A 70,484-nucleotide genomic window follows, 5' to 3' on the forward strand; every position below is an offset into this window, starting at 1 on the left:
AGGCAGCTGTGTTTTAAAAAGACAGTCGCTGGCCGGAGAGCTACTGAGAGAACATTGAGTCTCAAGGTGGAGATTCAGGGAATGTAGTTGTAAGCCGGTGAGCTACAGGAAGGGCCTGATTTCTCTAGTGGGAGAAACAGGGAGTTAGTCAGTGGCCGGAGAGCTACTGAGAGAACACTGTGTCTCTAGTTAGAGATTCAGGGAATGTGTCTGTAGTCAGGGTGCTATACGGAATTCTGTGAAAATAAGCCTTTTAGCTTAGTACTTATATTAGGGCAGTTGTCCAGAAGGGTTACATCTGCTTAATGAAACTTCTTGAAGACTGTGCCTGAGATTACTCATGAAACATTACTATTGTAACCATCAAGATTTGTGCCTCTTTTGAAGAAACAGTTAAACTTATTATACTGCTGTTAAAATAAACTTGTTACTGTTCTCCTCAAGTCTTGCCTGATACCGTTTCTTCTAAGTTGAACAACCTGCAATAATAAAGTCAGCCAGAAACAGTCCCTTTATAAAATAGTTCCTATGCTGATATTGATCGTTGCCCGGCTTCCCTCATAGATTAGGTGGCAGTGGGTGTTTTACCACTCGCACCTTCACATCTGGTGGCATTCGGTGGCATTAATACGGTCTTCTTTACAATTGGTGGCAGCAGTTTAACAACCCCTTTACACCTCTATTTTGCTTTTCTGTTACCTCAAAGAAGTTTCAACCAGTTACTGCGGGGTCATTGGACAAGGGGTCTTGCTCCTCTGAAAAAAAACACTCCATTTTACTTTTCTCTTACCTCAAAGTAGTGTCAACCAGTTACTGCGGGCTCATTGGCCCAAGAGGTCAAGCTCTTCTGAAAAAAGAACCCTCTATTTTGCTTTTCTGTTACCTCGAAGTAGTTCCAACCAGTTACTGCGGGGTCATTGGCCAAGAGGTCAAGCTCTTTTGAAAAAAGAACCCTCTATTTTGCTTTTCTGTTACCTCGAAGTAGTTCCAACCAGTTACTGCGGGCTCATTGGCCCAAGGGGTCAAGTTCTTTTGAAAAAAAACCCCTCTATTTTGCTTTTCTGTTACCTCAAATTAGTTTCCACCACTTACTGCGGGGTCATTGGCTCAAGGGGGTCTTGCTGTTTTGAAAAAAACACGCTATTTTGCTTTTCTGTTACCTCAAAGTAGTTTCAACCAGTTACTGCGGGCTCATTGGCCAAGAGGTCAAGCTCTTTTGAAAAAAGAACCCTCTATTTTGCTTTTCTGTTACCTCGAAGTAGTTCCAACCAGTTACTGCGGGCTCATTGGCCCAAGGGGTCAAGTTCTTTTGAAAAAAACCCCCTCTATTTTGCTTTTCTGTTACCTCAAAGTAGTTTCAACCAGTTACTGCGGGGTCATTAGCCCAAGGGGTCAAGCTCTTTTGAAAAAACCCTCTATCTTGCTTTTCTGTTACCTCAAAGTAATTTCAACCACTTACTGCGGGGTCATTGGCCCAAGGGGTCTTGCTCCTCTGAAAAAAAAACCGCTCCATTTTGCTTTTCTATTACTCAAAGTAGTTTCAACCAGTTACTGCAGGGTCATTGGCCCAAGGGGGTCTTGCTGTTTTGATATAACCCTCTATTTTTTTTTTCTATTACTCAAAGTAGTTTCAACCAGTTACTGCGGGCTCATTGGCCCAAGGGGTCAAGCTGTTTTGAAAAAAACCCTCTATTTTGCTTTTCTGTTACCTCAAAGTAGTTTCAACCAGTTACTGTGGGCTCATTGGCCCAAGGGGGTCAAGCTGCTTTGAAAAAAACCCTCTATTTTGCTTTAGTGTTACCTCAAATAAGTTTCAACCACTTCCTGCAGGGTCATTGTCCCAAGGGGTCTTGCTGTTTTGAAAAAACCCTCCATTTTGCTTCTCTGTTACCTCAAACTAGTTTCAACCAGTAACTGCGGAGTCATTGGCCCAAGGGGTCTTTCTCCTCTGAAAAAAAACCCTCCATTTTGCTTTTCTGTTACCTCAAAGTAATTTCCACCACTTACTGCAGGGTCATTGGCTCAAGCGGGTCTTGCTGTTTCGAAAAAACCCTCTATTTTGCTTTTCTGTTACCTCAAAGTAGTTTCAACCAGTTACTGCGGGGTCATTGGCCCAAGGGGTCTTGCTCCTCTGAAAAAAACCTCTCCATTTTGCTTTTCTGTTACCTCAAAGTAGTTTCAACCACTTACTGCGGGGTCATTCGTCCAAGGGGGTCCTGCTGTTTTGAAAAAAACCCTCTATTTTGCTTTTCTGTTACCTCAAATTAGTTTCCACCACTTACTGCGGGGTCATTGGTTCAAGTGGGTCTTACTGTTTTGAAAAAAACACGCTATTTTGCTTTTCTGTTACCTCAAAGTAGTTTCAACCACTTACTGCGGGCTCATTGGCCAAGAGGTCAAGCTCTTTTGAAAAAAGAACCCTCTATTTTGCTTTTCTGTTACCTCGAAGTAGTTCCAACCAGTTACTGCGGGCTCATTGGCCCAAGGGGTCAAGTTCTTTTGAAAAAAAACCCCTCTATTTTGCTTTTCTGTTACCTCAAAGTAGTTTCAACCAGTTACTGCGGGGTCATTAGCCCAAAGGGGTCAAGCTCTTTTGAAAAAACCCTCTATCTTGCTTTTCTGTTACCTCAAAGTAATTTCAACCACTTACTGCGGGGTCATTGGCCCAAGGGGTCTTGCTCCTCTGAAAAAAAAACCGCTCCATTTTGCTTTTCTATTACTCAAAGTAGTTTCAACCAGTTACTGCGGGCTCATTGGCCCAAGGGGTCAAGCTCTTTTGAAAAAAACCCTCTATTTTGCTTTTCTGTTACCTCAAAGTAGTTTCAACCAGTTACTGTGGGCTCATTGGCCCAAGGGGGTCAGGCTGCTTTGAAAAAAACCCTCTATTTTGCTTTAGTGTTACCTCAAATTAGTTTCAACCACTTCCTGCAGGGTCATTGGCCCAAGGGGGTCTTGCTGTTTTGAAAAAAACCTTCCATTTTCCTTCTCTGTTACCTCAAACTAGTTTCAACCAGTTACTGCGGGGTCATTGGCCCAAGGAGTCTTGCTCCTCTGAAAAAACCCCCTCCATTTTGCTTTTCTGTTACCTCAAAGTAATTTCCACCACTTACTGCGGGGTCATGGGCTCAAGGGGGTCTTGCTGTTTCAAAAAAACCATCTATTTTGCTTTTCTGTTACCTCAAAGTAGTTTCAACCAGTTACTGCGGGGTCATTGGCCCAAGGGGTCTTGCTCCTCTGAAAAAAACCTCTCCATTTTGCTTTTCTGTTACCTCAAAGTAGTTTCAACCACTTACTGCGGGATCATAGGCCCAAGGGGTCCTGCTGTTTTGAAAAAAACCCTCTATTTTGCTTTTCTGTTACCTCAAATTAGTTTCCCCCACTTACTGCGGGGTCAATGGCTCAAGGGGGTCTTGCTGTTTTGAAAAAAACACTCTATTTTGCTTTTCTGTTACCTCAAAGTAGTTTCAACCAGTTACTGCGGGGTCATTGGCCCAAGGGGGTCTTGCTGTTTTGAAAAATACCCTCTATTTTGCTTTTCTGTTACCTCAAAGTAGTTTCAACCAGTTACTGCGGGCTCATTGGCCCAAGGGGTCTTGCTCCTCTGAAAAAAAACCCTCTATTTTGCTTTTCTGTTACCTCAAAGTAGTTTCAACCAGTTACTGTGGGCTCATTGGCCCAAGGGGGTCAAGCTGCTTTGAAAAAAACCCTCTATTTTGCTTTAGTGTTACCTCAAATTAGTTTCAACCACTTCTTGCAGGGTCATTGGCCCAAGGGGGTCTTGCTGTTTTGAAAAAAACCCCTCTATTTTGCTTTTCTGTTACCTCAAAGTAGTTTCAACCACTTACTGTGGGCTCATTGGCCCAAGGGGTCTTGCTCTTTTGAAAAAAAAACCCCTCTATTTTGCATTTCTGTTACCTCAAAATAGTTTCAACCACTTTTTGCGGGCTCATTGGCCCAAGGGGTCTTGCTCTTTTGAAAAAAAAACCCTCTATTTTGCTTTTCTGTTACCTCAAAGTAGTTTCATCCAGTTACTGCGGGGTCATTGGCCTAAGGGGACTTGCTCCTCTGAAAAAAACCCCCTCCATTTTGCTTTTCTCTTATCTGAAAGTAGTTTCATCCAGTTACTGCATGGTCATTGGCCCAAGGGGTCAAGCTCTTTTGGAAAAAAAACCCTCCATTTTGCCTTTCTGTTACCTCAAAGAAGTTCCAACCAGTTACTGCCGGGTCATTGGCCCAATGTGTCAAGCTCTTTTGAAAAAAACCCTCTTGTGACGATGTATAAGTTTTATTTCTTTGGTTATGTGTAGTTTGGACAGTGGTTTAGGGAGTAGTCAGTGGCCGGAGAGCTACTGAGAGAACACTGAGTCTCTAGGTAGAGATTCAGGGAATGTGTCTGTAGCCAGGGTGCTATATGGAATTCTGTGAAAATAAGCCTTTTAGCTTAGTACTTATATTAGGGCAGTTGTCCAGAAGGGTTACATCTGCTTAATGAAACTTCTTGAAGACTGTGCCTGAGATTACTCATGAAACATTTCTATTGTAACCATCAAGATTTGTGCCTCTTTTGAAGAAACAGTTAAACTTATTATACTGCTGTTAAAATAAACTTGTTACTGTTCTCCTCAAGTCTTGCCTGATACAGTTTCTTCTAAGTTGAACAGCCTGCAATAATAAAGTCAGCCAGAAACAGTCCCTTTATAAAATAGTTCCTAGGCTGATATTGATCGTTGCCCGGCTTCCCTCATAGATTAGGTGGCAGTGGGTGTTTTGCCACTCGCACCTTCACATCTGGTGGCATTCGGTGGCATTAATACGGTCTTCTTTACAAGTGGTGGCAGTAGTTTAACAACCCCTTTACATCTCTATTTTGCTTTTCTGTTACCTCAAAGAAGTTTCAACCAGTTACTGCGGGGTCATTGGCCCAAGGGGTCTTGCTCCTCTGAAAAAAAACACTCCATTTTGCTTTTCTCTTACCTCAAAGTAGTTTCAACCAGTTACTGCGGGCTCATTGGCCCAAGAGGTCTTGCTCCTCTGAAAACAAACACTCCATTTTGCTTTTCTCTTACCTCAAAGTAATTTCAATCAGTTACTGCAGGTTCATTGGCCCAAGGGGTCAAGCTCTTTTGAAAAAAACCCCTCTATTTTGCTTTTCTGTTACCTCAAAATAGTTTCCACCACTTACTGCAGGCTCATTGGCCCAAGGGGTCTTGCTCTTTTGAAAAACCCCCCCTCTATTTTGCATTTCTGTTACCTCAAAGTAGTTCCAATCAGTTACTGCGGTCTCATTGGCCCAAGGGGTCAACTCTTTTGAAAAAAACCCTCTATTTTGCTTTCTGTTACCTCAAAGTAGTTTCAACCAGTAACTGCAGGGTCATTGGCCCAAGGGGTGAAGCTCTTTTGGAAAAAAAGCTCTATTATGCTTTTCTGTTACCTCAAAATAGTTTCAACCACTTACTGCGGGCTCATTGGCCCAAGGGGTCTTGCTCTTTTGAGACAACCCCTCTATTTTGGTTTTCTGTTACCTCAAAGTAGTTTCATCCAGTTACTGCGGGGTCATTGGCCCAAGGGGACTTGCTCCTCTGAAAAAAAACCCCTCCATTTTGCTTTTCTCTTATCTGAAAGTAGTTTCATCCAGTTACTGCATGGTCATTGGCCCAAGGGGTCAAGCTCTTTTGGAAATAAACCCTCCATTTTGCCTTTCTGTTACCTCAAAGAAGTTCCAACCAGTTACTGCCGGGTCATTGGCCCAAGGGGTCAAGCTCTTTTGAAAAAAACCCTCTTGTGACGATGTGTAAGTTTTATTTCTTTGGTTATGTGTAGTTTGGACAGTGGTTTAGGGAGTAGTCAGTGGCCGGAGAGCTACTGAGAGAACACTGAGTCTCTAGGTAGAGATTCAGGGAATGTGTCTGTAGCCAGTGTGCTATACGGAATTCTATGAAAATAAGCCTTTTAGCTTAGTACAGTAACTGAAAACAAACACTCCATTTTGCTTTTCTCTTACCTCAAAGTAGTTTCAATCAGTTACTGCGGGCTCATTGGCCCAAGAGGTCAAGCTCTTTTGAAAAAAACCCTCTATTTTGTTTTTCTGTTACCTCAAAGTAGTTCTAACCAGTTACTGCAGGCTCATTGGCCCAAGGGGTCAAACTCTTTTGGAAAAAAAACCCCCTATTTTGCTTTTCTGTTACCTCAAAATAGTTTCCACCACTTACTGCAGGCTCATTGGCCCAAGGGGTCTAGCTCTTTTGAAACACCCCCCCCCCCCGTATTTTGCATTTCTGTTATCTCAAAGTAGTTCCAACCACTTACTGCGGGGTCATTGGCCCAAGGGGTCAAGCTCTTTTGAAAAAAACCCCTCTATTTTGCTTTTCTGTTACCTCAAAGTACTTTCATCCACTTACTGCGGGCTCATTGGCCCAAGGGGTCTTGCTCCTCTGAAAAAAAAACCCTCCTTTATGCTTTTTTGTTACCTCAAAGTAGTTTCAACCAGTTACTGTGGGGTCATTGGCCCAAGCGGTTAAGCTCTTTTGAAAAAAAACCCCTCGATTTTGCAGTTCTGTTACCTCAAAGTTCTTCCAATCAGTTAGTGCGGTCTCATTGGCCCAAGGGGTCAAGCTCTTTTGAAAAAACCCTCTATTTTGCTTTTCTGTTACCTCAAAATAGTTTCAACCAGTTACTGCAGGGTCATTGGCCTAAGGGGTCAAGCTCTTTTGAAAAAAACCCTCTTGTGGCGATGTGTAAGTTTTATTTCTTTGGTTATGTGTAGTTTGGACAGTGGTTTAGAGAGTAGGCAGTGGCCGGAGAGCTACTGAGAGAACACTGAGTCTCTAGGTAGAGATTCAGGGAATGTGTCTGTAGCCAGGGTGCTATATGGAATTCTGTGAAAATAAGCCTTTTAGCTTAGTACTTATATTAGGGCAGTTGTCCAGAAGGGTTACATCTGCTTAATGAAACTTCTTGAAGACTGTGCCTGAGATTACTCATGAAACATTACTATTGTAACCATCAAGATTTGTGCCTCTTTTGAAGAAACAGTTAAACTTATTATACTGCTGTTAAAATAAATTTGTTACTGTTCTCCTCAAGTCTTGCCTGATACAGTTTCTTCTAAGTTGAACAGCCTGCAATAATAAAGTCAGCCAGAAACAGTCCCTTTATAAAATAGTTCCTAGGTTGATATTGATCGTTGCCCGGCTTCCCTCATAGATTAGGTGGCAGTGGGTGTTTTACCACTCGCACCTTCACATCTGGTGGCATTCGGTGGCATTAATACGGTCGTCTTTACAATTGGTGGCAGCAGTTTAACAACCCCTTTACACCTCTATTTTGCTTTTCTGTTACCTCAAAGAAGTTTCAACCAGTTACTGCGGGGTCATTGGCCCAAGGGGTCTTGCTCCTCTGAAAAAAAACACTCCATTTTGCTTTTCTCTTACCTCAAAGTAGTTTCAACCAGTTGCTGCGGGCTCATTGGCCCAAGAGGTCAAGCTCTTTTGAAAAAAACCCCCTCTATTTTGCTTTTCTGTTACCTCAAAGTAGTTCCAACCAGTTACTGCGGGCTCATTGGCCCAAGGGGTCAAGCTCTTTTGAAAAAAACCCTCTATTTGCTTTTCTGTTACCCCAAAGTGGTTTCAACAAGTTACTGCGGGGTCATTGGCCCAAGGGGTCTTGCTCCTCTGAAAAAAAAACACTCCATTTCGCTTTTCTCTTACCTGAAAGTAGTTTCAACCAGTTACTGCATGGTCATTGGTCCAAGGGGTCAAGCTCTTTTGAAAAAAAACCACTCCATTTTGCATTTCTGTTACCTCAAAGAAGTTCCAACCAGTTACTGCGGGGTCATTGGCCCAAGGGGTCAAGCTCTTTTGAAAAAAACCCTCTTGTGACGATTATTTCTTTGGTTATGTGTAGTTTGGACAGTGGTTTAGGGATGGTAAGTATGGGAGATTATGTTTTGTGGCTTGGTGTTAGCTAAGTTGCCATAGCAACAGGGGCGGAGCCACCCGCCTCTTCAGGAGGCAGCTGTGTTTTAAAAAGACAGTCGCTGGCCGGAGATCTACTGAGAGAACATTGAGTCTCAAGGTGGAGATTCAGGGAATGTAGTTGTAAGCCGGTGAGCTACAGGAAGGGCCTGATTTCTCTAGTGGGAGAAACAGGGAGTTAGTCAGTGGCCGGAGAGCTACTGAGAGAACACTGAGTCTCTAGTTAGAGATTCAGGGAATGTGTCTGTAGCCAGGGTGCTATACGGAATTCTGTGAAAATAAGCCTTTTAGCTTAGTACTTATATTAGGGCAGTTGTCCAGAAGGGTTACATCTGCTTAATGAAACTTCTTGAAGACTGTGCCTGAGATTACTCATGAAACATTACTATTGTAACCATCAAGATTTGTGCCTCTTTTGAAGAAACAGTTAAACTTATTATACTGCTGTTAAAATAAACTTGTTACTGTTCTCCTCAAGTCTTGCCTGATACAGTTTCTTCTAAGTTGAACAACCTGCAATAATAAAGTCAGCCAGAAACAGTCCCTTTATAAAAGGGGTCTTGCTCCTCTGAAAAAAAACACTCCATTTTACTTTTCTCTTACCTCAAAGTAGTGTCAACCAGTTGCTGCGGGCTCATTGGCCCAGGAGGTCAAGCTCTTTTGAAAAAAGAACCCTCTATTTTGCTTTTCTGTTACCTCGAAGTAGTTCCAACCAGTTACTGCGGGCTCATTGGCCCAAGGGGTCAAGCTCTTTTGAAAAAAACCCTCTATTTGCTTTTCTGTTACCCCAAAGTGGTTTCAACAAGTTACTGCGGGGTCATTGGCCCAAGGGGTCTTGCTCCTCTGAAAAAAAACCCCTCCATTTTGCTTTTCTGTTACCTCAAATTAGTTTCAACCAGTTACTGCAGGGTCATTGGCCCAAGGGGGTCAAAGGGTTTTGAAAAAACCCTCTATTTTTCTTTTCTATTACTCAAAGTAGTTTCAACCAGTTACTGTGGGCTCATTGGCCCAAGGGGTCAAGCTGTTTTGAAAAAAACCCTCTATTTTGCTTTTCTGTTACCTCAAAGTAGTTTCAACCAGTTACTGTGGGCTCATTGGCCCAAGGGGGTCAAGCTGCTTTGAAAAAAACCCTCTATTTTGCTTTAGTGTTACCTCAAATTAGTTTCAACCACTTCCTGCAGGGTCATTGGCCCAAGGGGGTCTTGCTGTTTTGAAAAAAAACCCTCCATTTTGCTTCTCTGTTACGTCAAACTAGTTTCAACCAGTTACTGCGGGGTCATTGGCCCAAGGGGTCTTGCTCCTCTGAAAAAAAACCCTCCATTTTGCTTTTCTGTTACCTCAAAGTAATTTCCACCACTTACTGCGGGGTCATTGGCTCAAGCGAATCTTGCTGTTTCGAAAAAACCCTCTATTTTGCTTTTCTGTTACCTCAAAGTAGTTTCAACCAGTTACTGCGGGGTCATTGGCCCAAGGGGTCTTGCTCCTCTGAAAAAAACCTCTCCATTTTGCTTTTCTGTTACCTCAAAGTAGTTTCAACCACTTACTGCGGGGTCATTGGCCCAAGGGGGTCCTGCTGTTTTGAAAAAAACCCTCTATTTTGCTTTTCTGTTACCTCAACTTAGTTTCCACCACTTACTGCGGGGTCATTGGCTCAAGGGGGTCTTGCTGTTTTGAAAAAAACACGCTATTTTCCTTTCCTTTACCTCAAAGTAGTTTCAACCAGTTACTGCGGGCTCATTGGCCCAAGAGGTCAAGCTCTTTTGAAAAAAGAACCCTCTATTTTGCTTTTCTGCTACCTCGAAGTAGTTCCAACTAGTTACTGCGGGCTCATTGGCCCAAGAGGTCAAGTTCTTTTGAAAAAAAACCCCTCTATTTTTCTTTTCTGTTACCTCAAAGTAGTTTCAACCAGTTACTGCGGGGTCATTAGCCCAAGGGGTCAAGCTCTTTTGAAAAAACCCTCTATCTTGCTTTTCTGTTACCTCAAAGTAATTTCAACCACTTACTGCGGGGTCATTGGCCCAAGGGGTCTTGCTCCTCTGAAAAAATACCCCCTCCATTTTGCTTTTCTGTTACCTCAAAGTAGTTTCAACCAGTTACTGCAGGGTTATTGGCCCAAGGGGGTCTTGCTGTTTTGAAAAAACCCTCTATTTTTCTTTTCTATTACTCAAAGTAGTTTCAACCAGTTACTGTGGGCTCATTGGCCCAAGGGGTCAAGCTCTTTTGAAAAATACCCTCTATTTTGCTTTTCTGTTACCTCAAAGTAGTTTCAACCAGTTACTGTGGGCTCATTGGCCCAAGGGGGTCAAGCTGCTTTGAAAAAAACCCCCTATTTTGCTTTAGTGTTACCTCAAATTAGTTTCAACCACTTCCTGCAGGGTCATTGGCCCAAGGGGGTCTTGCTGTTTTGAAAAAAACCCTCCATGTTGCTTCTCTGTTACCTCAAACTAGTTTCAACCAGTTACTGTGGGGTCATTGGCCCAAGGAGTCTTGCTCCTCTGAAAAAACCCCCTCCATTTTGCTTTTCTGTTACCTCAAAGTAATTTCCACAACTTACTGCGGGGTCATTGGCTCAAGCGGGTCTTGCTGTTTCGAAAAAACCATCTATTTTGCTTTTCCGTTACCTCAAAGTAGTTTCAACCAGTTACTGCGGGGTCATTGGCCCAAGGGGTCTTGCTCCTCTGAAAAAAACCTCTCCATTTTGCTTTTCTGTTACCTCAAAGTAGTTTCAACCACTTACTGCGGGGTCATTGGCCCAAGGGGGTCCTGCTGTTTTGAAAAAAACCCTCTATTTTGCTTTTCTGTTACCTCAAATTAATTTCCACCACTTACTGCGGGGTCATTGGCTCAAGGGGGTCTTGCTGTTTTGAAAAAAACACTCTATTTTGCTTTTCTGTTACCTCAAAGTAGTTTCAACCAGTTATTGCGGGGTTATTGGCCCAAGGGGGTCTTGCTGTTTTGAAAAAAACCCCTCTATTTTGCTTTTCTGTTACCTCAAAGTAGTTTCAACCACTTACTGTGGGCTCATTGGCCCAAGGGGTCTTGCTCTTTTGAAAAAAAACCCTCTATTTTGCATTTCTGTTACATCGAAGTAGTTCCAACCACTTACTGCGGCGTCATTGGCCCAAGGGGTCAAGCTCTTTTGAAAAAAACCACTCTATTTGCTTTTCTGTTACCTCAAAGTAGTTTCAACCAGTTACTATGGGCTCATTGGCCCAAGGGGTCAAGCTCTTTTTTAAAAAACCCCTCTATTTATCATTTCTGTTACCTCAAAGTAGTTCCAATCAGTTACTGCGGTCTCATTGGCCCAAGGGTCAACTCTTTTGAAAAAAACCCTCTATTTTGCTTTTCTGTTACCTCAAAGTAGTTTCAACCAGTTACTGCAGGGTCATTGGCCCAAGGGGTCAAGCTTTTTTGGAAAAAAAGCTCTTTTTTCTTTTCTGTTACCTCAAAATAGTTTCAACCACTTATTGCGGGCTCATTGGCCCAAGGGGTCTTGCTCTTTTGAAAAAAAACCCCTCTATTTTGCTTTTCTGTTACCTCAAAGTAGTTTCATCCAGTTACTGCGGGGTCATTGGCCCAAGGGGACTTGCTCCTCTGAAAAAAAACCCCCTCCATTTTGCTTTTCTCTTATCTGAAAGTAGTTTCATCCAGTTACTGCATGGTCATTGGCCCAAGGGGTCAAGGTTTTTTGGAAAAAAACCCCTCCATTTTGCCTTTCTGTTACCTCAAAGAAGTGCCAACCAGTTACTGCCGGGTCATTGGCCCAATGTGTCAAGCTCTTTTGAAAAAAACCCTCTTGTGACGATGTGTAAGTTTTATTTCTTTGGTTATGTGTAGTTTGGACAGTGGTTTAGGGAGTAGTCAGTGGCCGGAGAGCTACTGAGAGAACACTGAGTCTCTAGGTAGAGATTCAGGGAATGTGTCTGTAGCCAGGGTGCTATATGGAATTCTGTGAAAATAAGCCTTTTAGCTTAGTACTTATATTAGGGCAGTTGTCCAGAAGGGTTACATCTGCTTAATGAAACTTCTTGAAGACTGTGCCTGAGATTACTCATGAAACATTTCTATTGTAACCATCAAGATTTGTGCCTCTTTTGAAGAAACAGTTAAACTTATTATACTGCTGTTAAAATAAACTTGTTACTGTTCTCCTCAAGTCTTGCCTGATACAGTTTCTTCTAAGTTGAACAGCCTGCAATAATAAAGTCAGCCAGAAACAGTCCCTTTATAAAATAGTTCCTAGGTTGATATTGATCGTTGCCCGGCTTCCCTCATAGATTAGGTGGCAGTGGGTGTTTTGCCACTCGCACCTTCACATCTGGTGGCATTTGGTGGCATTAATACGGTCTTCTTTACAAGTGGTGGCAGTAGTTTAACAACCCCTTTACATCTCTATTTTGCTTTCCTGTTACCTCAAAGAAGTTTCAACCAGTTACTGCGGGGTCATTGGCCCAAGTGGTCTTGCTCCTCTGAAAAAAAACACTCCATTTTGCTTTTCTCTTACCTCAAAGTAGTTTCAACCAGTTACTGCGGGCTCATTGGCCCAAGAGGTCTTCCTCCTCTGAAAACAAACACTCCATTTTGCTTTTCTCTAACATCAAAGTAGTTTCAATCAGTTACTGCGGGCTCATTGGCCCAAGAGGTCAAGCTCTTTTGAAAAAAGAACCCTCTATTTTGCTTTTCTGTTACCTCAAAGTAGTTCCAACCAGTTACTGCGGGCTCATTGGCCCAAGGGGTCAAGTTCTTTTGAAAAAAACCCCCTCTATTTTGCTTTTCTGTTACCTCAAAGTAGTTTCAACCAGTTACTGTGGGGTCATTAGCCCATGGGGTCAAGCTCTTTTGAAAAAACCCTCTATCTTGCTTTTCTGTTACCTCAAAGTAATTTCAACCACTTACTGCGGGTTCATTGGCCCAAGGGGTCAAGCTCTTTTGAAAAAAACCCCTCTATTTTGCTTTTCTGTTACCTCAAAGTACTTTCATCCACTTACTGCGGGCTCATTGGCCCAAGGGGTCAAGCTCTTTTGGAAAAAAACCCCTATTTTGCTTTTCTGTTACCTCAAAATAGTTTCCACCACTTACTCCCGGCTCATTGCCCCAAGGGGTCTTGCTCTTTTGAAACCCCCCCCCTATTTTGCATTTCTGTTATCTCAAAGTAGTTCCAACCACTTACTGCGGGGTCATTGTCCCAAGGGGTCAAGCTCTTTTGAAAAAAACCCCTCTATTTTGCTTTTCTGTTACCTCAAAGTACTTTCATCCACTTACTGCGGGCTCATTGGCCCAAGGGGTCTTGCTCCTCTGAAAAAAAAACCCTCCTTTATGCTTTTTTGTTACCTCAAAGTAGTTTCAACCAGTTACTGTGGGGTCATTGGCCCAAGCGGTTAAGCTCTTTTGAAAAAAAACCCCTCGATTTTGCAGTTCTGTTACCTCAAAGTACTTCCAATCAGTTAGTGCGGTCTCATTGGCCCAAGGGGTCAAGCTCTTTTGAAAAAAACCCTCTATTTTGCTTTTCTGTTACCTCAAAATAGTTTCAACCAGTTACTGCAGGGTCATTGGCCCAAGGGGTCAAGCTCTTTTGAAAAAAACCCTCTTGTGGCGATGTGTAAGTTTTATTTCTTTGGTTATGTGTAGTTTGGACAGTGGTTTAGAGAGTAGTCAGTGGCCGGAGAGCTACTGAGAGAACACTGAGTCTCTAGGTAGAGATTCAGGGAATGTGTCTGTAGCCAGGGTGCTATATGGAATTCTGTGAAAATAAGCCTTTTAGCTTAGTACTTATATTAGGGCAGTTGTCCAGAAGGGTTACATCTGCTTAATGAAACTTCTTGAAGACTGTGCCTGAGATTACTCATGAAACATTTCTATTGTAACCATCAAGATTTGTGCCTCTTTTGAAGAAATAGTTAAACTTATTATACTGCTGTTAAAATAAACTTGTTACTGTTCTCCTCAAGTCTTGCCTGATACAGTTTCTTCTAAGTTGAACAGCCTGCAATAATAAAGTCAGCCAGAAACAGTCCCTTTATAAAATAGTTCCTAGGCTGATATTGATCGTTGCCCGGCTTCCCTCATAGATTAGGTGGCAGTGGGTGTTTTACCACTCGCACCTTCACATCTGGTGGCATTCGGTGGCATTAATACGGTCTTCTTTATAATTGGTGGCAGTAGTTTAACAACCCCTTTACATCTCTATCTTGCTTTTCTGTTACCTCAAAGAAGTTTCAACCAGTTACTGCGGGCTCATTGGCCCAAGGGGTCTTGCTCCTCTGAAAAAAAACACTCCATTTTGCTTTTCTCTTACCTCAAAGTAGTTTCAACCAGTTACTGCGGGCTCATTGGCCCAAGAGGTCTTGCTCCTCTGAAAACAAACCCTCCATTTTGCTTTTCTCTTACCTCAAAGTAATTTCAATCAGTTACTGCGGGCTCATTTGCCCAAGAGGTCAAGCTCTTTTGAAAAAACCCCCTCTATTTTGCTTTTCTGTTACCTCAAAGTAGTTCTAACCAGTTACTGCAGGCTCATTGGCCGAAGGGGTCAAGCTCTTTTGAAAAAAACCCCTCTATTTTGCTTTTCTGTTACCTCAAAATAGTTTCCACCACTTACTGCGGGCTCATTGGCCCAAGGGGTCTTGCTCTTTTGAAAAAAACCCCCTCTATTTTGCATTTCTGTTACCTCAAAGTAGTTCCAATCAGTTACTGCGGTCTCATTGGCCCAAGGGGTCAACTCTTTTGAAAAAAACCCTCTATTTTGCTTTTCTGTTACCTCAAAATAGTTTCAACCACTTACTGCGGGCTCATTCGCCCAAGGGGTCTTGCTCCTATGAAAAAAACCACTCCATTTTGCTTTTCTCTTACCTGAAAGTAGTTTCAACCAGTTACTGCATGGTCATAGGTCCAAGGGGTCAAGCTCTTTTGAAAAAAAACCACTCCATTTTGCATTTCTGTTACCTCAAAGAAGTTCCAACCAGTTACTGCGGGGTCATTGGCCCATGGGGTCAAGCTCTTTTGAAAAAAACCCTCTTGTGATGATTATTTCTTTGGTTATGTGTAGTTTGGACAGTGGTTTAGGGATGGTAAGTATGGGAGATTATGTTTTGTGGGAGAGGGTGGCTTGGTGTTAGCTAAGTTGCCATAGCAACAGTGGCGGGGCCACCCGCCTCTTCAGGAGGCAGCTGTGTTTTAAAAAGACAGTCGCTGGCCGGAGAGCTACTGAGAGAACATTGAGTCTCAAGGTGGAGATTCAGGGAATGTAGTTGTAAGCCGGTGAGCTACAGGAAGGGCCTGATTTCTCTAGTGGGAGAAACAGGGAGTTAGTCAGTGGCCAGAGAGCTACTGAGAGAACACTGTGTCTCTAGTTAGAGATTCAGGGAATGTGTCTGTAGTCAGGGTGCTATACGGAATTCTGTGAAAATAAGCCTTTTAGCTTAGTACTTATTTTAGGGCAGTTGTCCAGAAGGGTTACATCTGCTTAATGAAACTTCTTGAAGACTGTGCCTGAGATTACTCATGAAACATTACCATCAAGATTTGTGCCTCTTTTGAAGAAACAGTTAAACTTATTATACTGCTGTTAAAATAAACTTGTTACTGTTCTCCTCAAGTCTTGCCTGATACAGTTTCTTCTAAGTTGAACAACCTGCAATAATAAAGTCAGCCAGAAACGGTCCCTTTATAAAATAGTTCCTATGCTGATATTGATCGTTGCCCGGCTTCCCTCATAGATTAGGTGGCAGTGGGTGTTTTACCACTCGCACCTTCACATCTGGTGGCATTCGGTGGCATTAATACGGTCTTCTTTACAATTGGTGGCAGCAGTTTAACAACCCCTTTACACCTCTATTTTGCTTTTCTGTTACCTCAAAGAAGTTTCAACCAGTTACTGCGGGGTCATTGGCCCAAGGGGTCTTGCTCCTCTGAAAAAAAACACTCCATTTTACTTTTCTCTTACCTCAAAGTAGTTTCAACCAGTTACTGCGGGCTCATTGGCCTAAGAGGTCAAGCTCTTTTGAAAAAAGAACCCTCTATTTTGCTTTTCTGTTACCTCGAAGTAGTTCCAACCAGTTACTGCGGGCTCATTGGCCCAAGGGGTCAAGTTCTTTTGAAAAAAAACCCCTCTATTTTGCTTTTCTGTTACCTCAAAGTAGTTTCAACCAGTTACTGCGGGCTCATTAGCCCAAGGGGTCAAGCTCTTTTGAAAAAACCCTCAATCTTGCTTTTCTGTTACCTCAAAGTAATGTCAACCACTTACTGCGGGGTCATTGGCCCAAGGGGTCTTGCTCCTCTGAAAAAAAACCCCTCCATTTTGCTTTTCTGTTACCTCAAAGAAGTTTCAACCAGTTACTGCAGGGTCATTGGCCCAAGGGGGTCTTGTTGTTTTGATAAAACCCTCTATTTTTCTTTTCTATTACTCAAAGTAGTTTCAACCAGTTACTGCGGGCTCATTGGCCCAAGGGGTCAAGCTGTTTTGAAAAAAAACCCTCTATTTTGCTTTTCTGTTACCTCAAAGTAGTTTCAACCAGTTACTGTGGGCTCATTGGCCCAAGGGGGTCAAGCTGCTTTGAAAAAAACCCTCTATTTTGCTTTAGTGTTACCTCAAATTAGTTTCAACCACTTCCTGCAGTGTCATTGGCCCAAGGGGGTCTTGCTGTTTTGAAAAAAACCCTCCGTTTTGCTTCTCTGTTACCTCAAACTAGTTTCAACCAGTTACTGCGGGGTCATTGGCCCAAGGGGTCTTGCTCCTCTGGAAAAAAACCCTCCAGTTTGCTTTTCTGTTACCTCAAATTAGTTTCCACCATTTACTGCGGGGTCATTGGCTCAAGGGGGTCTTGCTGTTTTGAAAAAAACACTCCATTTTGCTTTTCTGTTACCTCAAAGTAGTTTCAACCAGTTACTGCGGGGTCATTGGCCCAAGGGGGTCTTGCTGTTTTGAAAAAAACCCCTCTATTTTGCTTTTCTGTTACCTCAAAGTAGTTTCAACCAGTTACTGCGGGGTCATTGGCCCAAGGGGTCTTGCTCCTCTGGAAAAAAACCCTCCATTTTGCTTTTCTGTTACCTCAAAGTAGTTTCAACCACTTACTGCGGGGTCATTGGCCCAAGGGGGTCCTGCTGTTTTGAAAAAAACCCTCTATTTTGCTTTTCTGTTACCTCAAATTAGTTTCAACCACTTACTGCAGGGTCATTGGCTCAAGGGGGTCTTGCTGTTTCGAAAAAAACACTCTATTTTGCTTTTCTGTTACCTCAAAGTAGTTTCAACCAGTTACTGCGGGGTTATTGGCCCAAGGGGGTCTTGCTGTTTTTTAAAAAAACCCTCTATTTTGCTTTTCTGTTACCTCAAAGTAGTTTCAACCACTTACTGTGGGCTCATTGACCCAAAGGGGTCAAGTCGTTTTGAAAAAACCCCCTCTATTTTGCATTTCTGTTAGCACAAACTAGTTCCAACCAGTTACTGCGGGCTCATTGGCCCAAGGGGATCAAGCTCTTTTGAAAAAAAACCCTCTATTTTGCGTTTCTGTTACCTCAAACTAATTTCAACCACTTACTGGGGGTCATTGGCACAAGGCGGTCAAGCTGTTTAGGAAAAAAACCCCTATTTTGCTTTTCTGGTACCTCAAACTAGTTTCAACCAGTTACTGCGGGCTCATTGGCCCAAGAGGTCAAGCTCTTTTGAAAAAAACCCCCTCTATTTTGCTTTTCTGTTACCTCAAAGTAATTTCAACCAGTTACTGCGGGGTCATTGGCCCAAGGGGTCTTGCTCCTCTGAAAAAAAACCCTCCATTTTGCTTTTCTGTTACCTCAAAGTAGTTTCAACCACTTACTGCGGGGTCATTCGCCCAAGGGGGTCCTGCTGTTTTGAAAAAAACCCTCTATTTTGCTTTTCTGTTACCTCAAATTAGTTTCAACCACTTACTGCAGGGTCATTGGCTCAAGGGGGTCTTGCTGTTTCGAAAAAAACACTCTGTTTTGCTTTTCTGTTACCTCAAAGTAGTTTCAACCAGTTACTGCGGGGTTATTGGCCCAAGGGGGTCTTGCTGTTTTTAAAAAAAACCCTCTATTTTGCTTTTCTGTTACCTCAAAGTAGTTTCAACCACTTACTGTGGGCTCATTGGCCCAAAGGGGTCAAGTCGTTTTGAAAAAAACCCCTCTATTTTGCATTTCTGTTAGCACAAACTAGTTCCAACCATTTACTGTGGGCTCATTGGCCCAAGGGGGTCAAGCTGCTTTGAAAAAAACCCTCTATTTTGCTTTAGAGTTACCTCAAATTAGTTTCAACCACTTCCTGCAGTGTCATTGGCCCAAGGGGGTCTTGCTGTTTTGAAAAAAACCCTCCATTTTGCTTCTCTGTTACCTCAAACTAGTTTCAACCAGTTACTGCGGGGTCATTGGCCCAAGGGGTCTTGCTCCTCTGGAAAAAAACCCTCCATTTTTCTTTTCTGTTACCTCAAAGTAGTTTCAACCAGTTACTGCGGGGTCATTGGCCCAAGGGGTCTTGCTCCTCTGAAAAAAAACCCTCCATTTTGCTTTTCTGTTACCTCAAAGTAGTTTCAACCACTTACTGTGGGGTCATTGGCCCAAGGGGGTCCTGCTGTTTTGAAAAAAACCCTCTATTTTGCTTTTCTGTTACCTCAAATTAGTTTCCACCACTTACTGCGGGGTCATTGGCCCAAGGGGTCAAGCTCTTTTTTTAAAAAAACCCCTCTATTTTGCTTTTCTGTTACCTCAAAGTAGTTTCAACCACTTATGGCGGGGTCATTGGCCCAAGGGGTCAAGCTCTTTTGAAAAAAACGCTCTATTTTGCTTCTCTGTTACCTCAAAGAAGTTCCAACCAGTTACTGGAGAGTCATTGGCCCAACGGGATCAAGGTCTCTTGAAAAAAAAACCCCTCTATTTTGTGTTTCTGTTACCTCAAACTAATTTCAACCACTTACTGCGGGGTCATTGGCGCAAGGGGGTCTTGCTGTTTTGAAAAAAACCCCTCTATTTTGCTTTTCTGTTACCTCAAAGAATTTTCAACCAGTTACTGCGGGGTCATTGACCCAAGGGGTCTTGCTCCTCTGAAAAACCCCCCATCCATTTTGCTTTTCTGTTACCTCAAAGTAGTTTCCACCACTTACTGCGGGGTCATTGGCTCAAGGGGTCTTGCTGTTTTTTAAAAAAACCCTCTCTTTTGCTTTTCTGTTACCTCAAAGTAATTTCAACCAGTTACTGCGGGGCCATTGGCCCAAGAGGTATTGCTCCTCTGAAAAAAAAACCCTCCATTATGCTTTTCTCTTACCTCAAAGTAGTTTCAACCACTTACTGCGGGGTCATTGGCCCAAGGGGGTCTTGCTGTTTTGAAAAAAACCCTCTATTTTGCTTTTCTGTTACCTTAAAGTAGTTTCAACCACTTACTGCAGGGTCAATGGCTCAAGGGGTCTTGCTATTTTGAAAAAAAACCCTCTATTTTGCTATTCTGTTACCTCAAAGTACTTTCTACCACTTACTGCGGGCTCATTGGCCCAAGGGGTCTTGCTCCTCTGGAAAAAAACCCCTCCGTTTTCCTTTTTTTTAACCTCAAAGTAGTTTCAACCAGTTATTTCAGGGTCATTGGCCGAAGGGGTCAAGCACTTTTGAAAAAAACTCTCTATTTTGCATTTCTGTTACATCAAAGTACTTCCAACCAGTTACTGCGGGCTCATTGGCCCAAGGGGTCAAGCTCTTTTGAAAAAAACCCTCTATTTTCCTTTTCTGTTACCTCAAAGTAGTTTCAACCAGTTACTGCGGGGTCATTGGCCCAAGGGGGTCAAGCTGTTTTGAAAAAAACCCCTCTATTTTGCGTTTCTGTTACCTCAAAGTAGTTTCAACCACTTACTGCGGGGTCATTGGCCCAAGGGGGTATTGCTGTTTTGAAAAAAAACCCTCTATTTTGCTTTTCTGTTACTTCAAAGAAGTTCCAACCAGATACTGGAGAGTCATTGGCCCAAGGGATCAAGCTCTTGTGAAAAAAAACCCTCTATTTTGCATTTCTGTTACCTCAAAGATGTTTCAACCAGTTACTGCGGGGTCATTGGCCCAAGGGGTCTTGCTCCCATGAACCCCCCCCCCCTTCCATTTTGCTTTTCTGTTACCTCAAAGTAGTTTCCACCACTTACTGGAGAGTCATTGGCTCAATGGGGTCTTGCTGTTTTGAAAAAAAAACCCCTCTATTTTGTTTTTCTATTACCTCAAAGTAATTTCAACCAGTTACTGCGGGGCCATTGGCCAAAGGGGTATTGCTCCTCTGAAAAACAAAACCCTCCATTATGCTTTTCTCTTACCTCAAAGTAGTTTCAACCAGTTACTGTGGGCTCATTGGCCCAAGGGGTCAAGCTGTTTTGAAAAAAACCCTCTATTTTGCTTTTCTGTTATCTCAAAGTAGTTTCAACCAGTTACTGTGGGCTCATTGGCCCAAGGGGGTCTTTCTGTTTCGAAAAAAACACTCTATTTTGCTTTTTTGTTACTTCAAAGTAGTTTCAACCAGTTACTGCGGGGTTATTGGCCCAAGGGGGTCTTGCTGTTTTTTAAAAAAACCCTCTATTTTGCTTTTCTGTTACCTCAAAGTAGTTTCAACCACTTACTGTGGGCTTATTGGCCCAAAGGGGTCAAGTCGTTTTGAAAAAAACCCCTCTATTTTGCATTTCTGTTAGCACAAACTAGTTCCAACCAGTTACTGCGGGCTCATTGGCCCAAGGGGATCAAGCTCTTTTGAAAAAAAACCCCCTCTATTTTGTGTTTCTGTTACCTCAAACTAATTTCAACCACTTACTGCGGGGTCATTGGCCCAAGGCGGTCAAGCTGTTTAGGAAAAAAACCCCTATTTTGCTTTTCTGTTACCTCAAACTAGTTTCAACCAGTTACTGCGGGCTCATTGGCCCAAGAGGTCAAGCTCTTTTGAAAAAAACCCCCTCTATTTTGCTTTTCTGTTACCTCAAAATAGTTTCCACCACTTACTGCGGGGTCATTGGCCCAAGGGGTCTTGCTCCTCTGAAAAAAAACCCTCCATTTTGCTTTTCTGTTACCTCAAAGTAGTTTCAACCACTTACTGCGGGGTCATTCGCCCAAGGGGGTCAAGTCGTTTTAAAAAAACCCCCTCTATTTTGCTTTTCTGTTACCTCAAATTAGTTTCAACCACTTACTGCAGGGTCATTGGCTCAAGGGGGTCTTGCTGTTTCGAAAAAAACACTCTATTTTGCTTTTCTGTTACCTCAAAGTAGTTTCAACCAGTTACTGCGGGGTTATTGGCCCAAGGGGGTCTTGCTGTTTTGAAAAAAAAACCCCTATTTTGCTTTTCTGTTACCTCAAACTAGTTTCAACCAGTTACTGCGGGCTCATTGGCCCAAGAGGTCAAGCTCTTTTGAAAAAAAAACCCCTCTATTTTGCTTTTCTGTTACCTCAAAATAGTTTCCACCACTTACTGCGGGGTCATTGGCCCAAGGGGTCTTGCTCCTCTGAAAAAAAACCCTCCATTTTGCTTTTCTGTTACCTCAAAGTAGTTTCAACCACTTACTGTGGGCTCATTGGCCCAAAGGGGTCAAGTCGTTTTAAAAAAACCCCCTCTATTTTGCATTTCTGTTACCACAAACTAGTTCCAACCAGTTACTGCGGGCTCATTGGCCCAAGGGGATCAAGCTCTTTTGAAAAAAAACCCCCTCTATTTTGTGTTTCTGTTACCTCAAACTAATTTCAACCACTTACTGCGGGGTCATTAGCCCAAGGTGGTCAAGCTGTTTAGGAAAAAAACCCCTATTTTGCTTTTCTGTTACCTCAAACTAGTTTCAACCAGTTACTGCGGGCTCATTGGCCCAAGAGGTCAAGCTCTTTTGAAAAAAACCCCCTCTATTTTGCTTTTCTGTTACCTCAAAGTAGTTCCAACCAGTTACTGCGGGCTCATTGGCCCAAGGGGTCAAGCTCTTTTGAAAAAAACCCCCTCTATTTTGCTTTTCTGTTACCTCAAAGTAGTTTCAACCAGTTACTGTGGGGTCATTAGCCCAAGTGGTCAAGCTCTTTTGAAAAAACCCTCTATCTTGCTTTTCTGTTACCTCAAAGTAATTTCAACCACTTACTGCGGAGTCATTGGCCCAAGGGGGTCTTGCTGTTTTGAAAAAACCGTCTATTTTTCTTTTTTATTACTCAAAGTAGTTTCAACCAGTTACTGCGGGCTCATTGGCCCAAGGGGTCAAGCTCTTTTGAAAAAAACCCTCTATTTTGCTTTTCTGTTACCTCAAAGTAGTTTCAACCAGTTACTGTGGGCTCATTGGCCCAAAGGGGTCAAGCTGCTTTGAAAGAAACCCTCTATTTTGCTTTAGTGTTACCTCAAATTAGTTTCAACCACTTACTGCGGGGTCATTGGCCCAAGGGGTCTTGATCCTCTGAAAAAAAACCCCTCCATTTTGCTTTTCTGTTACCTCAAATAATTTCCACCACTTACTGCGGGGTCATTGGCTCAAGGGGGTCTTGCTGTTTCGAAAAAACCCTCTATTTTGCTTTTCTGTTACCTCAAAGTAGTTTCAACCAGTTACTGCGGGGTCATTGGCCCAAGGGGTCTTGCTCCTCTGAAAAAAAACCCTCCATTTTGCTTTTCTGTTACCTCAAAGTAGTTTCAACCACTTACTGTGGGGTCATTGGCCCAAGGGGGTCCTGCTGTTTTGAAAAAAACCCTCTATTTTGCTTTTCTGTTACCTCAAATTAGTTTCCACCACTTACTGCGGGGTCATTAGCCCAAGGGGTCAAGCTCTTTTTTTTAAAAAAACCCTCTATTTTGCTTTTCTGTTACCTCAAAGTAGTTTCAACCACTTATGGCGGGGTCATTGGCCCAAGGGGTCAAGCTCTTTTGAAAAAAATGCTCTATTTTGCTTCTCTGTTACCTCAAAGAAGTTCCAACCAGTTACTGGAGAGTCATTGGCCCAACGGGATCAAGGTCTTTTGAAAAAAAACCCCTCTATTTTGTGTTTCTGTTACCTCAAACTAATTTCAACCACTTACTGCGGGGTCATTGGCGCAAGGGGGTCTTGCTGTTTTGAAAAAAACCCCTCTATTTTGCTTTTCTGTTACCTCAAAGATTTTTCAACCAGTTACTGCGGGGTCATTGGCCCAAGGGGTCTTACTCCTCTGAAAAACCCCCCATCCATTTTGCTTTTCTGTTACCTCAAAGTAGTTTCCACCACTTACTGCGGGGTCATTGGCTCAAGGGGTCTTGCTGTTTTTTAAAAAAACCCTCTCTTTTGCTTTTCTGTTACCTCAAAGTAATTTCAACCAGTTACTGCGGGGCCATTGGCCCAAGAGGTATTGCTCCTCTGAAAAAAAAACCCTCCATTATGATTTTCTCTTACCTCAAAGTAGTTTCAACCACTTACTGCGGGGTCATTGGCCCAAGGGGGTCTTGCTGTTTTGAAAAAAATCCCTCTATTTTGCTTTTCTGTTACCTTAAAGTAGTTTCAACCACTTACTGCAGGGTCAATGGCTCAAGGGGTCTTGCTATTTTGAAAAAAAAACCCTCTATTTTGCTTTTCTGTTACCTCAAAGTACTTTCTACCACTTACTGCGGCTCATTGGCCCAAGGGGACTTGCTCCTCTGGAAAAAAACCCCCTCCGTTTTCCTTTTTTTTAACCTCAAAGTAGTTTCAACCAGTTATTTCAGGGTCATTGGCCGAAAGGGTCAAGCACTTTTGAAAAAAACTCTCTATTTTGCATTTCTGTTACCTCAAAGTACTTCCAACCAGTTACTGCGGGCTCATTGGCCCAAGGGGTCAAGCTCTTTTGAAAAAAACCCTCTATTTTCCTTTTCTGCTACCTCAAAGTACTTTCAACCAGTTACTGCGGGGTCATTGGCCCAAGGGGGTCAAGCTGTTTTGAATAAAAACCCTCTATTTTGCTTTTCTGTTACCTCAAAGTAGTTTCAACCACTTACTGTGGGGTCATTGGCCCAAGGGGGTATTGCTGTTTTGAAAAAAAACCCTCTATTTTGCTTTTCTGTTACCTCAAAGAAGTTCCAACCAGATACTGGAGAGTCATTGGCCCAAGGGATCAAGCTCTTTTGAAAAAAAATAACCCCTCTATTTTGCATTTCTGTTACCTCAAAGTAGTTCCAACCACTTACTGCGGCGTCATTGGCCCAAGGGGTCAAGCTCTTTTGAAAAAAACCCTCTATTTTGCTTTTCTGTTACCTCAAAGTAGTTTCAACCAGTTACTGTGGGCTCATTGGTCCAAGGTGGTCTTGCTGTTTTAAAAAAAACCCCATATTTTGCGTTTCTGTTACCTCAAACTAAATTCAACCAGTTACTGCGGGGCCATTGGCCCAAGAGGTATTGCTCCTCTGAAAAAAAACCCTCCATCATGCTTTTCTCTTACCTCAAAGTAGTTTCAACCACTTACTGCGGGGTCATTGGCCCAAGGGGGTCTTGCTGTTTTGAAAAAAACCCTCTATTTTGCTTTTCTGTTACCTTAAAGTAGTTTCAACCACTTACTGCAGGGTCAATGGCTCAAGGGGTCTTGCTATTTTGAAAAAAACCCCTCTATTTTGCTTTTCTGTTACCTCAAAGTACTTTCTACCACTTACTGCGGGCTCATTGGCCCAAGGGGACTTGCTCCTCTGGAAAAAAACCCCTCCGTTTTCCGTTTTTTTAACCTCAAAGTAGTTTCAACCAGTTATTTCAGGGTCATTGGCCGAAGGGGTCAAGCACTTTTGAAAAAAACTCTCTATTTTGCATTTCTGTTACCTCAAAGTACTTCCAACCAGTTACTGCGGGCTCATTGGCCCAAGGGGTCAAGCTCTTTTGAAAAAAACCCTCTATTTTGCTTTTCTGTTACCTCAAAGTAGTTTCAACCAGTTACTGTGGGCTCATTGGTCCAAGGTGGTCTTGCTGTTTTAAAAAAAACCCCATATTTTGCGTTTCTGTTACCTCAAACTAAATTCAACCAGTTACTGCGGGGCCATTGGCCCAAGAGGTATTGCTCCTCTGAAAAAAAACCCTCCATCATGCTTTTCTCTTACCTCAAAGTAGTTTCAACCACTTACTGCGGGGTCATTGGCCCAAGGGGGTCTTGCTGTTTTGAAAAAAACCCTCTATTTTGCTTTTCTGTTACCTTAAAGTAGTTTCAACCACTTACTGCAGGGTCAATGGCTCAAGGGGTCTTGCTATTTTGAAAAAAACCCCTCTATTTTGCTTTTCTGTTACCTCAAAGTACTTTCTACCACTTACTGCGGGCTCATTGGCCCAAGGGGACTTGCTCCTCTGGAAAAAAACCCCTCCGTTTTCCGTTTTTTTAACCTCAAAGTAGTTTCAACCAGTTATTTCAGGGTCATTGGCCGAAGGGGTCAAGCACTTTTGAAAAAAACTCTCTATTTTGCATTTCTGTTACCTCAAAGTACTTCCAACCAGTTACTGCGGGCTCATTGGCCCAAGGGGTCAAGCTCTTTTGAAAAAAACCCTCTATTTTCCATTTCTGTTACCTCAAAGTAGTTTCAACCAGTTACTGTGGGGTCATTGGCCCAAGGGGGTCAAGCTGTTTTGAAAAAAACACCTCTATTTTGCGTTTCTGTTACCTCAAAGTAGTTTCAACCACTTACTGCGGGGTCATTGGCCCAAGGGGGTATTGCTGTTTTGAAAAAAACCCCTCTATTTTGCTTTTCTGTTACCTCAAAGAAGTTCCAACCAGATACTGGAGAGTCATTGGCCCAAGGGATCAAGCTCTTGTGAAAAAAAACCCTCTATTTTGCATTTCTGTTACCTCAAAGATGTTTCAACCAGTTACTGCGGGGTCATTGGCCCAAGGGGTCTTGCTCCCATGAAACCCCCCCCCCCTTCCATTTTGCTTTTCTGTTACCTCAAAGTAGTTTCCACCACTTACTGGAGAGTCATTGGCTCAATGGGGTCTTGCTGTTTTGAAAAAAAAACCCTCTATTTTGTTTTTCTATTACCTCAAAGTAATTTCAACCAGTTACTGCGGGGCCATTGGCCAAAGGGGTATTGCTCCTCTGAAAAACAAAACCCTCCATTATGCTTTTCTCTTACCTCAAAGTAGTTTCAACCACTTACTGCGGGGTCATTGGCCCAAGGGGGTCTTGCTGTTTTGAAAAAAACCCTCTATTTTGCTTTTCTGTTACCTCAAACTAGTTTCAACCAGTTACTGCGGGGTCATTGGCCCAAGGGGGTCTTGCTATTTTGAAAAAAAACCCTCTATTTTGCTTTCCTGTTACCTTAAAGTAGTTTCAACCACTTACTGCGGGGTCATTGGCCCAAGGGGTCTTGCTCCTCTGGAAAAAAAAAACCCCTCCGTTTTCCTTTTTTTTAACCTCAAAGTAGTTTCAACCAGTTATTGTGGGGTCATTGGCCGAAGGGGTCAAGCTGTTTTGAATAAAACCCCTCTATTCTGCTTTTCTCTTACCTCAAAGTAGTTTCAACCATTTAATGCTGGGTCATTGGCCCAAGGGATCAAGCTCTTTTGAAGAAAACCCCCTCTATTTTGCATTTCTGTTACCTCAAAGTAGTTCCAACCACTTACTGCGGCGTCATTGACCCAAGGGGTCAAGCTCTTTTGAAAAAAAACCCTCTATTTTGCTTTTCTGTTACCTCAAAGATGTTTCAACCAGTTACTGCGGGGTCATTGGCGCAAGGGGGTCTTCCTGTTTTGAAAAAAACCCCTCTATTTTGCTTTTCTGTTACCTCAAAGATGTTTGAACCAGTTACTGCGGGGTCATTGGCCCAAGGGGTCTTGGTCCTCTGAAAAAACCCCCATCCATTTTGCTTTTCTGTTACCTGAAAGTAGTTTCCACCACTTACTGCGGGGTCATTGGCCCAAGGGGTATTGCTCCTTTGAAAAAAAAACCCTCCATTATGCTTTTGTCTTACCTCAAAGTAGTTTCAACCACTTACTGCGGGGTCATTGGCCCAAGGGGTCAAGCTCTTTTGAAAAAAACCCTCTATTTTGCTTTTCTGTTATCTCAAAGAAGTTTTAACCACTTACTGCAGGGTAAATGGCTCAAGGGGTCTTGCTATTTTGAAAATAAAACCCTCTATTTTTCTTTTCTGTTACCTCAAAGTACTTTCTACCACTTACTGCACGCTCATTGGCCCAAGGGGTCTTGCTCCTCTGGAAAAAAAACCCTCCGTTTTCCTTTTTTTTAACCTCAAAGTAGTTTCAACCAGTTATTTCAGGGTCATTGGCCGAAGGGGTCAAGCTCTTTTGAAAAAAACCCCTCTATTTTGCATTTCTGTTACCTCAAAGTACTTCCAACCAGTTACTGCGGGGTCATTGGCCCAAGGGGTCAAGCTCTTTTGAAAAAAACCCATCTATTTTCTTTTTCTGGTACCTCAAAGTAGTTGCAACCAGTTACTGCAGGGTCATTCGCCCAAGGGGGTCAAGCTCTTTTGAATAAAACCCCTCTATTTTGCTTTTCTGTTACCTCAAAGTAGTTTCAACCACTTACTCTGGGGTCATTGGCCCGAGGGGGTATTGCTGTTTTGAAAAAAACCCTCTATTTTGCTTTTCTGTTACCTCAAAGAAGTTCCAACCAGTTACTGGAGAGTCATTGGCCCAAGGGATCAAGCTCTTTTGAAAAAAATCCCTCTATTTTGCATTTCTGTTACCTCAAAGTAGTTCCAACCACTTACTGCGGCGTCATTGGCCCAAGGTGTCAAGCTCTTTTGAAATAAAACCCCTCTATTTTGCGTTTCTGTTACATCAAAGTAGTTTCAACCAGTTACTGTGGGCTCATTGGTCCAAGGGGGTCAAGCTGTTTTGAAAAAAACCCCCTCTATTTTGCGTTTCTTTTACCTCAAACATGTTTCATCCATTTACTGCGGGGTCATTGGCGCAAGGGGGTCTTGCTGTTTTGAAAAAAAACCCGTCTATTTTGCTTTTCTGTTACCCCAAAGTAGTTTCCACCACTTACTGCGGGGTCATTGGCTCAAGGGGGTCTTGCTGTTTTGAAATAAACCCTCTATTTTGCTTTTCTGTTACCTCAAAATAATTTCAACCAGTTACTGCGGGGCCATTGGCCCAAGGGGTATTGCTCCTCTGAAAAAAAAACCCTCCATTATGCTATTCTCTTACCTCAAACTAGTTTCAACCACTTACTGCGGGGTCATTGGCCCAAGGGGGTCTTGCTGTTTTGAAAAAAAAACCCTCTGTTTTGCTTTTCTGTTACCTCAAACTAGTTTAAACCAGTTACTGCGGAGTCATTGGCCCAAGGGGTCAAGCTCTTTTGAAAAAAAAAACCCTCTATTTTGCTTTTCTGTTACCTCAAAGTACTTTCTACCACTTACTGCGGGCTCATTGGCCCAAGGGGTCAAGCTCTTTTGAAAAAAAACCCGTCTATTTTGCTTTTCTGTTACCTCAAAGATGTTTCAACCTGTTACTGTGGGCTCATTGGCCCAAGGGGGTCAAGCTGTTTTGGAAAAAACCCCTCTATTTTGCTTTTCTGTTACCTCAAAGTAATTTCAACCAGTTACTGCGGGGCAATTGGCCCAAGGGGTATTGCTCCTCTGAAAAAAAAACCCCTCCATTATGCTTTTCTCTTACCTCAAAGTAGTTTCAACCACTTACTGCGGGGTCATTGGCCCAAGGGGGCAAGCTCTTTTGAAGAAAACCCTCTATTTTGCTTTTCTGTTATCTGAAAGAAGTTTCAACCACATACTGCAGGCTCATTGGCCCAAGGGGTCTTGCTCCTCTGGAAAAAAAACCCTCCGTTTTCCTTTTTTTTAACCTCAAAGTAGTTTCAACCAGTTATTTCAGGGTCATTGGCCCAAGGGGTCAAGCACTTTTGAAAAAACCCCTCTATTTTGCTTTTCTCTTACCTCAAAGTAGTTTCAACCACTTACTGCGGGGTCATTGGCTCAAGGGGTCTTGCTGTTTTGAAAAAAAAAACCTCTATTTTGCTTTTCTGTTCCCTCAAACTAGTTTCAACCAGTTACTGCGGGGTCATTGGCCCAAGGGGGTCTTGCTGTTTTGAAAAAAACCCCTCGGTTTTGCTTTTCTGTTACCTTAAAGTAGCTTCAACCACTTACTGCGGGGTCATTGGCCCAAGGGGTCTTGCTCCTCTGAACCCCCCCCCCCATTTTGCTTTTCTGTTATCTCAAAGAAGTTTCAACCACTTACTGCGGGGTCATTGGCCCAAGGGGGTCTTGCTGTTTTGAAAAAAAAAACCCTCTATTTTGCTTTTCTGTTACCTCAAAGTACTTTCTACCACTTACTGCGGGCTCATTGGCCCAAGGGGTCTTGCTCCTCTGGAAAAAAAACCCCTCCGTTTTCCTTTTTTTTCACCTCAAAGTAGTTTCAACCCGTTATTTCAGGGTCATTGGCCGAAGGGGTCAAGCACTTTTGAAAAAAACTCTCTATTTTGCATTTCTGTTACCTCAAAGTACTTCCAACCAGTTACTGCGGGCTCATTGGCCCAAGGGGTCAAGATCTTTTGAAAAAAACCCTCTATTTTGCATTTCTGTTACCTCAAAGTAGTTTCAACCAGTTACTGCGGGGTCATTGGCCCAAGGGGGTCAAGATGTTTTGAATAAAACCCCTCTATTTTGCTTTTCTGTTAACTCAAAGTAATTTCAACCACTTACTGCAGGGTCATTGGCCCAAGGGGTCTTGCTCCCCTGAAACCCCCCCCCCTCCATTTTGCTTTTCTGTTACCTCAAAGTAGTTTCCACCACTTACTGCGGGGTCATTGGCTCAATGGGGTCTTGCTGTTTTGAAAAAAAACCCATATATTTTGCTTTTCTTTTACCTCAAAGTAATTTCAACCAGTTACTGCGGGGCCATGGGCCCAAGGGGTATTGCTCCTCTGAAAAACAAAACCCTCCATTATGCATTTCTCTTACCTCAAAGTAGTTTCAACCACTTACTGCGGGGCCATTGGCCCAAGGGTGTCTTGCTGTTTTGAAAAAAAAACCTCTACTTTGCTTTTCTGTTACCTCAAACTAGTTTCAACCAGTTACTTGGGGGTCATTGGCCCAAGGGGGTCTTGCTGTTTTGAAAAAACCCTCTATTTTGCTTTTCTGTTACCTTAAAGTAGTTTCAACCACTTACTGCGGGGTCATTGGCCCAAGAGGTCAAGTTCTTTTTAAAAAAAACCCTCTATTTTGCTTTTCTGTTATCTCAAAGAAGTTTCAACCAGTTACTGCGGGGTCATTGGCCCAAGGGGTCTTGCTCCTCTGGAAGAAAAACCCTCCGTTTTCCTTTTTTTTAACCTCAAAGTAGTTTCAACCAGTTATTGCGGGGTCATTGGCCGAAGGGGTCAAGCTCTTTTGAAAAAAACCCTCTATTATGCTTTTCTGTTACCTCACAGAAGTTCCAACCAGTTACTGGAGAGTCATTGGCCCAAGTGATCAAGCTCTTTTGAAAAAAATAACCCCTCTATTTTGCATTTCTGTTACCTCAAAATAGTTCCAACGACTTACTGCAGCGTCATTGACCCAAGGGGGTCAAGCTGTTTTGAAAAAAAACCCTCTATTTTGCTTTTCTGTTACCTCAAAGATGTTTCAACCAGTTACTGTGGGGTCATTGGCGCAAGGGGGTCAAAATGTTTTTTTTTAAAAACCCTCTATTTTGCGTTTCTGTTACCTCAAACTAATTTCAACCAGTTACCGTCGGCTCATTGGCCCAAGGGGGTCAAGCTGTTTTGAAAAAACCCCTCTATTTTGCATTTCTGTTACCTCAAAGATGTTCCAACCACTTACTGCGGGGTCATTGGCCCAAGGGGTCTTGCTCCTCTGAAAAAAAAACCCTCCATTTTGCTTTTCTGTTACCTCAAAGTTGTTTCCACCACTTACTGTGAGGTCATTGGCTCAAGGGGGTCTTGCTGTTTTGAAAAAAACCCCTCTATTTTGCTTTTCTCTTCCCTCAAAGTAATTTCAACCAGTTACTGCGGGGCCGTTGGCCCAAGGTCTATTGCTCCTCTGAAAAAACCCCCCCTCCATTATGCTTTTCTCTTACCTCAAAGTAGTTTCAACCACTTACTGTGGGGTCATTGGCCCAAGGGGGTATTGCTGTTTTGAAAAAAACCCTCTATTTTGCTTTTCTGTTACCTCAAAGATGTTTCAACCAGTTACTGTGGGCTCATTGGCCCAAGGGGGTCATGCTGTTTTGAAAAAAAACCCCTCTATTTTGCGTTTCTGTTACCTCAAACTAATTTCAACCAGTTACCGTGGGCTCATTGGCCCAAGAGGATCTTGCTGTTTTGAAAATAACCCCTCTATTTTGCGTTTCTGTTACCTCAAATATGTTTCAACCAGTTACTGCGGGGTCATTGGCCCAAGGGGTCTTGCTCCTCTGAAAAAAAAACCCTCCATTTTGCTTTTCTGTTACCTCAAAGTAGTTTCCACCACTTACTGCAAGGTCATTGGCTCAAGGGGGTCTTGCTGTTTTGAAAAAAACCCTCTATTTTGCTTTTCTGTTACCTCAAAGAAATTTCAACCAGTTACTGCGGGGCCATTGGCCGAAGGGCTATTGCTCCTCTGAAAAAAACCCCCTCCATTATGCTTTTCTCTTACCTCCAAGTAGTTTCAACCACTTACTGCGGGGTCATTGGCCCAAGGGGGTCAAGCTGATATGAAAAAAACCCATCTATTTTGCTTTTCTGTTACCTCAAAGAAGTTTCCACAACTTACTGCGGGGTCATTGGCTCAAGGGGTCTTGCTATTTTGAAAAAAACCCTCTATTTTGCTTTTCTGTTACCTCAAAGTACTTTCTTCCATTTACTGCGGGGTCATTGGCCCAAGGGGTCTTGCTCCTCTGGAAAAAAACCCTCCGTTTTCCTTGTTTATAAACTCAAAGTAGTTTCAACCAGTTATTGCGGGGTCATTGGCCCAAGGGCTATTGTTCCTCTGAAAAAAACCCCTCCATTATGCTTTTCTCTTACCTCAAAGTAGTTTCAACCACTTAATGCGGGGTCATTGGCCCAAGGGGTCAAGCTCTTTTGAAAAAAACCCTCTATTTTGCTTTTCTGTTATCTCAAAGAAGTTTCAACCAGTTACTGCGGGGTCATTGGCCCAAGTGGTCTTGCTCCTCTGGAAGAAAAACCCTCCGTTTTCCTTTTTTTTAACCTCAAAGTAGTTTCAACCAGTTATTGCGGGGTCATTGGCCGAAGGGGTCAAGCTCTTTTGAAAAAAACCCTCTATTATGCTTTTCTGTTACCTCACAGAAGTTCCAACCAGTTACTGGAGAGTCATTGGCCCAAGGGATCAAGCTCCTTTGAAAAAAAATAACCCCTCTATTTTGCATTTCTGTTACCTCAAAGTAGTTCCAACCACTTACTGCGGCGTCATTGGCCCAAGGGGTCAAGCTCTTTTGAAAAAAACCCTCTATTTTGCTTTTCTGTTACCTCAAAGTAGTTTCAACCAGTTACTGTGGGCTCATTGGTCCAAGGTGGTCTTGCTGTTTTAAAAAAAACCCCATATTTTGCGTTTCTGTTACCTCAAACTAAATTCAACCAGTTACTGCGGGGCCATTGGCCCAAGAGGTATTGCTCCTCTGAAAAAAAACCCTCCATCATGCTTTTCTCTTACCTCAAAGTAGTTTCAACCACTTACTGCGGGGTCATTGGCCCAAGGGGGTCTTGCTGTTTTGAAAAAAACCCTCTATTTTGCTTTTCTGTTACCTTAAAGTAGTTTCAACCACTTACTGCAGGGTCAATGGCTCAAGGGGTCTTGCTATTTTGAAAAAAACCCCTCTATTTTGCTTTTCTGTTACCTCAAAGTACTTTCTACCACTTACTGCGGGCTCATTGGCCCAAGGGGACTTGCTCCTCTGGAAAAAAACCCCTCCGTTTTCCGTTTTTTTAACCTCAAAGTAGTTTCAACCAGTTATTTCAGGGTCATTGGCCGAAGGGGTCAAGCACTTTTGAAAAAAACTCTCTATTTTGCATTTCTGTTACCTCAAAGTACTTCCAACCAGTTACTGCGGGCTCATTGGCCCAAGGGGTCAAGCTCTTTTGAAAAAAACCCTCTATTTTGCTTTTCTGTTACCTCAAAGTAGTTTCAACCAGTTACTGTGGGCTCATTGGTCCAAGGTGGTCTTGCTGTTTTAAAAAAAACCCCATATTTTGCGTTTCTGTTACCTCAAACTAAATTCAACCAGTTACTGCGGGGCCATTGGCCCAAGAGGTATTGCTCCTCTGAAAAAAAACCCTCCATCATGCTTTTCTCTTACCTCAAAGTAGTTTCAACCACTTACTGCGGGGTCATTGGCCCAAGGGGGTCTTGCTGTTTTGAAAAAAACCCTCTATTTTGCTTTTCTGTTACCTTAAAGTAGTTTCAACCACTTACTGCAGGGTCAATGGCTCAAGGGGTCTTGCTATTTTGAAAAAAAACCCCTCTATTTTGCTTTTCTGTTACCTCAAAGTACTTTCTACCACTTACTGCGGGCTCATTGGCCCAAGGGGACTTGCTCCTCTGGAAAAAAACCCCTCCGTTTTCCGTTTTTTTAACCTCAAAGTAGTTTCAACCAGTTATTTCAGGGTCATTGGCCGAAGGGGTCAAGCACTTTTGAAAAAAACTCTCTATTTTGCATTTCTGTTACCTCAAAGTACTTCCAACCAGTTACTGCGGGCTCATTGGCCCAAGGGGTCAAGCTCTTTTGAAAAAAACCCTCTATTTTCCATTTCTGTTACCTCAAAGTAGTTTCAACCAGTTACTGTGGGGTCATTGGCCCAAGGGGGTCAAGCTGTTTTGAAAAAAACACCTCTATTTTGCGTTTCTGTTACCTCAAAGTAGTTTCAACCACTTACTGCGGGGTCATTGGCCCAAGGGGGTATTGCTGTTTTGAAAAAAACCCCTCTATTTTGCTTTTCTGTTACCTCAAAGAAGTTCCAACCAGATACTGGAGAGTCATTGGCCCAAGGGATCAAGCTCTTGTGAAAAAAAACCCTCTATTTTGCATTTCTGTTACCTCAAAGATGTTTCAACCAGTTACTGCGGGGTCATTGGCCCAAGGGGTCTTGCTCCCATGAAACCCCCCCCCTTCCATTTTGCTTTTCTGTTACCTCAAAGTAGTTTCCACCACTTACTGGAGAGTCATTGGCTCAATGGGGTCTTGCTGTTTTGAAAAAAAAACCCTCTATTTTGTTTTTCTATTACCTCAAAGTAATTTCAACCAGTTACTGCGGGGCCATTGGCCAAAGGGGTATTGCTCCTCTGAAAAACAAAACCCTCCATTATGCTTTTCTCTTACCTCAAAGTAGTTTCAACCACTTACTGCGGGGTCATTGGCCCAAGGGGGTCTTGCTGTTTTGAAAAAAACCCTCTATTTTGCTTTTCTGTTACCTCAAACTAGTTTCAACCAGTTACTGCGGGGTCATTGGCCCAAGGGGGTCTTGCTATTTTGAAAAAAAACCCTCTATTTTGCTTTCCTGTTACCTTAAAGTAGTTTCAACCACTTACTGCGGGGTCATTGGCCCAAGGGGTCTTGCTCCTCTGGAAAAAAAAAACCCCTCCGTTTTCCTTTTTTTTAACCTCAAAGTAGTTTCAACCAGTTATTGTGGGGTCATTGGCCGAAGGGGTCAAGCTGTTTTGAATAAAACCCCTCTATTCTGCTTTTCTCTTACCTCAAAGTAGTTTCAACCATTTAATGCTGGGTCATTGGCCCAAGGGATCAAGCTCTTTTGAAGAAAACCCCCTCTATTTTGCATTTCTGTTACCTCAAAGTAGTTCCAACCACTTACTGCGGCGTCATTGACCCAAGGGGTCAAGCTCTTTTGAAAAAAAACCCTCTATTTTGCTTTTCTGTTACCTCAAAGATGTTTCAACCAGTTACTGCGGGGTCATTGGCGCAAGGGGGTCTTCCTGTTTTGAAAAAAACCCCTCTATTTTGCTTTTCTGTTACCTCAAAGATGTTTGAACCAGTTACTGCGGGGTCATTGGCCCAAGGGGTCTTGGTCCTCTGAAAAAACCCCCATCCATTTTGCTTTTCTGTTACCTGAAAGTAGTTTCCACCACTTACTGCGGGGTCATTGGCCCAAGGGGTATTGCTCCTTTGAAAAAAAAACCCTCCATTATGCTTTTGTCTTACCTCAAAGTAGTTTCAACCACTTACTGCGGGGTCATTGGCCCAAGGGGTCAAGCTCTTTTGAAAAAAACCCTCTATTTTGCTTTTCTGTTATCTCAAAGAAGTTTTAACCACTTACTGCAGGGTAAATGGCTCAAGGGGTCTTGCTATTTTGAAAATAAAACCCTCTATTTTTCTTTTCTGTTACCTCAAAGTACTTTCTACCACTTACTGCACGCTCATTGGCCCAAGGGGTCTTGCTCCTCTGGAAAAAAAACCCTCCGTTTTCCTTTTTTTTAACCTCAAAGTAGTTTCAACCAGTTATTTCAGGGTCATTGGCCGAAGGGGTCAAGCTCTTTTGAAAAAAACCCCTCTATTTTGCATTTCTGTTACCTCAAAGTACTTCCAACCAGTTACTGCGGGGTCATTGGCCCAAGGGGTCAAGCTCTTTTGAAAAAAACCCATCTATTTTCTTTTTCTGGTACCTCAAAGTAGTTGCAACCAGTTACTGCAGGGTCATTCGCCCAAGGGGGTCAAGCTCTTTTGAATAAAACCCCTCTATTTTGCTTTTCTGTTACCTCAAAGTAGTTTCAACCACTTACTCTGGGGTCATTGGCCCGAGGGGGTATTGCTGTTTTGAAAAAAACCCTCTATTTTGCTTTTCTGTTACCTCAAAGAAGTTCCAACCAGTTACTGGAGAGTCATTGGCCCAAGGGATCAAGCTCTTTTGAAAAAAATCCCTCTATTTTGCATTTCTGTTACCTCAAAGTAGTTCCAACCACTTACTGCGGCGTCATTGGCCCAAGGTGTCAAGCTCTTTTGAAATAAAACCACTCTATTTTGCGTTTCTGTTACATCAAAGTAGTTTCAACCAGTTACTGTGGGCTCATTGGTCCAAGGGGGTCAAGCTGTTCTGAAAAAAAACCCCTCTATTTTGCGTTTCTTTTACCTCAAACATGTTTCATCCATTTACTGCGGGGTCATTGGCGCAAGGGGGTCTTGCTGTTTTGAAAAAAAACCCGTCTATTTTGCTTTTCTGTTACCCCAAAGTAGTTTCCACCACTTACTGCGGGGTCATTGGCTCAAGGGGGTCTTGCTGTTTTGAAATAAACCCTCTATTTTGCTTTTCTGTTACCTCAAAATAATTTCAACCAGTTACTGCGGGGCCATTGGCCCAAGGGGTATTGCTCCTCTGAAAAAAAAACCCTCCATTATGCTATTCTCTTACCTCAAACTAGTTTCAACCACTTACTGCGGGGTCATTGGCCCAAGGGGGTCTTGCTGTTTTGAAAAAAAAACCCTCTGTTTTGCTTTTCTGTTACCTCAAACTAGTTTAAACCAGTTACTGCGGAGTCATTGGCCCAAGGGGTCAAGCTCTTTTGAAAAAAAAACCCTCTATTTTGCTTTTCTGTTACCTCAAAGTACTTTCTACCACTTACTGCGGGCTCATTGGCCCAAGGGGTCAAGCTCTTTTGAAAAAAAACCCGTCTATTTTGCTTTTCTGTTACCTCAAAGATGTTTCAACCTGTTACTGTGGGCTCATTGGCCCAAGGGGGTCAAGCTGTTTTGGAAAAAACCCCTCTATTTTGCTTTTCTGTTACCTCAAAGTAATTTCAACCAGTTACTGCATGGCAATTGGCCCAAGGGGTATTGCTCCTCTGAAAAAAAAACCCCTCCATTATGCTTTTCTCTTACCTCAAAGTAGTTTCAACCACTTTCTGCGGGGTCATTGGCCCAAGGGGGTCTTGCTGTTTTGAGAAAAACCCTCTATTTTGCTTTTCTGTTACCTTACAGTAGTTTCAACCACTTACTGCGGGGTCATTGGCCCAAGGGGGCAAGCTCTTTTGAAGAAAACCCTCTATTTTGCTTTTCTGTTATCTGAAAGAAGTTTCAACCACATACTGCAGGCTCATTGGCCCAAGGGGTCTTGCTCCTCTGGAAAAAAAACCCTCCGTTTTCCTTTTTTTTAACCTCAAAGTAGTTTCAACCAGTTATTTCAGGGTCATTGGCCCAAGGGGTCAAGCACTTTTGAAAAAACCCCTCTATTTTGCTTTTCTCTTACCTCAAAGTAGTTTCAACCACTTACTGCGGGGTCATTGGCTCAAGGGGTCTTGCTGTTTTGAAAAAAAAACCTCTATTTTGCTTTTCTGTTCCCTCAAACTAGTTTCAACCAGTTACTGCGGGGTCATTGGCCCAAGGGGGTCTTGCTGTTTTGAAAAAAACCCCTCGGTTTTGCTTTTCTGTTACCTTAAAGTAGCTTCAACCACTTACTGCGGGGTCATTGGCCCAAGGGGTCTTGCTCCTCTGAACCCCCCCCCCCCATTTTGCTTTTCTGTTATCTCAAAGAAGTTTCAACCACTTACTGCGGGGTCATTGGCCCAAGGGGGTCTTGCTGTTTTGAAAAAAAAAACCCTCTATTTTGCTTTTCTGTTACCTCAAAGTACTTTCTACCACTTACTGCGGGCTCATTGGCCCAAGGGGTCTTGCTCCTCTGGAAAAAAAACCCCTCCGTTTTCCTTTTTTTTCACCTCAAAGTAGTTTCAACCCGTTATTTCAGGGTCATTGGCCGAAGGGGTCAAGCACTTTTGAAAAAAACTCTCTATTTTGCATTTCTGTTACCTCAAAGTACTTCCAACCACTTACTGCGGGGTCATTGGCTCAAGGGGTCTTGCTGTTTTGAAAAAAAAACCTCTATTTTGCATTTCTGTTACCTCAAAGTAGTTTCAACCAGTTACTGCGGGGTCATTGGCCCAAGGGGGTCAAGATGTTTTGAATAAAACCCCTCTATTTTGCTTTTCTGTTAACTCAAAGTAATTTCAACCACTTACTGCAGGGTCATTGGCCCAAGGGGTCTTGCTCCCCTGAAACCCCCCCCCCTCCATTTTGCTTTTCTGTTACCTCAAAGTAGTTTCCACCACTTACTGCGGGGTCATTGGCTCAATGGGGTCTTGCTGTTTTGAAAAAAAACCCATATATTTTGCTTTTCTTTTACCTCAAAGTAATTTCAACCAGTTACTGTGGGGCCATGGGCCCAAGGGGTATTGCTCCTCTGAAAAACAAAACCCTCCATTATGCATTTCTCTTACCTCAAAGTAGTTTCAACCACTTACTGCGGGGCCATTGGCCCAAGGGTGTCTTGCTGTTTTGAAAAAAAAACCTCTACTTTGCTTTTCTGTTACCTCAAACTAGTTTCAACCAGTTACTTGGGGGTCATTGGCCCAAGGGGGTCTTGCTGTTTTGAAAAAAAACCCTCTATTTTGCTTTTCTGTTACCTTAAAGTAGTTTCAACCACTTACTGCGGGGTCATTGGCCCAAGAGGTCAAGTTCTTTTTTAAAAAAACCCTCTATTTTGCTTTTCTGTTATCTCAAAGAAGTTTCAACCAGTTACTGCGGGGTCATTGGCCCAAGGGGTCTTGCTCCTCTGGAAGAAAAACCCTCCGTTTTCCTTTTTTTTAACCTCAAAGTAGTTTCAACCAGTTATTGCGGGGTCATTGGCCGAAGGGGTCAAGCTCTTTTGAAAAAAACCCTCTATTATGCTTTTCTGTTACCTCACAGAAGTTCCAACCAGTTACTGGAGAGTCATTGGCCCAAGTGATCAAGCTCTTTTGAAAAAAATAACCCCTCTATTTTGCATTTCTGTTACCTCAAAATAGTTCCAACGACTTACTGCAGCGTCATTGACCCAAGGGGGTCAAGCTGTTTTGAAAAAAAACCCTCTATTTTGCTTTTCTGTTACCTCAAAGATGTTTCAACCAGTTACTGTGGGGTCATTGGCGCAAGGGGGTCAAAATGTTTTTTTTTAAAAACCCTCTATTTTGCGTTTCTGTTACCTCAAACTAATTTCAACCAGTTACCGTCGGCTCATTGGCCCAAGGGGGTCAAGCTGTTTTGAAAAAACCCCTCTATTTTGCATTTCTGTTACCTCAAAGATGTTCCAACCACTTACTGCGGGGTCATTGGCCCAAGGGGTCTTGCTCCTCTGAAAAAAAACCCCTCCATTTTGCTTTTCTGTTACCTCAAAGTTGTTTCCACCACTTACTGTGAGGTCATTGGCTCAAGGGGGTCTTGCTGTTTTGAAAAAAACCCCTCTATTTTGCTTTTCTCTTCCCTCAAAGTAATTTCAACCAGTTACTGCGGGGCCGTTGGCCCAAGGTCTATTGCTCCTCTGAAAAAAACCCCCCTCCATTATGCTTTTCTCTTACCTCAAAGTAGTTTCAACCACTTACTGTGGGGTCATTGGCCCAAGGGGGTATTGCTGTTTTGAAAAAAACCCTCTATTTTGCTTTTCTGTTACCTCAAAGATGTTTCAACCAGTTACTGTGGGCTCATTGGCCCAAGGGGGTCATGCTGTTTTGAAAAAAAACCCCTCTATTTTGCGTTTCTGTTACCTCAAACTAATTTCAACCAGTTACCGTGGGCTCATTGGCCCAAGAGGATCTTGCTGTTTTGAAAATAACCCCTCTATTTTGCGTTTCTGTTACCTCAAATATGTTTCAACCAGTTACTGCGGGGTCATTGGCCCAAGGGGTCTTGCTCCTCTGAAAAAAAAACCCTCCATTTTGCTTTTCTGTTACCTCAAAGTAGTTTCCACCACTTACTGCAAGGTCATTGGCTCAAGGGGGTCTTGCTGTTTTGAAAAAAACCCTCTATTTTGCTTTTCTGTTACCTCAAAGAAATTTCAACCAGTTACTGCGGGGCCATTGGCCGAAGGGCTATTGCTCCTCTGAAAAAAACCCCCTCCATTATGCTTTTCTCTTACCTCCAAGTAGTTTCAACCACTTACTGCGGGGTCATTGGCCCAAGGGGGTCAAGCTGATATGAAAAAAACCCATCTATTTTGCTTTTCTGTTACCTCAAAGAAGTTTCCACAACTTACTGCGGGGTCATTGGCTCAAGGGGTCTTGCTATTTTGAAAAAAACCCTCTATTTTGCTTTTCTGTTACCTCAAAGTACTTTCTTCCACTTGGTCATTGGCCCAAGGGGTCTTGCTCCTCTGGAAAAAAACCCTCCGTTTTCCTTGTTTATAAACTCAAAGTAGTTTCAACCAGTTATTGCGGGGTCATTGGCCCAAGGGCTATTGTTCCTCTGAAAAAAACCCCTCCATTATGCTTTTCTCTTACCTCAAAGTAGTTTCAACCACTTAATGCGGGGTCATTGGCCCAAGGGGTCAAGCTCTTTTGAAAAAAACCCTCTATTTTGCTTTTCTGTTATCTCAAAGAAGTTTCAACCAGTTACTGCGGGGTCATTGGCCCAAGTGGTCTTGCTCCTCTGGAAGAAAAACCCTCCGTTTTCCTTTTTTTTAACCTCAAAGTAGTTTCAACCAGTTATTGCGGGGTCATTGGCCGAAGGGGTCAAGCTCTTTTGAAAAAAACCCTCTATTATGCTTTTCTGTTACCTCACAGAAGTTCCAACCAGTTACTGGAGAGTCATTGGCCCAAGTGATCAAGCTCTTTTGAAAAAAATAACCCCTCTATTTTGCATTTCTGTTACCTCAAAATAGTTCCAACGACTTACTGCAGCGTCATTGACCCAAGGGGGTCAAGCTGTTTTGAAAAAAACCCCTCTATTTTGCTTTTCTGTTACCTCAAAGATGTTTCAACCAGTTACTGTGGGGTCATTGGCGCAAGGGGGTCAAAATGTTTTTTTTTAAAAAACCCTCTATTTTGCGTTTCTGTTACCTCAAACTAATTTCAACCAGTTACCGTCGGCTCATTGGCCCAAGGGGGTCAAGCTGTTTTGAAAAAACCCCTCTATTTTGCATTTCTGTTACCTCAAAGATGTTCCAACCACTTACTGCGGGGTCATTGGCCCAAGGGGTCTTGCTCCTCTGAAAAAAAACCCCTCCATTTTGCTTTTCTGTTACCTCAAAGTTGTTTCCACCACTTACTGTGAGGTCATTGGCTCAAGGGGGTCTTGCTGTTTTGAAAAAAACCCCTCTATTTTGCTTTTCTCTTCCCTCAAAGTAATTTCAACCAGTTACTGCGGGGCCGTTGGCCCAAGGTCTATTGCTCCTCTGAAAAAAAACCCCTCCATTATGCTTTTCTCTTACCTCAAAGTAGTTTCAACCACTTACTGTGGGGTCATTGGCCCAAGGGGGTATTGCTGTTTTGAAAAAAACCCTCTATTTTGCTTTTCTGTTACCTCAAAGATGTTTCAACCAGTTACTGTGGGCTCATTGGCCCAAGGGGGTCATGCTGTTTTGAAAAAAAACCCCTCTATTTTGCGTTTCTGTTACCTCAAACTAATTTCAACCAGTTACCGTGGGCTCATTGGCCCAAGAGGATCTTGCTGTTTTGAAAAAACCCCTCTATTTTGCGTTTCTGTTACCTCAAATATGTTTCAACCAGTTACTGCGGGGTCATTGGCCCAAGGGGTCTTGCTCCTCTGAAAAAAAACCCCTCCATTTTGCTTTTCTGTTACCTCAAAGTAGTTTCAACCACTTACTGTGGGCTCATTGGCCCAAAGGGGTCAAGTCGTTTTGAAAAAAACCCCTCTATTTTGCATTTCTGTTAGCACAAACTAGTTCCAACCATTTACTGTGGGCTCATTGGCCCAAGGGGGTCAAGCTGCTTTGAAAAAAACCCTCTATTTTGCTTTAGTGTTACCTCAAATTAGTTTCAACCACTTCCTGCAGTGTCATTGGCCCAAGGGGGTCTTGCTGTTTTGAAAAAAACCCTCCATTTTGCTTCTCTGTTACCTCAAACTAGTTTCAACCAGTTACTGCGGGGTCATTGGCCCAAGGGGTCTTGCTCCTCTGGAAAAAAACCCTCCATTTTTCTTTTCTGTTACCTCAAAGTAGTTTCAACCAGTTACTGCGGGGTCAGATACTGGAGAGTCATTGGCCCAAGGGATCAAGCTCTTGTGAAAAAAAACCCTCTATTTTGCATTTCTGTTACCTCAAAGATGTTTCAACCAGTTACTGCGGGGTCATTGGCCCAAGGGGTCTTGCTCCCATGAACCCCCCCCCTTCCATTTTGCTTTTCTGTTACCTCAAAGTAGTTTCCACCACTTACTGGAGAGTCATTGGCTCAATGGGGTCTTGCTGTTTTGAAAAAAAACCCCTCTATTTTGTTTTTCTATTACCTCAAAGTAATTTCAACCAGTTACTGCGGGGCCATTGGCCAAAGGGGTATTGCTCCTCTGAAAAACAAAACCCTCCATTATGCTTTTCTCTTACCTCAAAGTAGTTTCAACCAGTTACTGTGGGCTCATTGGCCCAAGGGGTCAAGCTGTTTTGAAAAAAACCCTCTATTTTGCTTTTCTGTTATCTCAAAGTAGTTTCAACCAGTTACTGTGGGCTCATTGGCCCAAGGGGGTCTTTCTGTTTCGAAAAAAACACTCTATTTTGCTTTTTTGTTACTTCAAAGTAGTTTCAACCAGTTACTGCGGGGTTATTGGCCCAAGGGGGTCTTGCTGTTTTTTAAAAAAACCCTCTATTTTGCTTTTCTGTTACCTCAAAGTAGTTTCAACCACTTACTGTGGGCTTATTGGCCCAAAGGGGTCAAGTCGTTTTGAAAAAAACCCCTCTATTTTGCATTTCTGTTAGCACAAACTAGTTCCAACCAGTTACTGCGGGCTCATTGGCCCAAGGGGATCAAGCTCTTTTGAAAAAAAACCCCCTCTATTTTGTGTTTCTGTTACCTCAAACTAATTTCAACCACTTACTGCGGGGTCATTGGCCCAAGGCGGTCAAGCTGTTTAGGAAAAAAACCCCTATTTTGCTTTTCTGTTACCTCAAACTAGTTTCAACCAGTTACTGCGGGCTCATTGGCCCAAGAGGTCAAGCTCTTTTGAAAAAAACCCCCTCTATTTTGCTTTTCTGTTACCTCAAAATAGTTTCCACCACTTACTGCGGGGTCATTGGCCCAAGGGGTCTTGCTCCTCTGAAAAAAAACCCTCCATTTTGCTTTTCTGTTACCTCAAAGTAGTTTCAACCACTTACTGCGGGGTCATTCGCCCAAGGGGGTCAAGTCGTTTTAAAAAAACCCCCTCTATTTTGCTTTTCTGTTACCTCAAATTAGTTTCAACCACTTACTGCAGGGTCATTGGCTCAAGGGGGTCTTGCTGTTTCGAAAAAAACACTCTATTTTGCTTTTCTGTTACCTCAAAGTAGTTTCAACCAGTTACTGCGGGGTTATTGGCCCAAGGGGGTCTTGCTGTTTTGAAAAAAAAAACCCTATTTTGCTTTTCTGTTACCTCAAACTAGTTTCAACCAGTTACTGCGGGCTCATTGGCCCAAGAGGTCAAGCTCTTTTGAAAAAAAAACCCCTCTATTTTGCTTTTCTGTTACCTCAAAATAGTTTCCACCACTTACTGCGGGGTCATTGGCCCAAGGGGTCTTGCTCCTCTGAAAAAAAACCCTCCATTTTGCTTTTCTGTTACCTCAAAGTAGTTTCAACCACTTACTGTGGGCTCATTGGCCCAAAGGGGTCAAGTCGTTTTAAAAAAACCCCCTCTATTTTGCATTTCTGTTACCACAAACTAGTTCCAACCAGTTACTGCGGGCTCATTGGCCCAAGGGGATCAAGCTCTTTTGAAAAAAACACCCCTCTATTTTGTGTTTCTGTTACCTCAAACTAATTTCAACCACTTACTGCGGGGTCATTGGCCCAAGGTGGTCAAGCTGTTTAGGAAAAAAAACCCCTATTTTGCTTTTCTGTTACCTCAAACTAGTTTCAACCAGTTACTGCGGGCTCATTGGCCCAAGAGGTCAAGCTCTTTTGAAAAAAACCCCCTCTATTTTGCTTTTCTGTTACCTCAAAGTAGTTCCAACCAGTTACTGCGGGCTCATTGGCCCAAGGGGTCAAGCTCTTTTGAAAAAAACCCCCTCTATTTTGCTTTTCTGTTACCTCAAAGTAGTTTCAACCAGTTACTGTGGGGTCATTAGCCCAAGTGGTCAAGCTCTTTTGAAAAAACCCTCTATCTTGCTTTTCTGTTACCTCAAAGTAATTTCAACCACTTACTGCGGGGTCATTGGCCCAAGGGGGTCTTGCTGTTTTGAAAAAACCGTCTATTTTTCTTTTTTATTACTCAAAGTAGTTTCAACCAGTTACTGCGGGCTCATTGGCCCAAGGGGTCAAGCTCTTTTGAAAAAAACCCTCTATTTTGCTTTTCTGTTACCTCAAAGTAGTTTCAACCAGTTACTGTGGGCTCATTGGCCCAAAGGGGTCAAGCTGCTTTGAAAGAAACCCTCTATTTTGCTTTAGTGTTACCTCAAATTAGTTTCAACCACTTACTGCGGGGTCATTGGCCCAAGGGGTCTTGATCCTCTGAAAAAAAACCCCTCCATTTTGCTTTTCTGTTACCTCAAATAATTTCCACCACTTACTGCGGGGTCATTGGCTCAAGGGGGTCTTGCTGTTTCGAAAAAACCCTCTATTTTGCTTTTCTGTTACCTCAAAGTAGTTTCAACCAGTTACTGCGGGGTCATTGGCCCAAGGGGTCTTGCTCCTCTGAAAAAAAACCCTCCATTTTGCTTTTCTGTTACCTCAAAGTAGTTTCAACCACTTACTGTGGGGTCATTGGCCCAAGGGGGTCCTGCTGTTTTGAAAAAAACCCTCTATTTTGCTTTTCTGTTACCTCAAATTAGTTTCCACCACTTACTGCGGGGTCATTAGCCCAAGGGGTCAAGCTCTTTTTTTTAAAAAAACCCTCTATTTTGCTTTTCTGTTACCTCAAAGTAGTTTCAACCACTTATGGCGGGGTCATTGGCCCAAGGGGTCAAGCTCTTTTGAAAAAAATGCTCTATTTTGCTTCTCTGTTACCTCAAAGAAGTTCCAACCAGTTACTGGAGAGTCATTGGCCCAACGGGATCAAGGTCTTATGAAAAAAAACCCCTCTATTTTGTGTTTCTGTTACCTCAAACTAATTTCAACCACTTACTGCGGGGTCATTGGCGCAAGGGGGTCTTGCTGTTTTGAAAAAAACCCCTCTATTTTGCTTTTCTGTTACCTCAAAGATTTTTCAACCAGTTACTGCGGGGTCATTGGCCCAAGGGGTCTTACTCCTCTGAAAAACCCCCCATCCATTTTGCTTTTCTGTTACCTCAAAGTAGTTTCCACCACTTACTGCGGGGTCATTGGCTCAAGGGGTCTTGCTGTTTTTTAAAAAAACCCTCTCTTTTGCTTTTCTGTTACCTCAAAGTAATTTCAACCAGTTACTGCGGGGCCTTTGGCCCAAGAGGTATTGCTCCTCTGAAAAAAAAACCCTCCATTATGATTTTCTCTTACCTCAAAGTAGTTTCAACCACTTACTGCGGGGTCATTGGCCCAAGGGGGTCTTGCTGTTTTGAAAAAAATCCCTCTATTTTGCTTTTCTGTTACCTTAAAGTAGTTTCAACCACTTACTGCAGGGTCAATGGCTCAAGGGGTCTTGCTATTTTGAAAAAAAACCCCTCTATTTTGCTTTTCTGTTACCTCAAAGTACTTTCTACCACTTACTGCGGCTCATTGGCCCAAGGGGACTTGCTCCTCTGGAAAAAAACCCCCTCCGTTTTCCTTTTTTTTAACCTCAAAGTAGTTTCAACCAGTTATTTCAGGGTCATTGGCCGAAAGGGTCAAGCACTTTTGAAAAAAACTCTCTATTTTGCATTTCTGTTACCTCAAAGTACTTCCAACCAGTTACTGCGGGCTCATTGGCCCAAGGGGTCAAGCTCTTTTGAAAAAAACCCTCTATTTTCCTTTTCTGCTACCTCAAAGTACTTTCAACCAGTTACTGCGGGGTCATTGGCCCAAGGGGGTCAAGCTGTTTTGAATAAAAACCCTCTATTTTGCTTTTCTGTTACCTCAAAGTAGTTTCAACCACTTACTGTGGGGTCATTGGCCCAAGGGGGTATTGCTGTTTTGAAAAAAAACCCTCTATTTTGCTTTTCTGTTACCTCAAAGAAGTTCCAACCAGATACTGGAGAGTCATTGGCCCAAGGGATCAAGCTCTTTTGAAAAAAAATAACCCCTCTATTTTGCATTTCTGTTACCTCAAAGTAGTTCCAACCACTTACTGCGGCGTCATTGGCCCAAGGGGTCAAGCTCTTTTGAAAAAAACCCTCTATTTTGCTTTTCTGTTACCTCAAAGTAGTTTCAACCAGTTACTGTGGGCTCATTGGTCCAAGGTGGTCTTGCTGTTTTAAAAAAAACCCCATATTTTGCGTTTCTGTTACCTCAAACTAAATTCAACCAGTTACTGCGGGGCCATTGGCCCAAGAGGTATTGCTCCTCTGAAAAAAAACCCTCCATCATGCTTTTCTCTTACCTCAAAGTAGTTTCAACCACTTACTGCGGGGTCATTGGCCCAAGGGGGTCTTGCTGTTTTGAAAAAAACCCTCTATTTTGCTTTTCTGTTACCTTAAAGTAGTTTCAACCACTTACTGCAGGGTCAATGGCTCAAGGGGTCTTGCTATTTTGAAAAAAACCCCTCTATTTTGCTTTTCTGTTACCTCAAAGTACTTTCTACCACTTACTGCGGGCTCATTGGCCCAAGGGGACTTGCTCCTCTGGAAAAAAACCCCTCCGTTTTCCGTTTTTTTAACCTCAAAGTAGTTTCAACCAGTTATTTCAGGGTCATTGGCCGAAGGGGTCAAGCACTTTTGAAAAAAACTCTCTATTTTGCATTTCTGTTACCTCAAAGTACTTCCAACCAGTTACTGCGGGCTCATTGGCCCAAGGGGTCAAGCTCTTTTGAAAAAAACCCTCTATTTTCCTTTTCTGCTACCTCAAAGTACTTTCAACCAGTTACTGCGGGGTCATTGGCCCAAGGGGGTCAAGCTGTTTTGAATAAAAACCCTCTATTTTGCTTTTCTGTTACCTCAAAGTAGTTTCAACCACTTACTGTGGGGTCATTGGCCCAAGGGGGTATTGCTGTTTTGAAAAAAAACCCTCTATTTTGCTTTTCTGTTACCTCAAAGAAGTTCCAACCAGATACTGGAGAGTCATTGGCCCAAGGGATCAAGCTCTTTTGAAAAAAAATAACCCCTCTATTTTGCATTTCTGTTACCTCAAAGTAGTTCCAACCACTTACTGCGGCGTCATTGGCCCAAGGGGTCAAGCTCTTTTGAAAAAAACCCTCTATTTTGCTTTTCTGTTACCTCAAAGTAGTTTCAACCAGTTACTGTGGGCTCATTGGTCCAAGGTGGTCTTGCTGTTTTAAAAAAAACCCCATATTTTGCGTTTCTGTTACCTCAAACTAAATTCAACCAGTTACTGCGGGGCCATTGGCCCAAGAGGTATTGCTCCTCTGAAAAAAAACCCTCCATCATGCTTTTCTCTTACCTCAAAGTAGTTTCAACCACTTACTGCGGGGTCATTGGCCCAAGGGGGTCTTGCTGTTTTGAAAAAAACCCTCTATTTTGCTTTTCTGTTACCTTAAAGTAGTTTCAACCACTTACTGCAGGGTCAATGGCTCAAGGGGTCTTGCTATTTTGAAAAAAACCCCTCTATTTTGCTTTTCTGTTACCTCAAAGTACTTTCTACCACTTACTGCGGGCTCATTGGCCCAAGGGGACTTGCTCCTCTGGAAAAAAACCCCTCCGTTTTCCGTTTTTTTAACCTCAAAGTAGTTTCAACCAGTTATTTCAGGGTCATTGGCCGAAGGGGTCAAGCACTTTTGAAAAAAACTCTCTATTTTGCATTTCTGTTACCTCAAAGTACTTCCAACCAGTTACTGCGGGCTCATTGGCCCAAGGGGTCAAGCTCTTTTGAAAAAAACCCTCTATTTTCCATTTCTGTTACCTCAAAGTAGTTTCAACCAGTTACTGCGGGGTCATTGGCCCAAGGGGGTCAAGCTGTTTTGAAAAAAACACCTCTATTTTGCGTTTCTGTTACCTCAAAGTAGTTTCAACCACTTACTGCGGGGTCATTGGCCCAAGGGGGTATTGCTGTTTTGAAAAAAACCCCTCTATTTTGCTTTTCTGTTACCTCAAAGAAGTTCCAACCAGATACTGGAGAGTCATTGGCCCAAGGGATCAAGCTCTTGTGAAAAAAAACCCTCTATTTTGCATTTCTGTTACCTCAAAGATGTTTCAACCAGTTACTGCGGGGTCATTGGCCCAAGGGGTCTTGCTCCCATGAAACCCCCCCCCCCTTCCATTTTGCTTTTCTGTTACCTCAAAGTAGTTTCCACCACTTACTGGAGAGTCATTGGCTCAATGGGGTCTTGCTGTTTTGAAAAAAAAACCCTCTATTTTGTTTTTCTATTACCTCAAAGTAATTTCAACCAGTTACTGCGGGGCCATTGGCCAAAGGGGTATTGCTCCTCTGAAAAACAAAACCCTCCATTATGCTTTTCTCTTACCTCAAAGTAGTTTCAACCACTTACTGCGGGGTCATTGGCCCAAGGGGGTCTTGCTGTTTTGAAAAAAACCCTCTATTTTGCTTTTCTGTTACCTCAAACTAGTTTCAACCAGTTACTGCGGGGTCATTGGCCCAAGGGGGTCTTGCTATTTTGAAAAAAAACCCTCTATTTTGCTTTCCTGTTACCTTAAAGTAGTTTCAACCACTTACTGCGGGGTCATTGGCCCAAGGGGTCTTGCTCCTCTGGAAAAAAAAACCCCTCCGTTTTCCTTTTTTTTAACCTCAAAGTAGTTTCAACCAGTTATTGTGGGGTCATTGGCCGAAGGGGTCAAGCTGTTTTGAATAAAACCCCTCTATTCTGCTTTTCTCTTACCTCAAAGTAGTTTCAACCATTTAATGCTGGGTCATTGGCCCAAGGGATCAAGCTCTTTTGAAGAAAACCCCCTCTATTTTGCATTTCTGTTACCTCAAAGTAGTTCCAACCACTTACTGCGGCGTCATTGACCCAAGGGGTCAAGCTCTTTTGAAAAAAAACCCTCTATTTTGCTTTTCTGTTACCTCAAAGATGTTTCAACCAGTTACTGCGGGGTCATTGGCGCAAGGGGGTCTTCCTGTTTTGAAAAAAACCCCTCTATTTTGCTTTTCTGTTACCTCAAAGATGTTTGAACCAGTTACTGCGGGGTCATTGGCCCAAGGGGTCTTGGTCCTCTGAAAAAACCCCCATCCATTTTGCTTTTCTGTTACCTGAAAGTAGTTTCCACCACTTACTGCGGGGTCATTGGCCCAAGGGGTATTGCTCCTTTGAAAAAAAAACCCTCCATTATGCTTTTGTCTTACCTCAAAGTAGTTTCAACCACTTACTGCGGGGTCATTGGCCCAAGGGGTCAAGCTCTTTTGAAAAAAACCCTCTATTTTGCTTTTCTGTTATCTCAAAGAAGTTTTAACCACTTACTGCAGGGTAAATGGCTCAAGGGGTCTTGCTATTTTGAAAATAAAACCCTCTATTTTTCTTTTCTGTTACCTCAAAGTACTTTCTACCACTTACTGCACGCTCATTGGCCCAAGGGGTCTTGCTCCTCTGGAAAAAAAACCCTCCGTTTTCCTTTTTTTTAACCTCAAAGTAGTTTCAACCAGTTATTTCAGGGTCATTGGCCGATAGGGTCAAGCTCTTTTGAAAAAAACCCCTCTATTTTGCATTTCTGTTACCTCAAAGTACTTCCAACCAGTTACTGCGGGGTCATTGGCCCAAGGGGTCAAGCTCTTTTGAAAAAAACCCATCTATTTTCTTTTTCTGGTACCTCAAAGTAGTTGCAACCAGTTACTGCAGGGTCATTCGCCCAAGGGGGTCAAGCTCTTTTGAATAAAACCCCTCTATTTTGCTTTTCTGTTACCTCAAAGTAGTTTCAACCACTTACTCTGGGGTCATTGGCCCGAGGGGGTATTGCTGTTTTGAAAAAAACCCTCTATTTTGCTTTTCTGTTACCTCAAAGAAGTTCCAACCAGTTACTGGAGAGTCATTGGCCCAAGGGATCAAGCTCTTTTGAAAAAAATCCCTCTATTTTGCATTTCTGTTACCTCAAAGTAGTTCCAACCACTTACTGCGGCGTCATTGGCCCAAGGTGTCAAGCTCTTTTGAAATAAAACCCCTCTATTTTGCGTTTCTGTTACATCAAAGTAGTTTCAACCAGTTACTGTGGGCTCATTGGTCCAAGGGGGTCAAGCTGTTTTGAAAAAAAACCCCTCTATTTTGCGTTTCTTTTACCTCAAACATGTTTCATCCATTTACTGCGGGGTCATTCGCGCAAGGGGGTCTTGCTGTTTTGAAAAAAAACCCGTCTATTTTGCTTTTCTGTTACCCCAAAGTAGTTTCCACCACTTACTGCGGGGTCATTGGCTCAAGGGGGTCTTGCTGTTTTGAAATAAACCCTCTATTTTGCTTTTCTGTTACCTCAAAATAATTTCAACCAGTTACTGCGGGGCCATTGGCCCAAGGGGTATTGCTCCTCTGAAAAAAAAACCCTCCATTATGCTATTCTCTTACCTCAAACTAGTTTCAACCACTTACTGCGGGGTCATTGGCCCAAGGGGGTCTTGCTGTTTTGAAAAAAAAACCCTCTGTTTTGCTTTTCTGTTACCTCAAACTAGTTTAAACCAGTTACTGCGGAGTCATTGGCCCAAGGGGTCAAGCTCTTTTGAAAAAAAAAACCCTCTATTTTGCTTTTCTGTTACCTCAAAGTACTTTCTACCACTTACTGCGGGCTCATTGGCCCAAGGGGTCAAGCTCTTTTGAAAAAAAACCCGTCTATTTTGCTTTTCTGTTACCTCAAAGATGTTTCAACCTGTTACTGTGGGCTCATTGGCCCAAGGGGGTCAAGCTGTTTTGGAAAAAACCCCTCTATTTTGCTTTTCTGTTACCTCAAAGTAATTTCAACCAGTTACTGCGGGGCAATTGGCCCAAGGGGTATTGCTCCTCTGAAAAAAAAACCCCTCCATTATGCTTTTCTCTTACCTCAAAGTAGTTTCAACCACTTACTGCGGGGTCATTGGCCCAAGGGGGCAAGCTCTTTTGAAGAAAACCCTCTATTTTGCTTTTCTGTTATCTGAAAGAAGTTTCAACCACATACTGCAGGCTCATTGGCCCAAGGGGTCTTGCTCCTCTGGAAAAAAAACCCTCCGTTTTCCTTTTTTTTAACCTCAAAGTAGTTTCAACCAGTTATTTCAGGGTCATTGGCCCAAGGGGTCAAGCACTTTTGAAAAAACCCCTCTATTTTGCTTTTCTCTTACCTCAAAGTAGTTTCAACCACTTACTGCGGGGTCATTGGCTCAAGGGGTCTTGCTGTTTTGAAAAAAAAAACCTCTATTTTGCTTTTCTGTTCCCTCAAACTAGTTTCAACCAGTTACTGCGGGGTCATTGGCCCAAGGGGGTCTTGCTGTTTTGAAAAAAACCCCTCGGTTTTGCTTTTCTGTTACCTTAAAGTAGCTTCAACCACTTACTGCGGGGTCATTGGCCCAAGGGGTCTTGCTCCTCTGAACCCCCCCCCCCATTTTGCTTTTCTGTTATCTCAAAGAAGTTTCAACCACTTACTGCGGGGTCATTGGCCCAAGGGGGTCTTGCTGTTTTGAAAAAAAAAACCCTCTATTTTGCTTTTCTGTTACCTCAAAGTACTTTCTACCACTTACTGCGGGCTCATTGGCCCAAGGGGTCTTGCTCCTCTGGAAAAAAAACCCCTCCGTTTTCCTTTTTTTTCACCTCAAAGTAGTTTCAACCCGTTATTTCAGGGTCATTGGCCGAAGGGGTCAAGCACTTTTGAAAAAAACTCTCTATTTTGCATTTCTGTTACCTCAAAGTACTTCCAACCAGTTACTGCGGGCTCATTGGCCCAAGGGGTCAAGATCTTTTGAAAAAAACCCTCTATTTTGCATTTCTGTTACCTCAAAGTAGTTTCAACCAGTTACTGCGGGGTCATTGGCCCAAGGGGGTCAAGATGTTTTGAATAAAACCCCTCTATTTTGCTTTTCTGTTAACTCAAAGTAATTTCAACCACTTACTGCAGGGTCATTGGCCCAAGGGGTCTTGCTCCCCTGAAACCCCCCCCCTCCATTTTGCTTTTCTGTTACCTCAAAGTAGTTTCCACCACTTACTGCGGGGTCATTGGCTCAATGGGGTCTTGCTGTTTTGAAAAAAAACCCATATATTTTGCTTTTCTTTTACCTCAAAGTAATTTCAACCAGTTACTGTGGGGCCATGGGCCCAAGGGGTATTGCTCCTCTGAAAAACAAAACCCTCCATTATGCATTTCTCTTACCTCAAAGTAGTTTCAACCACTTACTGCGGGGCCATTGGCCCAAGGGTGTCTTGCTGTTTTGAAAAAAAAACCTCTACTTTGCTTTTCTGTTACCTCAAACTAGTTTCAACCAGTTACTTGGGGGTCATTGGCCCAAGGGGGTCTTGCTGTTTTGAAAAAAAACCCTCTATTTTGCTTTTCTGTTACCTTAAAGTAGTTTCAACCACTTACTGCGGGGTCATTGGCCCAAGAGGTCAAGTTCTTTTTAAAAAAAACCCTCTATTTTGCTTTTCTGTTATCTCAAAGAAGTTTCAACCAGTTACTGCGGGGTCATTGGCCCAAGGGGTCTTGCTCCTCTGGAAGAAAAACCCTCCGTTTTCCTTTTTTTTAACCTCAAAGTAGTTTCAACCAGTTATTGCGGGGTCATTGGCCGAAGGGGTCAAGCTCTTTTGAAAAAAACCCTCTATTATGCTTTTCTGTTACCTCACAGAAGTTCCAACCAGTTACTGGAGAGTCATTGGCCCAAGTGATCAAGCTCTTTTGAAAAAAATAACCCCTCTATTTTGCATTTCTGTTACCTCAAAATAGTTCCAACGACTTACTGCAGCGTCATTGACCCAAGGGGGTCAAGCTGTTTTGAAAAAAAACCCTCTATTTTGCTTTTCTGTTACCTCAAAGATGTTTCAACCAGTTACTGTGGGGTCATTGGCGCAAGGGGGTCAAAATGTTTTTTTTTAAAAAACCCTCTATTTTGCGTTTCTGTTACCTCAAACTAATTTCAACCAGTTACCGTCGGCTCATTGGCCCAAGGGGGTCAAGCTGTTTTGAAAAAACCCCTCTATTTTGCATTTCTGTTACCTCAAAGATGTTCCAACCACTTACTGCGGGGTCATTGGCCCAAGGGGTCTTGCTCCTCTGAAAAAAAACCCCTCCATTTTGCTTTTCTGTTACCTCAAAGTTGTTTCCACCACTTACTGTGAGGTCATTGGCTCAAGGGGGTCTTGCTGTTTTGAAAAAAACCCCTCTATTTTGCTTTTCTCTTCCCTCAAAGTAATTTCAACCAGTTACTGCGGGGCCGTTGGCCCAAGGTCTATTGCTCCTCTGAAAAAAACCCCCCTCCATTATGCTTTTCTCTTACCTCAAAGTAGTTTCAACCACTTACTGTGGGGTCATTGGCCCAAGGGGGTATTGCTGTTTTGAAAAAAACCCTCTATTTTGCTTTTCTGTTACCTCAAAGATGTTTCAACCAGTTACTGTGGGCTCATTGGCCCAAGGGGGTCATGCTGTTTTGAAAAAAAACCCCTCTATTTTGCGTTACTGTTACCTCAAACTAATTTCAACCAGTTACCGTGGGCTCATTGGCCCAAGAGGATCTTGCTGTTTTGAAAATAACCCCTCTATTTTGCGTTTCTGTTACCTCAAATATGTTTCAACCAGTTACTGCGGGGTCATTGGCCCAAGGGGTCTTGCTCCTCTGAAAAAAAAACCCTCCATTTTGCTTTTCTGTTACCTCAAAGTAGTTTCCACCACTTACTGCAAGGTCATTGGCTCAAGGGGGTCTTGCTGTTTTGAAAAAAACCCTCTATTTTGCTTTTCTGTTACCTCAAAGAAATTTCAACCAGTTACTGCGGGGCCATTGGCCGAAGGGCTATTGCTCCTCTGAAAAAAACCCCCTCCATTATGCTTTTCTCTTACCTCCAAGTAGTTTCAACCACTTACTGCGGGGTCATTGGCCCAAGGGGGTCAAGCTGATATGAAAAAAACCCATCTATTTTGCTTTTCTGTTACCTCAAAGAAGTTTCCACAACTTACTGCGGGGTCATTGGCTCAAGGGGTCTTGCTATTTTGAAAAAAACCCTCTATTTTGCTTTTCTGTTACCTCAAAGTACTTTCTTCCATTTACTGCGGGGTCATTGGCCCAAGGGGTCTTGCTCCTCTGGAAAAAAACCCTCCGTTTTCCTTGTTTATAAACTCAAAGTAGTTTCAACCAGTTATTGCGGGGTCATTGGCCCAAGGGCTATTGTTCCTCTGAAAAAAACCCCTCCATTATGCTTTTCTCTTACCTCAAAGTAGTTTCAACCACTTAATGCGGGGTCATTGGCCCAAGGGGTCAAGCTCTTTTGAAAAAAACCCTCTATTTTGCTTTTCTGTTATCTCAAAGAAGTTTCAACCAGTTACTGCGGGGTCATTGGCCCAAGTGGTCTTGCTCCTCTGGAAGAAAAACCCTCCGTTTTCCTTTTTTTTAACCTCAAAGTAGTTTCAACCAGTTATTGCGGGGTCATTGGCCGAAGGGGTCAAGCTCTTTTGAAAAAAACCCTCTATTATGCTTTTCTGTTACCTCACAGAAGTTCCAACCAGTTACTGGAGAGTCATTGGCCCAAGTGATCAAGCTCTTTTGAAAAAAATAACCCCTCTATTTTGCATTTCTGTTACCTCAAAATAGTTCCAACGACTTACTGCAGCGTCATTGACCCAAGGGGGTCAAGCTGTTTTGAAAAAAACCCCTCTATTTTGCTTTTCTGTTACCTCAAAGATGTTTCAACCAGTTACTGTGGGGTCATTGGCGCAAGGGGGTCAAAATGTTTTTTTTTAAAAAACCCTCTATTTTGCGTTTCTGTTACCTCAAACTAATTTCAACCAGTTACCGTCGGCTCATTGGCCCAAGGGGGTCAAGCTGTTTTGAAAAAACCCCTCTATTTTGCATTTCTGTTACCTCAAAGATGTTCCAACCACTTACTGCGGGGTCATTGGCCCAAGGGGTCTTGCTCCTCTGAAAAAAAACCCCTCCATTTTGCTTTTCTGTTACCTCAAAGTTGTTTCCACCACTTACTGTGAGGTCATTGGCTCAAGGGGGTCTTGCTGTTTTGAAAAAAACCCCTCTATTTTGCTTTTCTCTTCCCTCAAAGTAATTTCAACCAGTTACTGCGGGGCCGTTGGCCCAAGGTCTATTGCTTCTCTGAAAAAAAAACCCCTCCATTATGCTTTTCTCTTACCTCAAAGTAGTTTCAACCACTTACTGTGGGGTCATTGGCCCAAGGGGGTATTGCTGTTTTGAAAAAAACCCTCTATTTTGCTTTTCTGTTACCTCAAAGATGTTTCAACCAGTTACTGTGGGCTCATTGGCCCAAGGGGGTCATGCTGTTTTGAAAAAAAACCCCTCTATTTTGCGTTTCTGTTACCTCAAACTAATTTCAACCAGTTACCGTGGGCTCATTGGCCCAAGAGGATCTTGCTGTTTTGAAAAAACCCCTCTATTTTGCGTTTCTGTTACCTCAAATATGTTTCAACCAGTTACTGCGGGGTCATTGGCCCAAGGGGTCTTGCTCCTCTGAAAAAAAACCCCTCCATTTTGCTTTTCTGTTACCTCAAAGTAGTTTCAACCACTTACTGCGGGGTCATTGGCCCAAGGGGGTCAAGCTGATATGAAAAAAACCCATCTATTTTGCTTTTCTGTTACCTCAAAGAAGTTTCCACAACTTACTGCGGGGTCATTGGCTCAAGGGGTCTTGCTATTTTGAAAAAAACCCTCTATTTTGCTTTTCTGTTACCTCAAAGTACTTTCTTCCACTTACTGCGGGGTCATTGGCCCAAGGGGTCTTGCTCCTCTGGAAAAAAACCCTCCGTTTTCCTTGTTTATAAACTCAAAGTAGTTTCAACCAGTTATTGCGGGGTCATTGGCCCAAGGGCTATTGTTCCTCTGAAAAAAACCCCTCCATTATGCTTTTCTCTTACCTCAAAGTAGTTTCAACCACTTAATGCGGGGTCATTGGCCCAAGGGGTCAAGCTCTTTTGAAAAAAACCCTCTATTTTGCTTTTCTGTTATCTCAAAGAAGTTTCAACCAGTTACTGCGGGGTCATTGGCCCAAGTGGTCTTGCTCCTCTGGAAGAAAAACCCTCCGTTTTCCTTTTTTTTAACCTCAAAGTAGTTTCAACCAGTTATTGCGGGGTCATTGGCCGAAGGGGTCAAGCTCTTTTGAAAAAAACCCTCTATTATGCTTTTCTGTTACCTCACAGAAGTTCCAACCAGTTACTGGAGAGTCATTGGCCCAAGTGATCAAGCTCTTTTGAAAAAAATAACCCCTCTATTTTGCATTTCTGTTACCTCAAAATAGTTCCAACGACTTACTGCAGCGTCATTGACCCAAGGGGGTCAAGCTGTTTTGAAAAAAACCCCTCTATTTTGCTTTTCTGTTACCTCAAAGATGTTTCAACCAGTTACTGTGGGGTCATTGGCGCAAGGGGGTCAAAATGTTTTTTTTTTAAAAACCCTCTATTTTGCGTTTCTGTTACCTCAAACTAATTTCAACCAGTTACCGTCGGCTCATTGGCCCAAGGGGGTCAAGCTGTTTTGAAAAAACCCCTCTATTTTGCATTTCTGTTACCTCAAAGATGTTCCAACCACTTACTGCGGGGTCATTGGCCCAAGGGGTCTTGCTCCTCTGAAAAAAAACCCCTCCATTTTGCTTTTCTGTTACCTCAAAGTTGTTTCCACCACTTACTGTGAGGTCATTGGCTCAAGGGGGTCTTGCTGTTTTGAAAAAAACCCCTCTATTTTGCTTTTCTCTTCCCTCAAAGTAATTTCAACCAGTTACTGCGGGGCCGTTGGCCCAAGGTCTATTGCTCCTCTGAAAAAAAAACCCCTCCATTATGCTTTTCTCTTACCTCAAAGTAGTTTCAACCACTTACTGTGGGGTCATTGGCCCAAGGGGGTATTGCTGTTTTGAAAAAAACCCTCTATTTTGCTTTTCTGTTACCTCAAAGATGTTTCAACCAGTTACTGTGGGCTCATTGGCCCAAGGGGGTCATGCTGTTTTGAAAAAAAACCCCTCTATTTTGCGTTTCTGTTACCTCAAACTAATTTCAACCAGTTACCGTGGGCTCATTGGCCCAAGAGGATCTTGCTGTTTTGAAAAAACCCCTCTATTTTGCGTTTCTGTTACCTCAAATATGTTTCAACCAGTTACTGCGGGGTCATTGGCCCAAGGGGTCTTGCTCCTCTGAAAAAAAACCCCTCCATTTTGCTTTTCTGTTACCTCAAAGTAGTTTCAACCACTTACTGCGGGGTCATTGGCCCAAGGGGGTCAAGCTGATATGAAAAAAACCCATCTATTTTGCTTTTCTGTTACCTCAAAGAAGTTTCCACAACTTACTGCGGGGTCATTGGCTCAAGGGGTCTTGCTATTTTGAAAAAAACCCTCTATTTTGCTTTTCTGTTACCTCAAAGTACTTTCTTCCACTTACTGCGGGGTCATTGGCCCAAGGGGTCTTGCTCCTCTGGAAAAAAACCCTCCGTTTTCCTTGTTTATAAACTCAAAGTAGTTTCAACCAGTTATTGCGGGGTCATTGGCCCAAGGGCTATTGTTCCTCTGAAAAAAACCCCTCCATTATGCTTTTCTCTTACCTCAAAGTAGTTTCAACCACTTAATGCGGGGTCATTGGCCCAAGGGGTCAAGCTCTTTTGAAAAAAACCCTCTATTTTGCTTTTCTGTTACCTCAATGATGTTCCAACCAGTTACAGCAGGGTCATTGGCCCAAGGGATCAAGCTCTTTTGAAAAAAAACCCCTCTATTTTGCATTTCTGTTACCTCAAAGTAGTTCCAACCAGTTACTGTGTGCTCATTGGCTCAAGGGGTCAAGCTCTTTTGAAAAAAAAAGCTCTATTTTGCTTTTCTGTTACATCAAAGTAGTTCCAACCAGTTACTGTGGGCTCATTGTCCCAAGGGGGTCTTGCTCCTCTGAAAAAAAAACCCCTCCATTATGCTTTTCTCTTACTTCAAAGTAGTTTCAACCAATTAATGCGGGGTCATTGGCCCAAGGGATCAAGCTCTTTTGAAAAAAACCCCATCTATTTTGCATTTCTGTTACCTCAAAGTAGTTTCATCCACTTACTACAGGCTCATTGGCCCAAGGCTCTTGCTCCTCTGAAAAAAACCCCGTCCTTTATGCTTTTTTGTTACCTCAAAGTAGTTTCAACCAGTTACTGCGGGCTCATTGGCCCAAGGGGTCAAGCTCTTTTGAAAAAAACCCTCTATTTTGCCTTTCTGTTACCTCAAAGTAGTTCCAATCAGTTACTGCGGTCTCATTTGCCCAAGGGGTCAATCTCTTTTGAAAAAAAACCACTCTATTTTGCTTTCCTGTTCCCTCAAATTAGTTTCAACCAGTTACTGCAGGGTCATTGGCCCAAGGGGGTCTTGCTGTTTTGAAAAAAAACCCTCTATTTTGCTTTTCTGTTCCCTCAAAGTAATTTCAACCAGTTACTGCGGGGCCGTTGGCCCAAGGTCTATTGCTCCTCTGAAAAAAAACCCCCTCCATTATGCTTTTCTCTTACCTCAAAGTAGTTTCAACCACTTACTGTGGGGTCATTGGCCCAAGGGGGTCATGCTGTTTTGAAAAAAACCCTCTATTTTGCTTTTCTGTTACCTCAAAGATGTTTCAACCAGTTACTGTGGGCTCATTGGCCCAAGGGGGTCATGCTGTTTTGAAAAAAAACCCCTCTATTTTGCGTTTCTGTTACCTCAAATTAATTTCAACCAGTTACCGTGGGCTCATTGGCCCAAGAGGATCTTGCTGTTTTGAAAAAAACCCTCTATTTTGCGTTTCTGTTACCTCAAATATGTTTCAACCAGTTACTGCGGGGTCATTGGCCCAAGGGGTCTTGCTCCTCTGAAAAAAAAACCCTCCATTTTGCTTTTCTGTTACCTCAAAGTAGTTTCCACCACTTACTGCGAGGTCATTGGCTCAAGGGGGTCTTGCTGTTTTGAAAAAAAACCCTCTATTTTGCTTTTCTGTTACCTCAAAGAAATTTCAACCAGTTACTGCGGGGCCATTGGCCGAAGGGCTATTGCTCCTCTGAAAAAAAAACCCTCCATTATGCTTTTCTCTTACCTCCAAGTAGTTTCAACCACTTACTGCGGGGTCATTGGCCCAAGGGGGTATTGCTGTTTTGAAAAAAACCCTCTATTTTGCTTTTCTGTTACCTCAAAGATGTTTCAACCAGTTACTGCGGGGTCATTGGCCCAAGGGGTCTTGCTCCTCTGAAAAAAACCCCCTCCATTTTGCTTTTCTGTTACCTCAAAGAAGTTTCCACAACTTACTGCGGGGTCATTGGCTCAAGGGGGTCTTGCTGTTTTGAGAAAACCCCCTCTATTTTGCTTTTCTGTTACCTCAAACTAGTTTCAACCAGTTACTGCGGGGTCATTGGACCAAGGCGGTCTTGCTATTTTGAAAAAAACCCTCTATTTTGCTTTTCTGTTACCTCAAAGAAGTTTCAACCACTTACTGCGGGGTCATTGGCCCAAGGGGTCTTGCTCCTCTGGAAAAAAACCCTCCGTTTTCCTTGTTTATAAACTCAAAGTAGTTTCAACCAGTTATTGCGGGGTCATTGGCCCAAGGGCTATTGTTCCTCTGAAAAAAAACCCCTCCATTATGCTTTTCTCTTACCTCAAAGTAGTTTCAACCACTTAATGCGGGGTCATTGGCCCAAGGGATCAAGCTCTTTTGAAAAAAACCCCTCTATTTTGCTTTTCTGTTACCTCAAATTAGTTTCAACCACTTACTGCAGGGTCATTGGCTCAAGGGGGTCTTGCTGTTTCGAAAAAAACACTCTATTTTGCTTTTCTGTTACCTCAAAGTAGTTTCAACCAGTTACTGCGGGGTTATTGGCCCAAGGGGGTCTTGCTGTTTTGAAAAAAAACCCTCTATTTTGCTTTTCTGTTACCTCAAAGTAGTTTCAACCACTTACTGTGGGCTAATTGGCCCAAAGGGGTCAAGTCGTTTTAAAAAAAACCCCTCTATTTTGCATTTCTGTTACCACAAACTAGTTCCAACCAGTTACTGAGGGCTCATTGGCCCAAGGGGATCAAGCTCTTTTGAAAAAAACCCCCCTCTATTTTGTGTTTCTGTTACCTCAAACTAATTTCAACCACTTACTGCGGGGTCATTGGCCCAAGGCGGTCAAGCTGTTTAGGAAAAAAACCCCTATTTTGCTTTTCTGTTACCTCAAACTAGTTTCAACCAGTTACTGCGGGCTCATTGGCCCAAGAGGTCAAGCTCTTTTGAAAAAAACCCCCTCTATTTTGCTTTTCTGTTACCTCGAAGTAGTTCCAACCAGTTACTGCGGGCTCATTGGCCCAAGGGGTCAAGCTCTTTTGAAAAAACCCCCTCTATTTTGCTTTTCTGTTACCTCAAAGTAGTTTCAACCAGTTACTGTGGGGTCATTAGCCCAAGTGGTCAAGCTCTTTTGAAAAAACCCTCTATCTTACTTTTCTGTTACCTCAAAGTAATTTCAACCACTTACTGCGGGGTCATTGGCCCAAGGGGGTCTTGCTGTTTTGAAAAAACCGTCTATTTTTCTTTTTTATTACTCAAAGTAGTTTCAACCAGTTACTGCGGGCTCATTGGCCCAAGGGGTCAAGCTGTTTTGAAAAAAACCCTCTATTTTGCTTTTCTGTTACCTCAAAGTAGTTTCAACCAGTTACTGTGGGCTCATTGGCCCAAAGGGGTCAAGCTGCTTTGAAAGAAACCCTCTATTTTGCTTTAGTGTTACCTCAAATTAGTTTCAACCACTTACTGCAGGGTCATTGGCCCAAGGGGGTCTTGCTGTTTTGAAAAAAACCCTCCATTTTGCTTTTCTGTTACCTCAAACTAGTTTCAACCAGTTACTGCGGGGTCATTGGCCCAAGGGGTCTTGATCCTCTGAAAAAAAACCCCTCCATTTTGCTTTTCTGTTACCTCAAATAATTTCCACCACTTACTGCGGGGTCATTGGCTCAAGGGGGTCTTGCTGTTTCGAAAAAACCCTCTATTTTGCTTTTCTGTTACCTCAAAGTAGTTTCAACCAGTTACTGCGGGGTCATTGGCCCAAGGGGTCTTGCTCCTCTGAAAAAAAAAACCCTCCATTTTGCTTTTCTGTTACCTCAAAGTAGTTTCAACCACTTACTGTGGGGTCATTGGCCCAAGGGGGTCCTGCTGTTTTGAAAAAAACCCTCTATTTTGCTTTTCTGTTACCTCAAATTAGTTTCCACCACTTACTGCGGGGTCATTGGCCCAAGGGGTCAAGCTCTTTTTTAAAAAAAAACCCTCTATTTTGCTTTTCTGTTACCTCAAAGTAGTTTCAACCACTTATGGCGGGGTCATTGGCCCAAGGGGTCAAGCTCTTTTGAAAAAAACGCTCTATTTTGCTTCTCTGTTACCTCAAAGAAGTTCCAACCAGTTACTGGAGAGTCATTGGCCCAACGGGATCAAGGTCTTTTGAAAAAAAACCCCCTCTATTTTGTGTTTCTGTTACCTCAAACTAATTTCAACAACTTACTGCGGGGTCATTGGCGCAAGGGGGTCTTGCTGTTTTGAAAAAAACCCCTCTATTTTGCTTTTCTGTTACCTCAAAGATTTTTCAACCAGTTACTGCGGGGTCATTGGCCCAAGGGGTCTTACTCCTCTGAAAAACCCCCCATCCATTTTGCTTTTCTGTTACCTCAAACTAGTTTCCACCACTTACTGCGGGGTCATTGGCTCAAGGTGTCTTGCTGTTTTTTAAAAAAAACCCTCTCTTTTGCTTTTCTGTTACCTCAAAGAAATTTCAACCAGTTACTGCGGGGCCATTGGCCGAAGGGCTATTGCTCCTCTGAAAAAAAAACCCTCCATTATGCTTTTCTCTTACCTCCAAGTAGTTTCAACCACTTACTGCGGGGTCATTGGCCCAAGGGGGTCATGCTGTTTTGAAAAAAACCCTCTATTTTGCTTTTCTGTTACCTCAAAGATGTTTCAACCAGTTACTGTGGGCTCATTGGCCCAAGGGGGTCATGCTGTTTTGAAAAAAAACCCCTCTATTTTGCGTTTCTGTTACCTCAAATTAATTTCAACCAGTTACCGTGGGCTCATTGGCCCAAGAGGATCTTGCTGTTTTGAAAAAAACCCTCTATTTTGCGTTTCTGTTACCTCAAATATGTTTCAACCAGTTACTGCGGGGTCATTGGCCCAAGGGGTCTTGCTCCTCTGAAAAAAAAACCCTCCATTTTGCTTTTCTGTTACCTCAAAGTAGTTTCCACCACTTACTGCGAGGTCATTGGCTCAAGGGGGTCTTGCTGTTTTGAAAAAAAACCCTCTATTTTGCTTTTCTGTTACCTCAAAGAAATTTCAACCAGTTACTGCGGGGCCATTGGCCGAAGGGCTATTGCTCCTCTGAAAAAAAAACCCTCCATTATGCTTTTCTCTTACCTCCAAGTAGTTTCAACCACTTACTGCGGGGTCATTGGCCCAAGGGGGTATTGCTGTTTTGAAAAAAACCCTCTATTTTGCTTTTCTGTTACCTCAAAGATGTTTCAACCAGTTACTGCGGGGTCATTGGCCCAAGGGGTCTTGCTCCTCTGAAAAAAACCCCCTCCATTTTGCTTTTCTGTTACCTCAAAGAAGTTTCCACAACTTACTGCGGGGTCATTGGCTCAAGGGGGTCTTGCTGTTTTGAGAAAACCCCCTCTATTTTGCTTTTCTGTTACCTCAAACTAGTTTCAACCAGTTACTGCGGGGTCATTGGACCAAGGCGGTCTTGCTATTTTGAAAAAAACCCTCTATTTTGCTTTTCTGTTACCTCAAAGAAGTTTCAACCACTTACTGCGGGGTCATTGGCCCAAGGGGTCTTGCTCCTCTGGAAAAAAACCCTCCGTTTTCCTTGTTTATAAACTCAAAGTAGTTTCAACCAGTTATTGCGGGGTCATTGGCCCAAGGGCTATTGTTCCTCTGAAAAAAAACCCCTCCATTATGCTTTTCTCTTACCTCAAAGTAGTTTCAACCACTTAATGCGGGGTCATTGGCCCAAGGGATCAAGCTCTTTTGAAAAAAACCCCTCTATTTTGCTTTTCTGTTACCTCAAATTAGTTTCAACCACTTACTGCAGGGTCATTGGCTCAAGGGGGTCTTGCTGTTTCGAAAAAAACACTCTATTTTGCTTTTCTGTTACCTCAAAGTAGTTTCAACCAGTTACTGCGGGGTTATTGGCCCAAGGGGGTCTTGCTGTTTTGAAAAAAAACCCTCTATTTTGCTTTTCTGTTACCTCAAAGTAGTTTCAACCACTTACTGTGGGCTAATTGGCCCAAAGGGGTCAAGTCGTTTTAAAAAAAACCCCTCTATTTTGCATTTCTGTTACCACAAACTAGTTCCAACCAGTTACTGCGGGCTCATTGGCCCAAGGGGATCAAGCTCTTTTGAAAAAAACCCCCCTCTATTTTGTGTTTCTGTTACCTCAAACTAATTTCAACCACTTACTGCGGGGTCATTGGCCCAAGGCGGTCAAGCTGTTTAGGAAAAAAACCCCTATTTTGCTTTTCTGTTACCTCAAACTAGTTTCAACCAGTTACTGCGGGCTCATTGGCCCAAGAGGTCAAGCTCTTTTGAAAAAAACCCCCTCTATTTTGCTTTTCTGTTACCTCGAAGTAGTTCCAACCAGTTACTGCGGGCTCATTGGCCCAAGGGGTCAAGCTCTTTTGAAAAAACCCCCTCTATTTTGCTTTTCTGTTACCTCAAAGTAGTTTCAACCAGTTACTGTGGGGTCATTAGCCCAAGTGGTCAAGCTCTTTTGAAAAAACCCTCTATCTTACTTTTCTGTTACCTCAAAGTAATTTCAACCACTTACTGCGGGGTCATTGGCCCAAGGGGGTCTTGCTGTTTTGAAAAAACCGTCTATTTTTCTTTTTTATTACTCAAAGTAGTTTCAACCAGTTACTGCGGGCTCATTGGCCCAAGGGGTCAAGCTGTTTTGAAAAAAACCCTCTATTTTGCTTTTCTGTTACCTCAAAGTAGTTTCAACCAGTTACTGTGGGCTCATTGGCCCAAAGGGGTCAAGCTGCTTTGAAAGAAACCCTCTATTTTGCTTTAGTGTTACCTCAAATTAGTTTCAACCACTTACTGCAGGGTCATTGGCCCAAGGGGGTCTTGCTGTTTTGAAAAAAACCCTCCATTTTGCTTTTCTGTTACCTCAAACTAGTTTCAACCAGTTACTGCGGGGTCATTGGCCCAAGGGGTCTTGATCCTCTGAAAAAAAACCCCTCCATTTTGCTTTTCTGTTACCTCAAATAATTTCCACCACTTACTGCGGGGTCATTGGCTCAAGGGGGTCTTGCTGTTTCGAAAAAACCCTCTATTTTGCTTTTCTGTTACCTCAAAGTAGTTTCAACCAGTTACTGCGGGGTCATTGGCCCAAGGGGTCTTGCTCCTCTGAAAAAAAAAACCCTCCATTTTGCTTTTCTGTTACCTCAAAGTAGTTTCAACCACTTACTGTGGGGTCATTGGCCCAAGGGGGTCCTGCTGTTTTGAAAAAAACCCTCTATTTTGCTTTTCTGTTACCTCAAATTAGTTTCCACCACTTACTGCGGGGTCATTGGCCCAAGGGGTCAAGCTCTTTTTTAAAAAAAAACCCTCTATTTTGCTTTTCTGTTACCTCAAAGTAGTTTCAACCACTTATGGCGGGGTCATTGGCCCAAGGGGTCAAGCTCTTTTGAAAAAAACGCTCTATTTTGCTTCTCTGTTACCTCAAAGAAGTTCCAACCAGTTACTGGAGAGTCATTGGCCCAACGGGATCAAGGTCTTTTGAAAAAAAACCCCCTCTATTTTGTGTTTCTGTTACCTCAAACTAATTTCAACAACTTACTGCGGGGTCATTGGCGCAAGGGGGTCTTGCTGTTTTGAAAAAAACCCCTCTATTTTGCTTTTCTGTTACCTCAAAGATTTTTCAACCAGTTACTGCGGGGTCATTGGCCCAAGGGGTCTTACTCCTCTGAAAAACCCCCCATCCATTTTGCTTTTCTGTTACCTCAAACTAGTTTCCACCACTTACTGCGGGGTCATTGGCTCAAGGTGTCTTGCTGTTTTTTAAAAAAACCCTCTCTTTTGCTTTTCTGTTACCTCAAAGTAATTTCAACCAGTTACTGCGGGGCCATTGGCCCAAGAGGTATTGCTCCTCTGAAAAAAAAACCCTCCATTATGATTTTCTCTTACCTCAAAGTAGTTTCAACCACTTACTGCGGGGTCATTGGCCCAAGGGGGTCTTGCTGTTTTGAAAAAAATCCCTCTATTTTGCTTTTCTGTTACCTTAAAGTAGTTTCAACCACTTACTGCAGGGTCAATGGCTCAAGGGGTCTTGCTATTTTGAAAAAAAAACCCTCTATTTTGCTTTTCTGTTACCTCAAAGTACTTTCTACCACTTACTGCGGGCTCATTGGCCCAAGGGGACTTGCTCCTCTGGAAAAAAACCCCCTCCGTTTTCCTTTTTTTTAACCTCAAAGTAGTTTCAACCAGTTATTTCAGGGTCATTGGCCGAAAGGGTCAAGCACTTTTGAAAAAAACTCTCTATTTTGCATTTCTGTTACCTCAAAGTACTTCCAACCAGTTACTGCGGGCTCATTGGCCCAAGGGGTCAAGCTCTTTTGAAAAAAACCCTCTATTTTCCTTTTCTGTTACCTCAAAGTACTTTCAACCAGTTACTGCGGGGTCATTGGCCCAAGGGGGTCAAGCTGTTTTGAATAAAAACCCTCTATTTTGCTTTTCTGTTACCTCAAAGTAGTTTCAACCACTTACTGTGGGGTCATTGGCCCAAGGGGGTATTGCTGTTTTGAAAAAAAACCCTCTATTTTGCTTTTCTGTTACCTCAAAGAAGTTCCAACCAGATACTGGAGAGTCATTGGCCCAAGGGATCAAGCTCTTTTGAAAAAAAATAACCCCTCTATTTTGCATTTCTGTTACCTCAAAGTAGTTCCAACCACTTACTGCGGCGTCATTGGCCCAAGGGGTCAAGCTCTTTTGAAAAAAACCCTCTATTTTCCTTTTCTGTTACCTCAAAGTAGTTTCAACCAGTTACTGCGGGGTCATTGGCCCAAGCGGGTCAAGCTGTTTTGAAAAAAACCCCTCTATTTTGCGTTTCTGTTACCTCAAAGTAGTTTCAACCACTTACTGCGGGGTCATTGGCCCAAGGGGGTATTGCTGTTTTGAAAAAAAACCCTCTATTTTGCTTTTCTGTTACCTCAAAGAAGTTTCAACCAGTTACTGTGGGCTCATTGGTCCAAGGTGGTCTTGCTGTTTTAAAAAAAACCCCGTATTTTGCGTTTCTGTTACCTCAAACTAAATTCAACCAGTTACTGCGGGGCCATTGGCCCAAGAGGTATTGCTCCTCTGAAAAAAAACCCTCCATTATGCTTTTCTCTTACCTCAAAGTAGTTTCAACCACTTACTGCGGGGTCATTGGCCCAAGGGGGTCTTGCTGTTTTGAAAAAAACCCTCTATTTTGCTTTTCTGTTACCTTAAAGTAGTTTCAACCACTTACTGCAGGGTCAATGGCTCAAGGGGTCTTGCTATTTTGAAAAAAACCCCTCTATTTTGCTTTTCTGTTACCTCAAAGTACTTTCTACCACTTACTGCGGGCTCATTGGCCCAAGGGGACTTGCTCCTCTGGAAAAAAAACCCCTCCGTTTTCCTTTTTTTTAACCTCAAAGTAGTTTCAACCAGTTATTTCAGGGTCATTGGCCGAAGGGGTCAAGCACTTTTGAAAAAAACTCTCTATTTTGCATTTCTGTTACCTCAAAGTACTTCCAACCAGTTACTGCGGGCTCATTGGCCCAAGGGGTCAAGCTCTTTTGAAAAAAACCCTCTATTTTCCTTTTCTGTTACCTCAAAGTACTTTCAACCAGTTACTGCGGGGTCATTGGCCCAAGGGGGTCAAGCTGTTTTGAATAAAAACCCTCTATTTTGCTTTTCTGTTACCTCAAAGTAGTTTCAACCACTTACTGTGGGGTCATTGGCCCAAGGGGGTATTGCTGTTTTGAAAAAAAACCCTCTATTTTGCTTTTCTGTTACCTCAAAGAAGTTCCAACCAGATACTGGAGAGTCATTGGCCCAAGGGATCAAGCTCTTTTGAAAAAAAATAACCCCTCTATTTTGCATTTCTGTTACCTCAAAGTAGTTCCAACCACTTACTGCGGCGTCATTGGCCCAAGGGGTCAAGCTCTTTTGAAAAAAACCCTCTATTTTCCTTTTCTGTTACCTCAAAGTAGTTTCAACCAGTTACTGCGGGGTCATTGGCCCAAGCGGGTCAAGCTGTTTTGAAAAAAACCCCTCTATTTTGCGTTTCTGTTACCTCAAAGTAGTTTCAACCACTTACTGCGGGGTCATTGGCCCAAGGGGGTATTGCTGTTTTGAAAAAAAACCCTCTATTTTGCTTTTCTGTTACCTCAAAGAAGTTTCAACCAGTTACTGTGGGCTCATTGGTCCAAGGTGGTCTTGCTGTTTTAAAAAAAACCCCGTATTTTGCGTTTCTGTTACCTCAAACTAAATTCAACCAGTTACTGCGGGGCCATTGGCCCAAGAGGTATTGCTCCTCTGAAAAAAAACCCTCCATTATGCTTTTCTCTTACCTCAAAGTAGTTTCAACCACTTACTGCGGGGTCATTGGCCCAAGGGGGTCTTGCTGTTTTGAAAAAAACCCTCTATTTTGCTTTTCTGTTACCTTAAAGTAGTTTCAACCACTTACTGCAGGGTCAATGGCTCAAGGGGTCTTGCTATTTTGAAAAAAACCCCTCTATTTTGCTTTTCTGTTACCTCAAAGTACTTTCTACCACTTACTGCGGGCTCATTGGCCCAAGGGGACTTGCTCCTCTGGAAAAAAAACCCCTCCGTTTTCCTTTTTTTTAACCTCAAAGTAGTTTCAACCAGTTATTTCAGGGTCATTGGCCGAAGGGGTCAAGCACTTTTGAAAAAAACTCTCTATTTTGCATTTCTGTTACCTCAAAGTACTTCCAACCAGTTACTGCGGGCTCATTGGCCCAAGGGGTCAAGCTCTTTTGAAAAAACCCTCTATTTTCCTTTTCTGTTACCTCAAAGTAGTTTCAACCAGTTACTGCGGGGTCATTGGCCCAAGGGGGTCAAGCTGTTTTGAAAAAAACCCCTCTATTTTGCGTTTCTGTTACCTCAAAGTAGATTCAACCACTTACTGCGGGGTCATTGGCCCAAGGGGGTATTGCTGTTTTGAAAAAAAACCCTCTATTTTGCTTTTCTGTTACCTCAAAGAAGTTCCAACCAGATACTGGAGAGTCATTGGCCCAAGGAATCAAGCTCTTGTGAAAAAAAACCCTCTATTTTGCATTTCTGTTACCTCAAAGATGTTTCAACCAGTTACTGCGGGGTCATTGGCCCAAGGGGTCTTGCTCCCATGAAACCCCCCCCCCTTCCATTTTGCTTTTCTGTTACCTCAAAGTAGTTTCCACCACTTACTGGAGAGTCATTGGCTCAATGGGGTCTTGCTGTTTTGAAAAAAAACCCTCTATTTTGTTTTTCTATTACCTCAAAGTAATTTCAACCAGTTACTGCGGGGCCATTGGCCAAAGGGGTATTGCTACTCTGAAAAACAAAACCCTCAATTATGCTTTTCTCTTACCTCAAAGTAGTTTCAACCACTTACTGCGGGGTCATTGGCCCAAGGGGGTCTTGCTGTTTTGAAAAAAACCCTCTATTTTGCTTTTCTGTTACCTCAAACTAGTTTCAACCAGTTACTGCGGGGTCATTGGCCCAAGGGGGTCTTGCTATTTTGAAAAAAACCCCTCTATTTTGCTTTCCTGTTACCTTAAAGTAGTTTCAACCACTTACTGCGGGGTCATTGGCCCAAGGGGTCTTGCTCCTCTGGAAAAAAAAACCCCTCCGTTTTCCTTTTTTTTAACCTCAAAGTAGTTTCAACCAGTTATTGCGGGGTCATTGGCCGAAGGGGTCAAGCTGTTTTGAATAAAACCCCTCTATTCTGCTTTTCTCTTACCTCAAAGTAGTTTCAACCACTTAATGCGGGGTCATTGGCCCAAGGGATCAAGCTCTTTTGAAGAAAACCCCCTCTATTTTGCATTTCTGTTACCTCAAAGTAGTTCCAACCACTTACTGCGGCGTCATTGACCCAAGGGGTCAAGCTCTTTGGAAAAAAAACCCTCTATTTTGCTTTTCTGTTACCTCAAAGATGTTTCAACCAGTTACTGCGGGGTCATTGGCGCAAGGGGGTCTTCCTGTTTTGAAAAAAACCCCTCTATTTTGCTTTTCTGTTACCTCAAAGATGTTTGAACCAGTTACTGCGGGGTCATCGGCCCAAGGGGTCTTGGTCCTCTGAAAAAACCCCCATCCATTTTGCTTTTCTGTTACCTGAAAGTAGTTTCCACCACTTACTGCGGGGTCATTGGCCCAAGGGGTATTGCTCCTTTGAAAAAAAAACCCTCCATTATGCTTTTGTCTTACCTCAAAGTAGTTTCAACCACTTACTGCGGGGTCATGGGCCCAAGGGGTCAAGCTCTTTTGAAAAAAACCCTCTATTTTGCTTTTCTGTTATCTCAAAGAAGTTTCAACCACTTACTGCAGGGTAAATGGCTCAAGGGGTCTTGCTATTTTGAAAATAAAACCCTCTATTTTGCTTTTCTGTTACCTCAAAGTACTTTCTACCACTTACTGCACGCTCATTGGCCCAAGGGGTCTTGCTCCTCTGGAAAAAAAACCCTCCGTTTTCCTTTTTTTTAACCTCAAAGTAGTTTCAACCAGTTATTTCAGGGTCATTGGCCGAAGGGGTCAAGCACTTTTGAAAAAAACCCCTCTATTTTGCATTTCTGTTACCTCAAAGTAATTCCAACCAGTTACTGCGGGGTCATTGGCCCAAGGGGTCAAGCTCTTTTGAAAAAAACCCATCTATTTTCTTTTTCTGGTACCTCAAAGTAGTTGCAACCAGTTACTGCAGGGTCATTCGCCCAAGGGGGTCAAGCTCTTTTGAATAAAACCCCTCTATTTTGCTTTTCTGTTACCTCAAAGTAGTTTCAACCACTTACTCTGGGGTCATTGGCCCGAGGGGGTATTGCTGTTTTGAAAAAAACCCTCTATTTTGCTTTTCTGTTACCTCAAAGAAGTTCCAACCACTTACTGCGGCGTCATTGGCCCAAGGTGTCAAGCTCTTTTGAAATAAAACCCCTCTATTTTCCGTTTCTGTTACATCAAAGTAGTTTCAACCAGTTACTGTGGGCTCATTGGTCCAAGGGGGTCAAGCTGTTTTGAAAAAAAAACCCTCTATTTTGCGTTTCTTTTACCTCAAACATGTTTCATCCATTTACTGCGGGGTCATTGGCGCAAGGGGGTCTTGCTGTTTTGAAAAAAAAACCCTCTATTTTGCTTTTCTGTTACCTCAAAGTACTTTCTACCACTTACTGCGGGCTCATTGGCCCAAGGGGTCAAGCTCTTTTGAAAAAAAAACCCGTCTATTTTGCTTTTCTGTTACCCCAAAGTAGTTTCCACCACTTACTGCGGGGTCATTGGCTCAAGGGGGTCTTGCTGTTTTGAAATAAACCCTCTATTTTGCTTTTCTGTTACCTCAAAATAATTTCAACCAGTTACTGCGGGGCCATTGGCCCAAGGGGTATTGCTCCTCTGAAAAAAAAACCCTCCATTATGCTATTCTCTTACCT

This window comes from Anolis sagrei, chromosome Y, assembly GCF_037176765.1.
Source record: "Anolis sagrei isolate rAnoSag1 chromosome Y, rAnoSag1.mat, whole genome shotgun sequence".
Classification (NCBI taxonomy): Eukaryota; Metazoa; Chordata; class Lepidosauria; order Squamata; family Dactyloidae; genus Anolis; species Anolis sagrei.